The following is a 71,454-nucleotide window of genomic DNA, read 5'->3' on the forward strand; positions in this document are numbered from 1 at the left end:
TTCACATCATTCCTGTCCATCATAGCCAGTCTCTTCTGCTAGGACCTTATAACGGGGATGTAAGGAATGGGGATATTAGGCTTGACTCTGGCTATTCCCCCAGATACAGACATTATGGCCTCCACAATCTACAAAAACAAAGAATCACCTCTGAGATCATCACCTCTACCACTATCAGAAAAATCCTGGCACAAGACCCCATAGCATATCTGGACAGAATAGATTCCTAGAAACTAGGTATTACATACGTCAATGTTGTTTCTCACTGCAATATGCTGTATGTCTGAGCACCAAAGAAGACTCGAAGAGGGATAGATATGTAATATGTCTCCTCTCTCAAGTCCTCTTTAAAGATATCATTTCTTTCTGTTTGTTTTCCTAGATCACAGTGGTTCCTAAGAGGATCCAACCAGAACAGCAGTATGAGAGCCTCCCAGATTTGTATGAGCCCTGACAGTGAAGTGCCGAGAGAAGATGTGAGAGAATAGAGAAAAGCAAAAGTGATTGAAAGAGTAGAAAGATGAAAAGAGAGAGGAATAGATAGAGGGACAGAGAAAAAAGAGAAAGATGAAGCGAGAGATGGAGATACAGGGCGATTCCACGCCAGCGTAGAAAGAAAATATTTTTGGTATCTCAGATTGTTCTGGCCATTCTCACATAGAAATAATATTTTGGAATCTAGACATACTCCATATTTGAGAGCACACTATAAGGAATATAATGACTCCAAGATGTCCGTATCATGTATGTTTCACAGATCATATAGGGTCTTACCCTAAGGTATAGGTCTAAAAAGGGCCTAAAATGGCCACTTTCATCACGACTTTCTCAAAAATGGTATGTGATACAAATGTAAAAAGCATGTGAAACATTCTTCCTCTCAATGAAGTTTACGTGAGAATTGCCAGAACAATCTCAGACAGCAAAAATATTTTCCACCTACGCTGGCGTGGAATCGATCTATACAGAAAGAGAGAGGAAGAGAGAGAGCGAGAGAGAGAGAGAGACTGCTATCTAAACTGGGCTCTTCCTATTAGTCTGACCGTAGCCTTGGTCCTGTGATATGGACATAACACAGATGGACAGATGTGTATTAAAGGCCTTATGATTCATGAACAGAACCCAGAGAGCAATAATAGAGAGAGAGGGAAGGAAGAAGAGACCTGGTTAGAGCACTTGTATGCATAAATTGTCATCTTTGTTGTTGCGCTCCTTAAAAGGTATTGAAGTGTAAAGTATTCCACCCCCAACCCTCTCCCCCACATCCACATTGTTTGTATAGCTTGTTTCTATGGCAACCTTGTCTCTCAACATTTTCAAAGGGGAAAAGTTTTACCAGATAGGATTAATAGATTCACTGTACATTTATCAGATGACACTTCAGTCTTTAGTGTGTCGCAGATACACACTGCTTATGTTTGTCAATTGTTATTTGGAGCTTTCTCTCCTCTGTTTGTTCACCTACCAGTAGGTATGTCACTGAAATGAATAGTCTGCACACAATGTGACACAGAGCCAGACAAATGAGACAGAGAAGATGGATATGGAATGGATGAATGTGAGTGTTGTCACAGAGGGATGGATGTCACCTAGAGCTCTGTGAAGGTCGGGGTTGTTAGTCCTCTGTCACCGTCTGTCGTTAAGAGGAGTCCTACTCCTGTGTCCAGTGTGGTGACTGACTTGCAAAGGATCATAAATCCATGATCTGATGTTCAGTTAAACCACTGTCTGTGACCTAAGAGGAGTTAGAAGCTGACCCCAGCACGTTGGGGTTCTCTAGTCATTCAATCACACCCGTCTGCCATACTCCCAGAGTGCACTGCTCCGACATCTTAGAGCGGGCCCCCTTCTCCCCCCTCAGTCACTCGCCCATTCTCCCTGCATCCGTCAGCTCATTTGGAAGGTAAAGAACAAGACAGTCTGAGCCGAGGGAGCTAGATCAGATCCCTATCTTAGGGCGGCCAATATGTTGCCATGACACTGGTGGAGCAGTAGATCTGGTTTAATCCTGTTTTCTGATCCTCATCAGTCCCCGGACCCCAAAGCAATATGCATCAAATTGGCCAGTAACTGGTTTTGTATCAGCGGGCCGGGCCAGCTGAATTGGCCCAGCAGACCACTCAGTCATGCATTATTCACTATGGGGAGGCATTCATCCCTTTTGAGTGAAGGTTAAATAATTAACGGCAGGAAATTTGTTTGGCTTATTTTTGTTCCATTCAGGGTGCCAGCGGCTTGTGTCTTGGCAAAATGAATGAAGTGGGAACAGCGACGGGCGCCAACAAACATTTTAATGAGGAATATCCCTTACAACTCAAACACGGGGAATCGAATCAGGGGTGATGATGGGTTGTTTGGAAGCACTTCAATTATGTCACCATCTTTCTACCGCTCTCTCCTCAATTTCTCCTCCTGTTTTACACACTTTTCAGCCTCTCTCTTACCCTGTCACAGTGAAAATCTCTCTTAAATTCAACTGAAGAGCATCAAACACACCACCACCTAATATGTTTGTTAAGCGGTCTAATGGGAAAAACGTGGGAAAAGAGAATAATACAAATGTCACTCTGGGGAATAAGAGTCAGGCTACACTCATCCTATCTTCCAAGATATCACCAGGAGAGATTACATCCTTCCTGTCCTCCAAGATATCACCTGGAGAGATTACATCCTTCCTATCCTCCAAGATATCACCTGGAGAGATTACATCCTTCCTGTCCTCCAAGATATCACCTGGAGAGATTACATCCTTCCTGTCCTCCAAGATATCACCTGGAGAGATTACATCCTTCCTATCCTCCAAGATATCACCTGGAGAGATTACATCCTTCCTGTCCTCCAAGATATCACCTGGAGAGATTACATCCTTCCTGTCCTCCAAGATATCACCTGGAGAGATTACATCCTTCCTATCCTCCAAGATATCACCTGGAGAGATTACATCCTTCCTATCCTCCAAGATATCTCCTGGAGAGATTACATCCTTCCTATCCTCCAAGATATCACCTAGGGAGATTTGGAAAAATGCATCTACTGTGACATTAACTCACTAACACTGGCATGCAGCATGAACCATACTGTATAGGACGCAGGGCTATAGCAATAAGCAGACACATTTTAACCAATTAGGAGCTGTAGGAGAGAAGAGGGAGCCAGAGGGAGGCATAGCTACAGACTGTAACACCCGATAGTGTGATTTAACCCCACAAATATTTACCATTATACTGGTAGTTACAGGTGTGGCTATACAAAACGTTGGCTGATATTTTTCAACTAACCTGGTATTGGTGATACTATCTTCGTCTTCAGTTTGTGGAAAGAGGAGTCTCAAAATGTCTGTGCAGTTGCAGGGGCTCCGTTTTGAATTTAGAAAATGCTTCGTTAAAATATATACACTACTGTTCAAAAGTTTGGGATCAATTAGAAATGTCCTTGTTTAAAATTACATAAAATTGATCAGAAATACAGTGTAGACATTGTTAATGTTGTAAATGACTATTGTAGCTGGAAACGGCTGATTTTTAATGGAATATCTACATAGGCGTACAAATCAAATCAAATTTTATTTGTCACATACACATGGTTAGCAGATGTTAATGCGAGTGTATGCTTGTGCTTCTAGTTCCGACAGTGCAGTAATATCTAACGAGTAATCTAACAATTCCCCAACAACTACCTAATACACACAAATCTAAAGGGGTGAATGAGAATCTGTACATGTAAGTATATGGATGAGCGATGGCCGAGCGGCAAGGTGCAATAGATGGTATAAAATACAGTATATACATGTGATATGAGTAATGTAAGATATGTAAACATTATAAAAGTGGCATTATTTAGAGTGGCATTGTATAAAGTGACTAGTGATCCATTTCTTAAAGTGGCCAGTGATTGGGTCTCAATGTAGGCAGCAGTCTTTCTGAGTTAATGATTGAGATAGAAGCTGTTTTTCAGTCTCTCCATCCCAGCTTTGATGCACCTGTACTGACCTCGTCTTCTGGATGGTAACGTTGTGAACAGGCAGTGGCTCGGGTGGTTGATGTCCTTGATGATCTTTTTGGCCTTCCTGTGACATCAGGTGCTGTATGTGTCATGGATGGCAGGTAGTTTGCCCCCGGTGATGCGTTGTGCAGACCGCACCACCCTCTGGAGAGCCTTGTGGTTGAGGGCGGGGCAGTTGCCATACCAGGCGGTGATACAGCCCGAAAAGATGCTCTCGATTGTGCATCTGTAGAAGTTTGTGAGTGCTTTTGGGTGACAAGCCAAATTTCTTCAGCCTCCTGATGTTGAAGAGGCGCTGTTGTGCCTTCTTCACCACACTGTCTGTGTGGATGGACCATTTCAGTTTGTCTGTGATCTGTACGCCGAAGAACTTAAAACGTTCCATCTTCTCCACTGCTGTCTCTTTGATGTGGTTAGGAGGGTGCTCCCTCTGCTGTTTGCTGAAGTCCACGATCATCTCCTTTGTTTTGTTGACGTTGAGTGAGAGGTTGTTTTCCTGACACCACACTCTGAGTGCCCTTACCTCCTCCCTGTAGGCTGTCTCATCGTTGTTGGTAATCAAGCCCACTACTTTTGTGTCATCTGCAAACTTGATGATTGAGTTGGAGGCGTGCATGGCCACACAGTCGTGGGTGAACAGGGAGTACAGGAGGGGGCTGAGCACGCACCCTTGTGGGGCCCCAGTGTTGAGGGTCAGCGAAGTGGAGATGTTGTTTCCTACCTTCACCACCTAGGGGCGGCCCTTCAGGAAGTCCAGGACCCAATTGCACAGGGCGGATTTGAGGCAGGGCCTCCAGCTTGATGATGAGCTTGGAGGGTACTATGGTGTTGAATGCTGAGCTGTAGTCGATGAACAGCATTCTTACATAGGTATTCATTTTGTCCAGATGGGATAGGGCAGTGTGCAGTGTGATGGCGATTGCATAGTCTGTGGACCTGTTGGGGCGGTATGCAAACTGAAGTGGGTCTAGGGTGGCCGGTAAGGTGGAGGTGATATGATCCTTGACTAGTCTCTCAAAGCACTTCATGATGACAGAAGTGAGTGCTACAGGGCGGAAGTCATTTAGTTCAGTTATCTTTGCCTTCTTGGGTACAGTAACAATGGTAGCCATCTTGAAGCATGTGGGGACAACATACTGGGATAGGGAGTGATTGAATATGTCCGTAAACACACCAGCAAGCTGGTCTGCATATGCCCTGAGGACGAGGCTAGGGATGCCGTTTGGGCCAGCAGCCTTGCGAGGGTTAACACGTTTAAATGTTTTACTCAAGTCAGCCGGAGAAGGAGGGGAGGGCACAGTCGTTGTTAGCGGGCCGCGACGCTGGCACTGTATTATCCTCAAAGCGGGCAAAGAATGTGTTTAGTTTGTGCTTTTCTTTCAAAAACAAGGACATTTCTAAGTGACCCCAATCTTTTGAACGGTAGTGTATATTTTTTATTACGGTCCTTGTAGTAATCCAACAATGTGTACACCGCCATCTTGTCTTTTTTAAATCTTCTCCCATTGATTGGTGGATGCCCTGATAGTTTAGCTAGCTGGTGAGGATTATGACAGCCGGCTTTTTGAGTCGACGCGACATGGCGGCAAATTCAAGATACAAGAACAGTTTACTACTACAGCGGATGAAGGAGCGGAAAGAGAGCGTGGAGATGGACAGCGAGGAAGAAGGAAAGGAGATGACTGTAGAGGGAAGCGCTGTGGTGAAGAAGAATGGCGTCATGTACAACAATACTCCAGTAGCTCAGAAATTTAACCTGATGAGAGTGAGGATGAATTACCTTTGGTGGCAGGTGCCGTGAAGACCTCAGAGTTTGAGCCTTGGGATGACTAAGATGATTCTGGACCAGTGGGGGTGAGATTTAGGGAGAGAATGGATCCTTTGCTTCTGTCTGATCCATATGTGGTGTCAGGTTGGGTGGAGAAGAGGTTGGGGATTGTTGAGTTTGTGAAAGTAACTCAAAGTGGACTCGTGATGACTTTTTGCGTTTCAGTACAGAGGGAGTGCGTACTTCATACCACGTGCCTAGGGACAAGAACTATGAATTGCTGTGCTCTCTAGAGCAGGGCGCCATTGAAAGTGAGTGATAACTGGGGTGGCGTTAAGTGATGAGGAGGATCAACTGAAATGGAAGATTCCTGGTGTCTGTGATGACCGCCGTTTGGTGCGACAGAGACCCGGTGGCGAGCGTGGTGAAACAGAGAAGACACTGTCTGTCATTCTGAGTTTTGATCCGGTCTTTACCCGACAAAGTCAACCGACAATGCACACTGTTGCAACATGACCATAAGCTTGGCACCTAACACACTAATGGGTTTGGGACAAAAGCTCTCACGGGATAACTGACACATCCCAACTTGACTTGCTGCAGGAGGGCATGAGACAAAGGAATGTGTAGTATCGGGGGAAACAGTTGTGTGTGTTAACTGTATAGGTCCTAAGAGGCTCCCTTTGAGTAGGCTGACGCCAATAGAGAGCAAAAGGAATAAAGGAATAAGGAATAAAGGAATACAACTTGTTTAGAAAAGGGCCTTTGTAGAACTTGATTTGCACAGCTGTTTGCATAGTCCTGGATACACACGGCTGCTTTAATTTAGGCCAATTATTGTCTTTTACTTTGCTTTAGCTTTGCTGAAGATGAGAGGTACTGTAGTGTGTAAGTGCAATATGGTAATGAAGTCTACATTTGCAATCTCACAAGAGACTCACAAGAAGTTGGTTTCTTAGTGTTGTGGTACATCAACTGTAGCACAGAAATGGAAAGTAAATCACAGAAATGAGATGTTGTGGTGGCAGCTGCAGAGAAGTACTTGGGTGTACGATATTTTACTGCAGAAGAGTTACAAGGTGTGTTGAGCGATAGTGTCCCATCCCCGGGCTGCTGGCCTGGCGTAGGATCAGATAAGTAGTGGAACAATGGTTAGGTTTTAATGGGTTTAGGGTTAGTTGGTAGGGCAATTTTTATTCCCTTCCTTTTTGTGTCACAAAGTGTAATGAATTCACACTCCAGAACAGTGAACGGAAACACAGGGCTAGATGAGAGAAATAGATCAATAGGGAGGCCGTGACCGGCCTCACACTCCAGTACAGTAGGTGGCGTTGTAACCACCTTTCAGTGTGTTGCGATCAGCCATAAATTTAAAGAAGAAGAAGCAGCAGTTTGGTCCACTCCAAAGTGCCGCATGTCATGAGGACAGACACCTGTCTCAATGAGAGAAGACTTGAACTGCAACTGGACACAGATTTTTTGAGACTCCTGTTTCCATGAATCAAGGACAAAGATAGTATCGCCAGTACCAGGTTAGTTGATAAATCTCTGCTGACGTTATGTATAGCCATACCTGTAACTACCAGTATGATTGTACATTTTTGGGGTGTTAAATCACATTATCTGGTGTTAGTCTGTAGCAAGGGGAGGCAGGGAGTCCCTCTACCCTCTCTCTGAGGAACCTGCCTGTGGTGACCTACTGGGCTAAATCATCGAAGGATCTTTCCTCCCCATATCACTTTCCAATTATAGTAGAAGACAGTCTGCCAAGCGTAATCTTACGGTGCGGTCACAGCCTCAATGTCTCATACTGTAGATTGTCATTTACTCACTCAAGGGAGTTATCCAGGGCTGGTAGATATACGGAGACTATAGTGACAAAAGATCTTGCGAGTCTGAGGTTCTACTGGGCATTGCTTTGGGTCCTCATTGGTGTTGAACTCAATGTAGCAGCACACACGAAAGCTTGGACTACCATAGACTAGAATGACATTTAGCTAAACCATCCAAACTTGGATAAGGAAGTCAATCTAGTTGTGACTTTACCAAAAATGCATCTCTGTAGCTACTTAGCAACTGTAGCTTGTGATATGTTTTGGTACTCAGTTTTGCATGGATGCATACCTTTCTTAGGTTTGAAGAGAGTTTCACCTTAATCAGGGCTCCCGAGTGGCGCAGCAATCTAAGGCACTGCATCTCAGTGCTAGAGGCATTATTACAGACCCTGGTTCGATTCCAGGCTGTATCACAACCGGACGTGATTGGGAGTCCCATAAGGCGGCGCACAATTGGCCCAGCGTCGTTAGGGTTTGGCCCGGGTAGGCCGTCATTGTAAATAAGAATTTGTTCTTAACTGACTTGCCTAGTTAAATAAAGGTCAAATTATATAATACAAAAATTGTTTGGTGTGCTCACCTGTCAAGGTTTGTGAGAACCCAGGTAGAAAACAGGCACCCTTAAACCTGCTTTCTAGTGGATCATAGAGATCAATAGAGAGTGTGTCTACCACAAAGCACAGCATCCTCCTTCCATCTCCTTGTCATAGACTTGGGGAATTCAGAACATATCTATACCATGAACCATGGAGGAACGCTAAACAACTTCTGTATTGCAGTATTCAAAAGGCCCATGTAACATGCAGTCAGTTTGTAGCTAGAGACTATACTGTACAAACTTTGTCTGTCTGCTTTAATACCCATGTCTGGTATTGATTTACAGTAAGGGTTAAGTCAGGGCGAATCAATAAATATTATAGCCTTCCGGACTTATGACATGGCATGCTGTGATTGGAGGCAAGGGTTTTCAATTATGAAACGACCCTTTAAAGGCCCCCGTGTGGTTTATGAGTCCATAATAGAGACTTTGTGTGTCCAAAATGGCACTATATAGGGCTCTGGTCAAAATTTCTCCACTATGTAGGGAAAAGTGTGCCACACAATGTATTTTATGGAATTATAGCTAGAGAACTGTGCTTTGCACTGCATTTCCTATCAATTGATCAGCATTATGGGGTGTTTGTAGCCCCCTCTACACTGACGTAACAAATAGCTTAATTACCTGATTACCATTCAAGTCAAGTTTATGATGCGTAACCAAATTGCTAGGTGTGTGGGAGTACTTGATTAAGTTGGGAATAATGATAAAGCACTGCCATCTAGTGGCCTTCAGCAGTCTTTATTTACAGTTGAGTTGTACACTGAACAGAAATATCAACACAACATGGAAAGTGCTCGTCTCATGTTTCATGAGCTGAAATAAAAGATCCCAGAAATTGTCCATAAGCACAAAAATACTATTTTGCGCAAATTTGTTTACATCCCTGTTAGTGAGCATTTCTCATTTTGCCAAGATAATCCTCCATGCCACAGGAGTGGCATGTTAAGAAGCTAATTAATCAGCATGATCATTACACGTGTAATAAAAGGCTACTCTAAAATGTGCAGTTTTGTCACACAACATAATGTCACAGATGTCTCAAGTTTTGAGGGAGCGTGCAATTGGCATGCTGACTACAGGAATGTCCACCAGAGTTGTTGTCAGAGAATTGAATGCTAATTTATATATCATAAGCAGCCTCCAATGTCGTTAACGAGAATTTGGCAGTGCGTCCAACCGGACTCGCAACCGCAGACCACGTGTAACCACACCAGCCCAGGACCTCCACATCCAGCTTCTTCACCTGCAGGATTGTCTGAGACCAGACAGCTAATGAAACTGAGAACTATTTCTGTCTGTAATAAAGCCCTTTTGTGGAGAAAAATGCATTTTGATTGGCTGGGCCTTGCTCCACAGTGGGCCCACCAATGGCTGCACCCCTGACCAGTCATGTGAAATCCATAGATTAGTGCACAATGAATGTATTTCAATTGACTGATTTCCTTATATGCACTGTTAACTCAGTAAAATCTTTGAAATTGTTGCATGTTGCGTTTATATTTTTGCTCAGCACAGATTATGTTATCACCTGCTGTTATCAATATTTGAATGGTGTGTATTCAGGCCTATATTTAAGCACTGTGGTCAGAAAGCATACAGGTGTTTAATAAAACAATACAATGTGATATGCATTAGATGCATTTTAATGGGGGGAAATTAAGTAGGTGGGTACTCATATACCACGATCAATGGGATTATCCATACAGTAAATTCATGATTCATGTCATGATGACCGATTTTAAAAACCCATGATTTGAAGTTTGAGCAAAAAACACCTTTAATCATATCACAAAGATGCCTGACAGAGAAATAGCCATAGTATCTCTAGATGTAAACAACTACTGTGCATTTTCATTTGTCCCCTTCTAATAGTGTTTGACTATATAACTATAAAGATCCTACTAATCAATATTATTCTAAACATAAGGCACAGCACAAGGCATTATCATGCATGTTTTTGGCCTTGTTAAACTTTATCAGTATACAAAGTTGACATGACTAATTTCACAAGACTTACAGATCAGTTTTGGTATAATATAGTGCTGCATGTCAGTGGGGTATAGATTATGGTAAATGCGGATGAATACATCATCACTAAGGTTCATTCATGTGGTACCAACTAAGTACTGAGAAACATGAGCATAGATGTATCGTAAGAGGATGGCCGTTAATGTTAAGCCTCCATCTCAGCCACGTCCTCAGTGAAGAAGGCCTTGACCTCGTTGCCCCCGGAGACATACTTGATGCACTCCACCTCCCCTCCATAGTTACTGGGCTTCTGGAAGTGAATCTCCAGGTGATCCTGCAGGTCCTCCTCATCCTGGAAGTCTGCAATCCCGTACAGGAGGATGGTGCGCTTCGGAGTGCCGCAGAACGTCTGCAACAAAGGTTAAAGTAAAACACTCACAGTTGATATGCATGTGTCAGTCAACTCTACACATAACATCTGAAACAAGACAGCAGAAAAACGTTGGTAAAGAACCATCCTGTTCATTTGTGAACACATATGTTAGCAGTCTGTCACAAGAATACCACATAGGCACATGTCAAAGTTCTGCTCCAGTAGAGACCAGAGCTAGGTGATATGGACAAAAATCCATATTGCGATAAATTGCCTGAGTTGATCTGATAACTATAAATAGAACGATATGTTTATAACAATGAACTACAGTTTGTGTTTATTATCCTTTAAAAACTCAGCAAAAAAAGTAATGTCCCTTTTTCAGGACCCTGTCTTTCAAAGATAATTCGTAAAAATCCAAATAACTTCACAGATCTTCATTGTAAAGGGTTTAAACGCTGTTTCCCATGCTTGTTCAATGAACCATAAACAATTCATGAACATGCACCTGTGGAACGGTCGTTAAGACACTAACAGCTTACAGACGGTAGGCAATTAAGGTCACAGTTATGAAAATGTAGGACACTAAAGAGGCCTTTCTACTGACTCTGAAAAACACCAAAAGAAGATGCCCAGGGTCCCTGCTCATCTGTGTGAACTTGCCTTAGGCATGCTGCAAGGAGGCATGAGGACTGCAGAAGTGGCCAGGGCAATAAATTGCAATGTCCGTACTGTGAGACACCTAAGACAGCGCTACAGGGAGACAGGACGGACAGCTGATTGTCCTCGCAGTGGCAGACCACGTGTAACAACACCTGCACAGGATCGGTACATCCGGAAATCACACCTGCGGGACAGGTACAGGATGGCAACAACAACTGCCTGAGTTACACCAGGAACGCACAATCCCTCCATCAGTGCTCAGACTCTCTGCAATAGGCTGAGAGAGGCTGGACTGAGGGCTTGTAGGCCTGTTGTAAGGCAGGTCTTCACCAGACATCACCGGCAACAACGGCAACCCACCGTCGCTGGACCAGACAGGACTGGCAAAAAGTTATCTTCTCTGACGAGTCACTGTTTTGTCACACCAGGGATGATGGTCGGATTCGTGTTTATCGTCGAAGGAATAAGCGTTACACCGAGGCCTGTACTCTGGAGCGGGATAGATTTGGAGGTGGAGTGTCAATCATGGACTGGGGCGGTGTGTCACAGATTCATCGGACTGAGCTTGTCATTGCAGGCAATCTCAACGATGTGTGTTACAGGGAAGACATCCTCCTCCCTCATGTGGTACCCTTCCTGCAAGGTTATCCTGACATGACCCTCCAGCATGACAATGCCACCAGCCATACTGCTCGTTCTGTGCATGATTTCCTGCAAGACATGAATGTCAGTGTTCTGCCATGGCCAGCGAAGAGCCCGGATCTCAATCCCATTGAGCACGTCTGGGACCTGTTGGATCAGACGGTGAGGGCTAGGGCCATTCCCCCTAGAAATGTCCAGGAACTTACAGGTGCCTTGGTGGAAGAGTGGGGTAACATCTCACAGCAAGAACTGGCAAATCTGGTGCAGTCCATGAGGAGGAGATGCACTGCAGTACTTAATGCAGCTGGTGGCTACACCCTTTGTTCAGGTACACATTATTCCATTTCTGTTAGTCACATGTCTGTGGAACTTGTTCAGTTTATGTCTCAGTTGTTGAACCTTGTTATGTTCGGACAAATATTTACACATGTTAAGTTTGCTGACAATAAACGCAGTTGACAGTGAGGACGTTTCTTTTTTTGCTGAGTTTACTACTACTACTAGTTTGTCCCATTTAACAATCCCCCATATTAGAAAACTTATTTCATTTCAAATTTCACATTTCTCTAGTATAGGCTAGAGAAATGTGTTGATCATTTTGGTTTATCGTCCCAGCTCTAGTAGAAACTATATAACCTAATACAGCAAGCTGTGGCTCCTGACTTGGAAAACCCAACATATTTGAATCTGTCATGGCAAAGTCCAGACAGCTTTGATCTGATTGGAAAGTCACAACAGGACAATGCTTAGGAAGGGCATACTGTATGTAAACAAATGACAGAGAAAAGATGAACGACTGTTTTAATCTTTGAATCTCACCTGAAACTTCTTCAGCGTGTAGTTGTAAACAAGGTCAACATTCACATTCACCTCACGGTCCATATCCACGCTGTACTTCCTTTTCAGGGCCAGCCTCTCTGCAACTAGAAACGTAGACACAAGTATTTAAAATATGAACTCTTCTCTGATTAAACATATTGAATACGGCACTTTCCAATGAAACAAATAATGTTCTGACACTGGCAAACAAACACACACAATAGATGCACTGTACCTCCAGTGTTGAGGAAGGTGATTTGTCCTTTCCCAGTGTGCTTGTCATAGTCCACCCTCTGCACCTCTCCTCCCCCTCGACTGGGCTTGGAGAAGCTGATCTCCAGGCGGTCTCTCATTCGTTCCTCTGACAGGGGGAACGGGACATTGGAGTAGCTGAGTGTCTTTGTGGAGACATCAAGGTGTATCTGCACAGCAACAGCCACATAACTTGGTTACAGGTGTGTCACCTGGGCAATAGCAATGCAGTGAATCATCAACAATACAAGCCATTATAGACACCATTGTATCAATTGAATGGTATAGTTTTCTTGAAAGAATCCCTAATTCCTTACTGAAAGTTGATTGGAACACACCTTTACACTTTGCAGTAAATAAGATGACTCTATTCTAGAAAACAGACTCCATAGTAAACTAAATCATTATCGGCTGGAGGCGGTTATCTTTAACGTTTTCAAGGTACTTAATTTAACTTGACACATTCATTGTGTAAAATGGTGTACCTCAAACTTGACAAAGGGGTCCAGTGTAAGGCTTTTGGGCTTCACATGCACCTTGTCTTTATCACAGGACACAGTACACTTGGCCATCTTCAGGATCTGGGCAGCCACTGAGAGAGAGGGAAGGAGAATCCCAATATAACACATTCAAGATAATGACTCACATTCAACATAATGACTCGCATTCAACATAATGATGAGTTATGTAGATGAATGTGCACTGTCTTTATGAAGCCACAAAGATGGACATCCTGTACCTTTCTCCTCCTCAAAAGTGATGAGAGCCTGCCCCCCCTTCAGGAGCACTGATGGTCTCTGGGCAATGGTGAACACCCCCTTGATGTGTTGACCGCTGTCATCGCTGTCCTCCTCCTTACGGGTGAACTTCACCTTCTTTTCAGGGATCTGGACATGGATCTGGAACCAGCAGTAGAGTGTGAGTGTTGTCCATGCCAGAATTGCTTTCTTTTTAGTCCTCTCAAAATATTAGAATTTCATATTTAACATCTGTTGTTACATTACCTACCTTAAACTTCTGCTGAAGTGTAGCAGACTCTGTCTTCTTAGCCTGTAGCTTAGCCTGGCTTTTCTTCAGTTTCTCCATCAGATCTTTGTTACCATTCTCAAGCATCGAGATATCATTCTGTGTAACAATACCATGCATGTGGTTACATTTGAAAAACATATTTGAATCATCCACCACAGCATCAATATCTATCTGGGTGACTATACAGATAAAACTACAGTAGTAAATGTAATATAAATATGCATTGAGTGAATGTTATTTTAAAAGGCGTTCAGCCACGGGCAGGTAAGTGACTACCTGTATCCCTTTCACAGTTTGAGAGAACTCCTCCTGACGTCGCTCCCCCTGTTGTTGAAGGGCTATCAAATCTTTTGAAGCCTCTTTCTTTGAATCTTCTGCGCTCAGTTTTGCCAACTGCAGCCTAGATTTTTCGTCCTCTGCCTTCTCAAGTTGTTTCTGCATAATAATAGGAAATAAATATTTATGTAAAAAACATTAATTTGACAGATTAATAGCTAAACTCTGCAAACAGGCCTACCGTCAATTGTTTCAGCTCTTCCTTAGCTACAGACAGTTTCTGTTCTTCATCGTCGACGTTATCCATCTATTTATAAAAAGAGATGTAATGTATTTCGAAAAAAAGAATAGTCAATGGAAATTATTGTCCAATTGGCCTACATGAATTTACGCTACCTTTCCATTCACAAGCGGCTTGGCGGCGTCAGAGTCACCCATTATCTGCGTAAAAGTCTAAGAATTATTATTGCGATCATGTTACGTTTTATATGACAGATTCATTCATGGTCAGTTGCAAGTAATGTTAACTTACCGAATCGGCTTGAGAAAATACGGACTGATACGGTTTCCTACAGTCAAATATCACGACGAATTGATTACCTTTTGTAACCTACTCAAGTTCCTCGAAGTCACATGGGGTCGAAATCAAAAGTGAAAGTTACTACAGAGAGCAACGCAATGTAATAGCAAGTGATTTTCCATAATAACCGGAAACAAAATATGTGTTTTACAACAGGAAATCGAAGTTGCTGAAAGAATTGACATATACAAATATGCTGCTTCAATCGAAGTAGGACAGTACGACAACTGTCTGAACATAATGACTGAAAAAACGCTGGTATTGGAGGGTCTGCCAGACGACATAGACAAAATCAGACCCAAGTTGGATTTGCACTTTAAAAACAAAAGAAAGTCTGGAGGAGAGACATTACAAATTCAAGACTATCCCGGGGACAAGAGGAAGGCTTTGCTCGTTTACCATGAAGATGCAGGTAATTATTCCAATTTGTCATAATACAAAATATTTAGGCCTATGAATAAACACACATCCATAAAGGTCTATTTAAGCAATAAGGCCCGAGGAGGTGTGGTAAATGTCCAATATACCACGGGTAAGAGCTGCTCTTAAACACGACGCAACGCGCAGTGCTGTGGTATATTGGCCATATATCACAAACCCCCGAGGTGCCTTATTGCTATTATAAATTCGTTACCAACGTAATAAGAGCAGTAAAAATAAATGTTTTGTCATATCCGTGGTATATGGTCTGATATACCACGGCTTTCAGCCAATCAGTATTCAGTGCTCAAACCACCCAGTTTATAATTAAGTACAAAAGTAAAGTTATGAATTATTTCAATGTCCTTATATTAAGAAAACCAGAAGCACCATTTTCTTATTTTTAAAAAAATTTACGGATAGATAGGGGCACGCTCCAACACTCAGACAATTTACAAACGAAGCACGTGTTAAGTGAGTCGGACAGATCAGAGGCAGTAGGGATGACCAGGGTTGTTCTCTTGTGTGAATTGGATCATTTTCCTGTCATGCTAAGCATTCATAATGTAACGAGTACTTTTGGGTGTCAGGCAAAATGTATGGAGTAAAAAGTACATTATTTTAATTAGGAATGTAGTGAAGTAAAAGTTGTCAAAAATAGAAATAGTAAAGTAAAATACAGATACCTCCAAAAAACAACTTAAGAAGTTAAAGTATTTTTACTTAAGTACTTTACACCACTGTATGAGACCATATACCGGGGGTATGACAAAACATATTTTTTATGTTCTAATTATGTTTGTAACCAGTTTATAATAGCAATAAGGCACGTCCGGGGTTTGTGGTATATGGTCAATATACCACGGCTAAGGGCTGTAATCCAAGCAATCCGAGTTTCGTCGTGCTTAAGAACAGCTCTTAGCATGGTATTTAAGTGATAATGCCTGAGAAGCCGGTGTTTGGAGGATATATTGGCACGGGTGTTGTTAGGCCCGAGACGAAATCGAGGGCTGGCAAACCGTGCCAATATATTCTCCAAACACCATTTGAGGACAGTATCACTTTTACACAACGGGTTACCAACATATTGAAATAATGATTGACTTATTTAAATTAAAAACCTTATTTGGATGAATTTATTCATACTATTTCTTCCTTCCACAAGATATTGTCCCGACACAAATCTAGGGTTGCTACCCAAGCCGGCTGGTTGTTTGTTCTATCGGTTTGGTTGCCATAGGCGTGACCCAGTCATTCAGTGATTTTGTTCTGTATCTATGGATGCGACCCAGTCGTTCGTTCTAAATGTCCCATTTCCATAATGGCTGCCAACGTTCTTATCCCTTTCTAGCCAGAATAACAACAAAGTAGCTGCATTTGCATTAGTTTAAGCTGTTTTCTAATGACATTTATTTGGATACATCCATAACAATGAGCTAATGAGGCGCGATTTCGCCTTGCATAGAAAACGTGCTCACTCTTCAGGACACTGTTGTTCAGAGGAGCTAGCCAACAACACAGCTAAAACAATCACTTCTAACTGTAGCTTGAAAGACTGCAAACTAGCTGCACTTTGTTTCATTTGACCTTTTTTCAATTGACATTTCTTTGTATATATCCATAAAAATTATGCCAGCTGATTCATAATTTCGACTGGCTGAGAAACACTGCCTGCCTGTCTGTCTCGTCCCGACTTGCGACACGTTACTATATTACTATATGACAGCTGGAGATCTAATTTAAATATTGAAACAATGTTTCAAATGTCGTAGACCGACATCAAGGTTTATACAAATCTCCGCTGTTGAAAACTAAATGTTAGTCTAAAAGAAATGTGAGATAATGTCTAGATGCTTTTTATAGTGGAGTTTATAAATTGCCTGGCTGGGTTGAGACATTGGATTGCCCAGTCAGATGGAACAGAGTAAATAGGCATTTTAACGTCACATTTAGCTGGTGTTATCTTGTGGAATAGACACCGGCTGGAATACGGTTTTAACCAATCAGCATTCAGGATTAGACCCATTTGTTGTATAAATAGGCCATATAACACTGAGCCTTGTGAGTAGGCTGTGCTGAATGGTGATAATGGTGTTAGAAACTCTCCCACTGGGCACACACTGGTTGAATCAATGTTGTTTCCACGTCATTTCAATGAAGTTACGTTGAACCAACGTGAAATAGACGTTGAATTGACGTGTGTACCCGGTGGGTATAGAGCTCCAAATACCAAATGAATTTAGTTCAGTAATGTAACCTGTGTCTTAGGAGCCACATAAGTCTTTGTAAGATAAGTATGTAATGATGGTCTGTCAATTCCTCCTCAGCTCTGCAGAAAGTGTTGGCTAGAAAATGCCATAAAATTGATTTCAAAATCCCTTTTGGGGTGGTTGAGCTTCAAGTGAAACTGAAGGAAGATGGCGGTGAAACAGAAGTGAAGAAAGTTAAACCACCAGTCTTCCCTCGCCCTACAAAAGACAAACTGACTTCTCTAGGAAAGTCTTCACCTAACGTTGAAGAGAAGGTAATTCTTTATGTGTTGCTTATATTGTATCAAGTTAGAGTTGGCAATATACAGCATTACAGCATTACATCATTTGGACCTACTAATGTGTTTTCTCTCTGTCTTTGTCTGTGATGTATCAGCCAGTGTCAGAGAGTCTAGCGGGTAAGACTCATATTCATAAATATACTTAAAGTTGCACTATGCAGAATTCGCTCCGCAATTTCCTGGTTGCTAAAACTCTAATCGTTTTCCTAATTTCAGTTTATTTGACAAAATAAACTAGCATGGTGTAGAGAATAATTGTACCATCTAAACCGCTGTGGGGGGGGAAAAATCAAAAAGTTAAATATTGACATATCTTTAATAAGATATTAAATCAATAGGGAAATCACAGTAATGTTCATTCTGTGTGTCTGTTTATTTTTCAGATTCAGTGACGGATGATGACATAAAATTACTACTTGTCAGAACCACCAAGGAATGTGAAAAGGAGCTCCTTAACTTGTATTTTGAGCAGTTTGCTTCAGAAGAAGGAGAGGTCAGCATTACAAGACATGGAAAGAATAGCTGGGTCCTTAAACTGTCCTGTCAGTCAGGTAAGGAGTGTTTTCCATAGACTCATCTAATTAACATGTTCTTTCTTCAAGTGAATATTATATTGTGGATTTACTGTATGTGGGAGTTGTTAACCACTTGTATTGCTTTCAGTGGACAGTTCAACTTTGTACCTGTCAGGATAAGCACTAATTAGATCAACTATGCTCATAAGGAAATGATTCCTTCTCAGTCACTAGAACACAATAGCTGCTATTTGAAACAAGTATATGTTGATTTTTTTTCAGTGAGTCTTTGTATCTCAGATAATTTACATTGTTACATGTGATGACATTGACATTGTGACACTGTGACATGTGATGACATTGTGACGTGATGACATTGTGACATGTCATCTACTTATATCATCAAGTGAACATTACATGAGTGAATTTCTTGAGTCTGCTTGATCATTCATACCCACCAATAAATACTGTACCTACTACCTCCTCTCAGATGCAGAGAAAGTCCTTGCCAAGAAGGAGCATCAGTATGGCATTTCTGTGCAGGTGTACAATGAGACTGCTGTGGAAGGGAAACTGGACAAAAGACGCTTCATCCTGACTGGGTTCAACGAGACCTGCAAGTGCGACATTGTCTCTCTATACATCGGCAGCTGCAGCCAAGGCACTGAACATGTCTGGGAGACCCTTGACGATGGAGAAAAAGTAGTGGTCACCTTCAAACAGGACATTGGTGGGTCCACAGATACATCACAAATATGTATACGCCATATCACTATTACACCATTCAATTAAGTTGCATGACCAAACAGCGAAATACAACACTAATCTAACTATCAATCTAACTATCCATGTTCCACAGACATAAAGTCCTTCCTTAGGAAATGCTTGTCAAAGAAGTTCCAGGGCATGGAGATTGGGGCTTGCCGTTTAGAGCTGACAGACTCTGTACTTGTCCAGGGGGACATGAGCCAAATCAAAGGAGGGGTGGAGGAGGCCCTGAATCTCTACTTCTCCAGCAGGAGGAGCAAAGGAGGGGCTATCAGGTCCCAGATTTGGGTTACAAAGGGCAAGAGCATGGTCATCACCTTTGAAGACTGTCATGGTAGGGCCCTTTTCAATTACATTATGCTCTAGAAATGATGTTGTGTGTAGGCCTACAGTTGTATCAATAGTTGTACATGCACATTGTATATTATGCATTTCAAAGCGTAATGCGTTACATCCGTGTGCTATCCTGGTATTTCCAAACAGTTACAATTGATGAGCTTGGAAATACAATATAGTGTTCAAGTCCTCCTCCAGTCTCATTTTCACCTAATTTAACACCTGATTTCCTTAAAGGGCTAGGCTTCTTTTTTCTCAATTTCCGCCTGACTGACATGCCTTAAGTAATCTGCCTGTTGCACAGGCCCTGAAGCCAAGATATGCATATAATTGGTACCATTGGAAAGGAAATACTTAGAAGTTTGTAGAAATGTTAACAATGTAGGAGACTATAACACAATAGATATGGTAGGAGAAAATCCAAAGAAAAACAAAGCAGAATTCTTTGGGGGGAGGGCCCATGCTCTTACAATGGAAAGTATAGGAGCATACTGAATTCTAGCTCCCAGGATGCAATTCCTATGGCATCCACAGGGTGTCAGCAGTCTATGTTCAAGGTTTCAGGCTTGTAACTTCCAAAACAAATAAGAAATATGAGTTTTAGTAGAGGGACACAGTCTTGGAAATACGTGTTTGGGACCGCGATGAAGACAAGACGCACCTGCTAAAATCGATTTCCTATTGAACATACTTCTTTCTGTAAAAAATATTATAGTTTGATTACATTCTAGGGTATCTGAGGAGTCAATAGTTGTTGAAACAAAGTGGTATATTTTCGGATTCCTTTTTCTGCATGTTGAACAAGTGGATTACTCAAATCGATGGCGCCAACTAAACAGACTTTTTGGGATATAAAGAAGGATTTTATCTAACAAAACGACACCAGATGTTATAGCTGGGACCCTTTGGATGACAAATCAGAGGAAGGTTTTCAAAAAGTAATTGAATATTTAATCGCTATTTGTGAATTTATGAAACCTGTGCCGGTGGAATTTTTTTTGATGTGGGGCGCCGTCCTCAAACAATCGCATGGCGTGCATTTGCTGTAATGACTACTGTAAATCGCACAGTGCAGTTAGATTAACAAGAATTTAAGCTTTCAACCGATGTAAAACACTTGTATGCACCTAAATGTTTAATATCCATAATTTTTATGATTATTTATTTGAATTGCGCGCCCTCCAGTTTCACCGGAAGTTGTCCCGCTAGTGGAACGCCTAGTCCAAAGAGGTTTTAACAAAATGCACATCTCAATAGGTGGTCCCAGTATGACATGAAATGGCACAAGTGAGGGAGGAGGACTTTCTTCTTCTGTTCTCTATTGCTCCTATTGTTCCTCAAGTGAGGAGGGAGGCTGATGACATCACATCTGACCATCAGACCTACTCCTTGAAGATTGAAGTTGTCTAAAAAAAACACAATTTTGCTCAAAACATAGAATACCAGTCAAAAGTTTGAACACACCTACTCATTCCAGGGTTTTTCATTATTTTTACTATTTTCTACAATGTAGAATAATAGTGAAGACATGAGAGCTGTGAAATAACACATACAGTTGATGTCGGACGTTTACATACACCTTAGTCAAATACATTTTAAACTCAGTTATTCACAATTCCTGATATTTAACCCAAGTAAAAATTCCCTGTTTTAGGTCAGTTAGGATCACCACTTCACTTTAAGAATGAGAAATGTCAGAATAATAGTAGAGCGAATGATTTCTTTCATCACATTCCCAGTGGATCAGAAGTTTACATACACTCAATTAGTATTTGGTAGCATTGCCTTTAAATTGTTTATCTTGGGTCAAACGTTTCGGGTAGCCTTCCACAAGCTTCCCACAATAAGTTGGGTGAATTTTGGCCCATTCCTCCTGACAGAGCTGGTGTAACTGAGTCAGGTTTGTAGGCCTCCTTGCTCGCACACGCTTTTACAGTTATGCCCACATTTTCTATAGGATTGAGGTCAGGGCTTTGTGATGGCCACTCCAACACCTTGACTTTGTTGTCCTTAAGCCATTTTGCCACAACTTTGGAAGTATGCTTAGGGTCATTGTCCATTTGGAAGACCTATTTGCGACCAAGCTTTAACTTCCTGACCGATGTCTTGAGATTCTGCTTCAATATATCCACATAATTTTCCTACCTCCATGAAGCCATCTATTTTGTGAAGTGCACCAGTCCCTCCCGCAGCAAAGCAACCCCACAAAATGATGCTGCCACCTACGTGCTTCATGGTTGGGATGGTGTTCTTCAGCTTGCAAGCATCCCCCTTTTTCCTCCAAATTTTTGTTTCCTCCAGCATCTTCACAAGGTCTTTTGCTGTTGTTCTGGGATTGATTTGCACTTTTCGCACCAAAGTACGTTCATCTCTAGGAGACAGAATGCGTCTCCTTCTTGAGCGGTATGACGGCTGCATGGTCCCATGGTGTTGATACTTGCATACTATTTTTTGTACAGATGAACGTGGTACCTTCAGGCGTTTGGAAATTGCTCCCAAGGATGAACTTGTGGAGGTCTACAATTATTTTTCTGAGGTGTTGGCTGATTTCATTAGATTTTCCCATGATGTCAAGCAAAGAGGCACTGAGTTTGAAGGCAGGCCTTGAAATACAGCCACAGGTACACCTCAAATTGACTCAAATGATGTCAATTAGCCTTTCAGAAGTTTCCAAAGCCATGACACAATCTTCTGGAATTTTTCAAGCTGTTTAAAGGCACAGTCAACTTAGTGTATGTAAACTTCTGAACCACTAGAATTGTGATACAGTGAAATAATCTGTCTGTAAACAATTGTTGGAACAATTACTTGTGTCATGCACAAAGTAGTTATGTCCTAACCGACTTGCCAAAATTATAGTTTGTTAACAAGAAATTTGTGGAGTGGTTGAAACACTTAGGTTGGAGTCATTAAAACTCGTTTATGTAAACTTTTGACTTCAACTGTATGGAATCATGTAGTAACCAAAAACGTGTTCAACAAATCAAAATATATTTTATAGTTTAGATTCTTCAAAGTAGCCACCCATTGCACTATCTTGGCATTCTCTCAACCAGCTTCATGAGGTAGTCACCTGGAATGCATTTAAATTAAGAGGTGTGCCTTGTTAATTTGTGACATTTCTTTCACTCTTAATGTGTTTAAGTTGTGTTGTGACAAGGTATGGGTGGTATACAGAAGATAGCCCTATTTGGTAAAAGACTAAGTCCATATTATGGCATGTACAGCTCAAATAAGCAAAGAGAAACGACAGTCCATCATTACTTTCAGACACGAAGGTCAGTCAATCTGCAAAATTTCAAGAACTTTGCATGTTTCTTAAAGTGCAGTCGCAAAAACCATCAAGCGCTATGATGAAACTGGCTCTCATGAGGACCACCACAGGAAAGGAAGAACCAAAGTTACCTCTGCTGCAGATGAGAAGTTCATTAGAGTTACCGGCTTCAGAAATTGCAGCCCAAATAAATGCTTCAGAGTTCAAGTAACAGACACATCTAAACATCAACTGTTCAGAGGAGACTGCGTGAATCAGGCCATCATGGTCGAATTGCTGCAAGGACACCAGTAAGAAGAAGAGACTTGCTTGGGCCAAGAAACACGAACAATGGACATTAGACCGGTGGAAGTCTGTCCTTTGGTCTGAGGAGTCCAAATTTGGTTCCAACCGCTGTGACTTTGTGAAATGCAGAATAGGTGAACGGATGATCTCCGCATGTGTTGTTTCCACCGTGAAGCATGGTTTGATGGTGTGGGGGGGGCTTTGCTGATGACACTCATGATGTATTTTGAATTCAAGGCACACTTAACCAGCATGGCTACCACAGCATTCTGCAGCGATACGCCATCCCATCTGGTTTGCGCTTAGTGGGACTGTCATTTGTTTTTCAACGAGACAATGACCTAACACCTCCAGGCTGTGTAAGGGCCATTTGACCAAGAAGGAGAGTGATGTGCTACATCAGATGACCTGGCTTCCACAATCACCCGACCTCAACCCAATTGAGGTAGTTTGAGATGAGTTGGACCGCAGAGTGAAGGAAAATCAGCCAACAAGTTCTCAGTATATGTGCGAAGTCCTTCAAGACTGTTGGAAAAGCATTCCAGGGTAGGCTGGTTGAGAGAATGCCAAGAGTGTGCAAAGCTGTCATCAAGGCAAAGGGTGGCTACTTTAAAGAGTATAAAATATTTCTTTATCACTTTTTTGGTTACTACATGATTCCATATGTGTTATTTCATAGTCTTGATATCTTGACTATAATTCTACAATGTAGAAAATAGTAAAAATAAAGAAAAACCCTTGAATAAGTAGGTTAGTCCAAACTTTTGACTGACACTGTATATTGTTTTAGCTTTAGTGTGTGTACTGTATTTCTACTTGGGATATCACTTTTCAACAGGAGAAATGGATGATGTCTTTAAGGCAATTCAGTAGTCATTCATTCTGTCCCCTGTTTTCCTTGTTCCAGTTGCCCATCAGGTGTCAGAACACAAGCATCATTTTGGTGGGATCGACCTCATAGCTCAGCTGTTCTACTCCAGCCTGCAGAAGGCTTTGACGGGACAAACAGCCCTCCTCCCAGACATCCCCACTAAAGTGACCCTTCCACTCAGTGTGGAACTCCTTGACTTCATTAACCATGACGAGACCCGCAAGCAGGAAATTACAACTGTACTCCTTAGGGTCCATGCTAGAGTTTCCTTCAACATGAGTACAGAACCCCCTCAGATGGAACTGGACATGACCATGGAGAATGAGTCTTTGGGCATGCTCAGATTGTTCCCTACATGGGAGAGGAAAGCCCGGAGAGAGGCTCTGGCCTTGCTAGAGAAATATAAAGAGGTTCAGCTGCCCATAGAGGTGGAGGTCTGGGAAAGGATCGAGAGCGGTTGCCTTGGCCTCAAATCCCCTGGCGCTAGCATCTCTTACAGGATCACCAGTGCTGAGATAGTGGTGGTGTGTGTGCAGAATGAGGTGAAGACCCTAGTGGAGAAGATTGAGCAAATGGTGAAAAATGCTAGTGATGAGCTCGAGAGGGAGAGGAACACGGTATTAAGAAAAATCCCACTGGACTCTAAGGAAAAGCTGGATTTCATTTGTGATCTTGTCTCTGGTAAAATAGTGGACGTAGGGTTTTCTAAAGATGAAGAAAGCTTTATCATCTGCCTAAAGGGTTTGGAAAACCAGGTGAGCACAGCAGAAGGTGCTGTGAAAGAGGCCCTGGGGAACGTTGAAGCCAAACTCCTTGACATATCAATGCCTCTGATGGAGTTCCTAAAGTCTGTGGACCTGAAGAAGATTGAGAAGAACCACTTTGCCCAGAACAACATATCATCTGTGTTCCTCCTTGGTAATGATTCCATCCAGATCCTGGCAGATAGAACTGACATCCAGAGAGCTGAAGACAAACTACACGAGGTCATCAAAGAGGAAGTCATCAAACTCACACCAGACCAAACCCACGTGACAAAAGGCGAACAATGGCTGCAGTTCTTTGCCGGACTCGAAGGTGAGCTCAAATCCACCAAGAACAACCACAATGTCAGCATCTCAGTTTCGCAGGAGAAGATCGGTGTCTGTGGTTTCTCCAATGTTGTAGCAGATGTGTCAGGGAAGTTAAGGGGATACCTGGATAACAAGAAGCCAGAAACAGCGGACGTCCCTCTCAAATCAGTGCAGGAAGTACAGTATGTGGCCTCTTGTATGAAACTCTCAGAGGTCCCTGAAATGAAGGCCCTTGGTGTGACTATACTGCCATGCAAAACACAAGGATCCCCTTGCCTGAAGATCACTGCAGCGAGCGATAAAATCAAAGAGGCCTTAGATGCAGTGAAACAGCAGGTCAGTACAATAACGACGGAGAAGTACACATACTCCGAAGCCGGCAAGTCCAAAGTCCTGGAGAAGAACCGAGTTGCTCTGCAGGCTAAGGCCAAGGATTTAGGGTGTAAGCTCTACCTATCACCATTGATTACCCACTGCCAGGAATACAGCTACGACATAGAAGGGTGCATCACTTTAACTGTGGGTCAGGGTAACATCTCCCAACATGCTGCAGATGCTCTGATCTTCCCTCTGAGCAGCAGCCTGGCCTTCGATACTCCGATCGCCAAACAATTCCTTCAGATGGGTGGGCCTGAGATCAGGAAGGTGTGTGACAAGTTCCTGAAGGAAAGGCAAACTCTACAGGCGGGAGATGTGGCCTTGTCCAACCCAGGAACCCTTGGAGCTAAACACCTCATCTATGCAGGCATTCCTGTATTGGGGAAGGCTTCCACACCTCTCAACACTGTCTATCTGCAGTCTGCTGTCAAGGACAGTTTATTGGGAGCAGAAAAAAAGAAGTGTGTCTCCATAGGCATGCCAGTGATGGGGTATGGCACCTTTGGTTTTTCTGTCAAAGAAAGCTGTGTAGCAGTTATCAAGGGAATCGTAGATTTCATCTACGCTGATCAGAAACCCCCCCAACTGAGGAGCATATTTGTGATCGACTCTGATGCCAAGCTAGTGGGGGAGTTCCAATCAGCCATTGAAGGAAAGGTAAGTCTGCTTCTCCACATAGCATTCCATGTTGATCTAGTTGGACAGGTTTTTTTGTTTCTTATGCAACCCGGCTCTACCTTAGATTTAACATACCAAGTCAAACCACGGTACATTCATGGGTGTGATTGAAGAGGAAATGTACAGTGGCATTTGTAAATGGGGTCAAGTATTCCTGTTGAAAGTGAAACCTCTTTTGTCCTGCTTAATTTAACAGGGTTATCGTCGTCAACAAAAAACCAGCAAACCAGCAACAGGCACAACTCCAACTTCTCCCTCTGCAGCCAACGCCTCACAAAGCACACCACCACCACCACCCCTAGCGGCTAAACCAGGTTCAGACATCAAAGGTTATTTCCTTCATTTTTGTGTTACCATAAAGATAAATACTATAATACTAAATACTACAACCTATAGCATGCCGTGTCCTCACTCAGACTTCTCTCCTCTATTAACAGTGATTATAGGTGGCGTGTCAGTGATCCTGAAGAAGGGCGACATCACCAAAGAGACAGTGGATGTCATAGTGAATTCCAACAACCAAAATCTGAATCTGAACTCTGGTAAGTGTCAGTTTCAATGTTTACAATTAGGCAAATTATCTCACTTTAGACGTTTAGGTTTTAGTTCAGGTTAGTCGCAAGTCTTTAGAGGGTTGCTGAACTTACTGATTTAGCCTCGGTTTCAATCGTCCTCATTAGGAAACACACCTGAGAAAGAGATTTGGGTCTTGGAGCCGTGCTTTGATGTGGGTGTCTCTTGTATGTGTTCGCACATGGGAAGAGTTCCTACATTCACTCTGACAAAAACAGTACACAGTTACAGTCACTCACCCTTCTAGATAACTTTAAAACAGTCTAACCAGGTCTTGTGTCTGGAAGTAGCCTAGGTTAGCTAGCAAACTTCTTTCGCCAATTAGCTTCAGCCGGCTGGTGCACGACTTTGGAAAAGTTGGTTTGACTTTGGATAGCCTATCTGTGGGGCTAGTCAATATATTACACAATATAAATGGGAGAATATTTTCATGTTACACACACCTTTTTAGTTTTCTCATTAAATTATTTCAATATTTGTATATTAATTTCTACAAATACTAGTTGGTTTGAGGTTTTTATGTCATTGCAATTTGGACCTATTGAAATTTACAAATATTGTCCAATGTACAGTTGAAGTTGGAAGTTTATATACACTTAGGTTGGAGTCATTAAAACTCGTTTTGCAACCACCACAAATTTCTTGTTAACAAACTATAGTTTTGGCAAGTCGGTTACGACATCTACTGTGTGCATGACACAAGTAATTTTTCCAACAATTGTTTACAGACAGATTATTTCACTTATAATTAACTCTATCACAATTCCAGTGGGTCAGAAGTTAACATACACTAAGCTGACTGTGCCTTTAAACAGCTTGGAAAATTCCAGAAAATTATGTCATGGCTTTAGAATCTTCTGATAGGCTAATTGACATAATTTGAGTCAATTTGAGGTGTACCTGTGGATGTATTTCAAGGCCTACCTTCAAAATCAATGCCTCTTTGCTTGACATCATGGGAAAATCAAAAGAAATCAGCCAACACCTCAGAAAAATAATTGTAGACCTCCACAAGTTCATCCTTGGGAGCAATTTGCAAACACCTGAAGGTACCATGTTCATCTGTACAAACAATAGTACGCAAGTATCAACACCATGGGACCACGCAGCCGTCATACCGCTCAAGAAGGAGACGCGTTCTGTCTCCTGGAGATGAACGTACTTTTGTGCGAAAAGTGCAAATCAATCCCAGAACAACAGCAAAGGACCTTGTGAAGATGATGGAGGAAACAGGTACAAAAGTATCTATATCCACAGTAAAACGAGTCCTATATCGACATAACCTGAAAAGCTGCTCAGCAAGGAAGAAGCCACTGCTCCAAAACCGCCATAAAGGCCAGACTACGGTTTGCAACTGCACATGGGGACAAAGATCATACTTTTTGGAGAAATGTCCTCTGGTCTGATGAAACAAAATATAACTGTTTGGCCATAATGACCATTGTTATGTTTGGAGGAAAAAGGGGGAGGCTTGCAAGCCGAAGAACACCATCCCAACCATGAAGCACGGGGATGGCAGCATCATGTTGTGGGGGTGCTTTGCTGCAGGAGGGACTGGTGCACTTTACAAAATAGATGGCATCATGAGGTAGGAAAATTATGTGGATATATTGAAGCAACATTTCTCAAGACATCAGTCAGGAAGTTAAAGCTTGGTCGCAAATGGGTCTTCCAAATGGACAATGACCCCAAGCATACTTCCAAAGTTGTAGCAAAATGGCTTAAGGACAACAAGTCAAGGTATTGGAGTGGCCATCACAAAGCCCTGACCTCAATCCCATAGAAAATGTGTGTGCAGAACTGAAAAAGCGTGTGCGAGCAAGGAGGCCTGCAAACCTGACTCAGTTACACCAGCTCTGTCAGGAGGAATGGGCCAAAATTCACCCAACTTATTGTGGGAAGCTTGTGGAAGGCTACCTGAAACATTTGACCCAAGTTAAACAATTTAAAGGCAATGCTACCAAATACTAATTGAGTGTATGTAAACTTCTGACCCACTAGGAATGTGATGAAAGAAATAAAAGCTAAAATAAATAATTCTCTCTACTATTATTCTGACATTTCACATTCTTAAAATAAAGTGGTGATCCTAACTGACCTAAGACAGGGAATTTTTACTCAGATTAAATTGCCAGGAATTGTGAAAAACTGAGTTTAAATGTATTTGACTACGGTATTGGTAAACTTCCGACTTCAACTGTACATTGTGTAATTTACTGATGGTCCCTAACTAGCCCCGTAGGGATATCCAAAGTTAAACCAATTTGTCCATGGTCAGTGTGCTGGGCATTATGATCAGTCGTGTTCAGCTGCCACTCCGAATTGTTGATTACTTGTGGGCATGTGGGCAGGATTGAAATAAAACCAATCCAAGGAAAACTGTTACGTACCCTTCATTCCGTGACATACCCTTTTTGTTCTTAATAACCTCTAGGGCCGGGATGATACCAGTATCGCAATACTCGTTAGGATCGTGGCAAAGAAACAAAACACTAAGCAAATTTAACTTTGTTAGGAAAACAGCCCTGATGTTTCAAACAAACATTATGTTGTCATCCAGAGTCACATGTGTTCTTCAGCTTGGAAAATAAATACAACATTTTAAATACAGCAGGTTTTTAAAGGAACACATTTTGGTCTGCTTCATGTTTTCATTTTTGGCATGGAAAAAATGTCAGAATAAATGTTTCTACAAAGGCTGTTTTCAAAAACATTTTTGATTGTCGCTCTTTAACATATCTCATACTCAATGACTTGACAGGGGTTTCTGGAGCCATCCTGAAAGCGGCTGGGAAATCTGTAGCAGATGAATGCAAAATAATTGGTTGAGTATTATTATATTAAGTCTTTATTTGTCCAGAAATTGAAGTGCATTGAGGTTTGTAGAATTTACTTTGTGTCCCAATTTCCCCAGGTATGCTGAAGGCCGATGGTGTTGTGCTCACATGTGGTGGGAACCTAAACTGTAAAAACATAGCTCAGATGGTTGGGCCCAAGAATTCTGCAGATATCATCACCTCCATAGAGAAGGTCCTACAGCTGTGTGAGAGCCAGAATGCAGCCACAGTGTCCATGCCTACTATTGGCACAGGTGATTCAACTGAAATGTAGTGTAAAACTAAAAGTTCCGTTCCGGTGTCACTTGTATTGATTAATCAATACATTTATTGGTTTCAAATGATCTATTCATCACTTTGGATGGTGATGTCTTTTGCTTTAGGGCAAGGTGGCATTGAACCCAAAGATTGCATCAAGGCCATTCTAAAAGGACTGGAGAGCCACACGTCACAGATGACCTCATCCAGCATCAAAATCATTTTCATAGTGGCCTTTGAGCAGAAGATCTTTGACTCCTTGAGAAATTACTTTAACAAAAGTAACCTGCGCCCACACAAAATCAAGCAGGTAGATTTAGTTTCACTAAGGCTCAGTTGGACATGTTCTGTGGTTTTGATTGGTTGATGCGTGTAATAACTTAAGGTTATGGGTTTTATCTAGGCTGCATCCACACCTTCTCAGTCCAGTCTTCCCCCAAATCAAGGTTGGATTTTGATACATCTTTGTTTACATTTTAAATTAATTTCTGTTGTTCTATTTCAACATTTGCGTTGGTTGTCATCATCACAATAATGTTTGCCGCTGAAATGTTGACCTTTTCCGACCCCTAGTTAAGATCCATGGTGTCAGAATTGAATTGAGGAAAGGCAACATTACTCAAGAAACTGTCAGAGGCATTGTGAATAGCACCAACGCTGATATCAGCTTAACAGGAGGTCTGTATATGGGGAAAAAACATAAAATGGTACATTGTTAGCGCACTACAGAAAATACATTATTAGCTATTCTGTGAATATAACTTTCTCCATTCAGTCTTTTTAAAAATAGATTTTAAGGATATGACCTCATTTTAAACATGTTATTTTCAGGAGTTAGTGCGGCGATTGTCAAAGCAGCTGGGAGCGCAGTTGAACAGGAGTGCAAAACCATTTGTGAGTGTCTCCCATCTCCCATAATAATTCACCTGTGGTGGCTCACAGCCATTCAGTCTGACTCTCACTCGCACTCTCTCTCTCTCTTGCTCGCTCTCTCGCCTGCTCGCTCTCTTGTGTGTGACATCTGCTTTATCCAGGCCCTCTGAGGGCTGATGCAGCAGGGGTGACCAGTGGCGGGGCCCTTCAGTGTGACTTCATCATTCACATACTGGGGCCCCACTCTGTGGCTGACGCTACACAACGAGTCACCAAGGTCCTGGAGTGCTGTGAGGACAAACAGATCACCACCTTGTCCTTCCCTGCTGTTGGCACTGGTGGGCAATGGTTTATTAGTCATTCAGTGTTGTTACAGGTTCTTAAAAAAAAATGTTGTTATTAAAAACTCTGAATTACCCCATCAAATAATTTTTTTAGGCTACCACCATGCTGCCATTTTTAATTGTCACATTCAAAATCTAGTCATCCATTGGTTCTTGTTCTATTTTTTCAGCTCCACCTAATGCAGGTAATTTTGTATGATTCCCATTGTAGGTGGTGGTGGCCTTAGCGGCACAGATTCTATTGGCGCCATCCTCCAGGGCATCCAGGATCATCTATCACTGTGCTCCTCTACCATCATTAAACTGATCTACATCGTCATCTATGAGGACAAGATCCTGCAGGAGTTTCAGCTGGGGCTCAACCAGTGGAAGACAAGCCAGATGGTACAGTATGTTGAGGAAATACAAATCTGATGTACTAACCTTTCCTTACCAACTAAATGCAAACATTGTGATTCCAAAACCAGGTTGAAGACAACAGTGACGATGATCTTGAGGATGATCTTTATGGTGATGAAGATGACAGTGATATGTGGAACACCAACTCTGAGGAAGAAGATGACACCAGTGTTCAGACAGGTTCGTACAAATCCAGTCTGTTGCAAAATGTGTTCTACTGCTAAATGCCTGCTACTTACCCTTTTCTCTGTGAATCCCTTCATCCAGGAAACACAATTGAAGCAATAATTGGGCCAGTGAAGGTCAAGGTAGTATGTGGTGACATCACTAAGGAGAAAACGGACGCCATCGTCAGCAGTACAAACACGAGCCTCGATCTGAACTGTGGTAAGATCCTCCTCCCCCAATTCCAACTTTCGAATCAGCCAAACATACCTGATATTATTGCATCATACAGGTCTTCAGCTGAAGGTTAAACTCATGTCCTATCTCACTCTGCAGGTGTATCAGGAGCCATTCTAAAAGCAGCTGGACAGACAGTCGTGGACGAGTGCAAAGCCTTAGGTATGAGTCTTGATGTACATTAAGGATGTAACGGATTTATCGATATGCATCGGTCCCCGGTTCAATTGTTTAAGATATGAGTGCATCGGTCTGTGGAAACCCAAACCAATCCAAATTCAGGCTGTAACGCAACAAAATGTGGAAAAAGTCAAGAGGTGTGAGTACTTTGAAGGCACTGTACATTTTCAACCTCATACAGAGATAAACCAGGTGACGTCACTTCCTGCTGAGTGAGGGAGTGCTCTGTTTGTTGTTTTGAAAGTCTCTGAAAAAGTGTTATATTGAAAACGTTTAGTTACTAGCTAGCCACCTTTTGAGTTTGGATCCCGCAACGCGGTTGGCATCAGTTGCTGGGATTGCTAATATCTGTCCAGGGATCCTGCCGACCAAGGCTGGGTCTGGGGATCTGTTTGGCCTAGCAGCTAGGTGGAGCATGTCCACAGGCTTGGAAAACCCAGCACCGGCCCAGATGACAGGTCCAGGCCGATAGTGGTCAAGTTCCTGAGGTTCAAGGACAAGGTAGCTGTTCTGGAAACAAACACTAGGAACAGGATCATCCACATGTATTGATCACATTTTCACTAATACTGTAGAACTTTGTTCTAAAGCTGTATCTGTACCCATTGGATGCAGTGTTCACAATATAGTGGCTATATCCAGAAAAGCCCAAGCTCCAAAAGCTGGGCCTAAAATAATGTATAAGAGATCATACAAAATATTTTGCTTTGACTCCTATGTGGATGGTGTTAAACACATTTGTTGATCTGATGTGATTAATTAGATGCGGCACTTGATGAATTTATGAAATTGCTTCTTCCAATTATTCATAAACATGCACCTGTTAAGAAACTGATTGCTAGAACTGTTACGGCTCCATGGATTGTTGAGGAATTGAAAAACTGCATGGTTGAAAGAGATGGGGCAAAAGGAGTGGCTAATAAGTCTGGCTGCACATCTGACTTTATGTGACTAAACTCAACAAAAGAAGAAGAAACTGTATTATGAAGCCAAGATCAATGATATAAAGTATGATTGAAAAAAACTTTGGACTACATTAAATGACTATGGGCAGAAAGACATTCAACGCCATCTTTCATCGACTCAGATGGCTTATTCATCACAAAACCATTTAATGTTGCCAATTATTTTAATGATTACTTCATTGGCAAAGTGGGCAAACTTAGGCAGGAAATGCCAACAACGAACAGTGAGCCTTTGTATTCATGCATAAAAAAACTAATAATGAAAGAAAAGCATTGTACATTTAAATTTTCTAAAGTTAGTGTGGGAGAGGTGGAAAAATTGTTATCAATCAATAATGACAAACCTCATTGACAACTTCAAATCAAATGTTATTGATCACATACACATTTTTAGCAGATGTTATTGCTGGTGTAGTGAAATGCTTGTGTTTCTAGCTCCAACAGTGCAGTAGTATCTAACAATTCACAACAATACACACATCTTAAAGTAAAATAATGGATTTAAATTATATATAAATATTAGGACGAGCAATGTTGGAATGGCATTGACTACAATAAAGTAGAATAGAATACAGTATATACATATGATATGAGTAAAGCATATGATATGAGTAAAGCAGTATGTAAAAATTATTTAAGTGACGAGTGTTCCATTATTAAAGTGGCCAGTGATTCCATGTCTATGTATATAGGGCAGCAGCCTCTAAGGTGCGGGGTTGAGTAACCCGGTGGTAGCCGGCTAGTGATGGCCATTTAACAGTCTGATGGCCTTGAGATAGAAGCTGTTTATCAGTTTCTCGGTCCCAGCTTTGATGCACCTGTACTGACCTCACCTTCTGGATGATAGCGGGGTGAACAGACAGTGGCTCGTGTGGTTGATGTCCTTGATCTTTTTGGTCTTCATGTGACATCGGGTGCTGTAGGTGTCCTGGAGGGCAGGCAGTGTGCCCCCGGTGATGCGTTGTGCAGACCACACCAACCCCTGGAGAGCCCTGTGGTTGCGGGTGGTGTAGTTGCCATACCAGGCAGTGATATAGCCCGACAGGATGCTCTCAATTGTGCATCTGTAAAAGTTTGTGAGGGTCTTAGGGGCCAAGACAAATTTCTTCAGCCACCTGAGGTTGAAGAGTAGCTGTTGCTCCTTCTTCACCACCCTGTCTGTTTGAGTGGACCATTTCAGATTGTCAGTGATGTGTATGCCAAGGCACTTGAAGCTTTCCACCTTCTCCACTGTGGTCCCGTCGATGTGGATAGGTCCGGGCTCCTTTTGCTTTTTCCTTAACTCCACGATCAGCTCCTTCGTTTTGTTGACGTTGAGGGAGAGGTTATTTTCCTGGCATCACTCCACCAGGGCCCTCACCTCCTTCCTGTAGGCTTTTTTGTCATTGTTGGTAATCAGGCCTACTACTGTTGTGTCATGATTGAGTTGGAGGTGTGCATGGCCATGCAGTCATGGGTGAACAGGGAGTACAGGAGGGGGCTGAGCATGCACCCTTGTGGGGCCCCAGTGTTGAGGATCAGCGAAGTGGAGGTGTTGTTTCCTACCTTCACCACCTGGGGGCAGCCCGTTAGGACGTCCAGGAACTAGTTGCACAGGGCGGGGTCGAGACCCAGGGTCTCAAGCTTAATGATAAGCTTGGAGGGTACTATGGTGTTAAATGCTGAGCTATAGTCAATGAACAGCATTCTTACGTACAGTTGAAGTCAGAAGTTTACATACACCTTAGCCAAATACATTTAAACTCAGTTTTTCACAATTCCTGACATTTAATCCTAGTAAAAATTCCCTGTTTTAGGTCAGTTAGGATCACCACTTTATTTTAAGAATGTGAAATGTAAGAATAATAGTAGAGCGAATGCTTTTATTTCTTTCATCACATTCCCAGTGGGTCAGAAGTTTACATACACTCAATTAGTATTTGGTAGCATTGGCTTTAAATTGTTTAACTTGGGTCAAACGTTTTGGATAGCCTTCCACAAGCTTCCCACAATAAGTTGGGTGAATTTTGGCCCATTCCTCCTGACAGAGCCGGTTGTAACTGAGTCAGGTTTATAGACCTCCTTGCTCGCACACACTTTTTCAGTTCTGCCCATACATTTTCTATAGGTTTGAGGTCAGGGCTTTGTGATGGCCACTGCCAACACCTTGACTTTGGTTTCCTTAAGCCATTTTGCCACAACTTTGGAAGTATGCTTGGGGTCATTGTTCATTTGGAAGACCCATTTGCGACCAAGCTTTAACTTCTTGACTGATGTCTTGAGATGTTGCTTCAATATATCCACATATAAAGCCTTCCTCTTTTTCCTCCAAACATAACGATGGTCATTACGGCCAAACAGTTATATTTTTGTTTCATCAGACCAGAGGACATTTCTGCAAAAAGTACGATCTTTGTCCCCATGTGCAGTTGCAAACCGTAGTCTGTTTTTATGGCGGTTTTGAAGCGGTGGCTTCTTCCTTGCTGAGCGGCCTTTCAGGTTATGTCGATATAGGACTTGTTTTACTGTGGATATAGATACTTTTGTACCTGTTTCCTCCATCATCTTCACAAGGTCCTTTGCTATTGTTCTGGGATTGATTTGCACTTTACGCACCAAAGTACGTTCATCTCCAGGAGACAGAACACTTCTTCTTGCTGGTCCCATGGTGTTTATACTTGCGTACTATTGTTTGTACAGATGAACCTGGTACCTTCAGGCGTTTGGAAATTGCTCCCAAGGATGAACCAGACTTGTGGAGGTCTACAGTTTTTTTCTGAGGTCTTGGCTGATTTCTTTAGATTTTCCCATGATGTCAAGCAAAGAGGCACTGAGTTTGAAGATAGGCCTTGAAATACATCCACAGGTACACCTGCAATTGACTCAAATTATGTCAATTAGCCTATCAGAAGCTTCTAAAGCCATGACATCATAATCTGGAATTTTCCAAGCTGTTTAAAGGCAATGTCAACTAATGTATGTAATCTTCTGACCCACTGGAATTGTGATACATTGAATTATAATAATCTGTCTGTAAACAGTTGTTGGAAAAATTACTTGTGTCAAGCACAAAGTAGATGTCCTAACCGACTTGCCAAAACTATAGTTTGTTAACAAGAAATGTGTGGAGTGGTTGAAAAACAAGTTTTAATGACTCCAACCTATGTGTATGTAAACTTCCGACTTCAACTGTAGGTATTCCTTTTGTCCAGATGGGATAAGGCAGCGTGCAGTGCGATGGCGGTAAGCAAATGAAGTGGGTCTAGGGTGTCAGGTAAGGTAGAGGTGATATGATCCTTAACTAGCCTCTCAAAGCACTTCATGATGACAAAAGTGAGTGCTACAGGATGATGGTCATTTAGTTCAGTTACCTTTGCTTTTCTCGGTACAGGAACAATGGTGGAGATCTTGAAGCAAGTGGGGACAGCAGACTGGGATAGGGAGTGATTGAATATGTCCGTAAACACTCCAGCCAGCTGGTCTGCGCATGTTCTGAGGACGCCGCCTAGGAATGCTGTCTGGGCCGGCAGCCATGCAAGGGTTAACATGCTTAAATGTCTTACTCACGTCAGCAACAGAGAACGAGAGCCCACAATCAAAAGTGGGTGAAGGTGTTAAGCTTGTCCAGGAGCAAGACGTCGGTGTCCGTGACGTGGCTGGTTTTCCCTTTGTAATTCATGATTGTCTGGAGTCCCTGCCACATACATCTTGTGTCTGGGCTGTTGAATTGCGACTCCACTTTCTCTCTGTACTGACGTTTTGCCTGTTTGATTGCCTTACGGAGGGAATAACTACACTGTTTGTATTCAACCATATTCCCAGTCACCTTGCCATGGTTAAAGGCAGTGGTTCATGCTTTCAGTTTTGCGCGTCTGCTGCCATCTATCCACGGTTTCTGGTTTGGGTAGGTTTTAATAGTCACAGTGGGAACAACATCCCCTATACACTTCCTGATTAACTTAATCACCGTGTCTGTCTATACGTCAATGTTATTCTCAGAGGCTACCCGGAACAAAATAATCTTGAAGCATGGATTCCAATTGGTCAGACCAGCTTTGAATAGACCTTAGCATGGGTGCTTCCTGTTTTGAGTTTCTGCCTATAGGAAGGAAGGAGCTAAATGGAGTCATGATCTGAAGGAGAGCTACTGAGGATGGTCACTGACTCCTGTCTGTCATATCGTTAACCTGAGTCTAGAGGAAGTTGTTTGTCCTCATGCCTGGAGGGAAGCCAAAGTCATTCCGTTACCCAAGAGTGGTAAAGTGGCCTTTACTGGTTGTAACAGCAGACCTATCAGCTTGTTGCCAGCTGTTAGGTTCTTATTTTTCAGAGTAAATAACTCGCAGACACTAGAGAAGCTTAACCTAGTTTAATTCTTCTCAAAGGGTCGACACAGCTGTATTCAGACAAAAAAAACATTTCACACAAGCTGATATTTAACCCTTTCTCCTAGGCTGAGTCCCCTCCTCCACAACCGAACAGTCAATGCATCTCTGCTGCTAGACAGAACCTTAGTGATATCTGTTCTTCCTCACTTCATCTAACCTGACCTCTACACCAAAGTGTTCACTCCTCCCCAACTCAAGGCTGTCATGGTTATTGATACCAGACTGTGTCTCTTCTCCCAGAGGGTCCCTGATGGCTAACAATAACATATCCTGACATAATGTAAATGTTATACATGACCCTCTCTCCCACAGTGACATTTGTTAGTTTCTAAGATCTCCACCCGTCTCCCCTTATCAATGCCTGCCACATGTAACCGCTTCCCTGCACTCAACACATTCCAAGCTAAGCTGCATCCACTATATACCTTCCTCCTGTAACCCTTAATTTCTGTTGTAGACCCTCAACCTTAGCACTCCATCAGTGACATGTGTAGTGGAAATGTCAGTACTGAGAGAGACTTGGACAATTATTCAAGCAATCATCTTTATTCAACATCGATTAATTATTGCAATAATGAAACCGTCGAGCGCACACTCTAGGTTGTGTTGCCGAGAGCTTATTAACTGATAATGAAAAAACGTCTTATATAGGCCCTAAATGCTCAGTCAGTCATTTCTACCCTTCCCATGAGCCACCTTGGTCCATCTCCTGGTTATCTGCACGGGATGTTGTTTTACTTCCAACCCGGCTTAGTTTCCCAGATGCAAGAAAAATGAGACAATGAGACATTGTTCTAAACTCTTCCAGGCTATCTCTACCTCGAGTCACACACACCACATCTTGTCTATAGAATGCCAGCTTTTAGAATTTTATCACCAAGTCATTGTCAGCTCAAGCTATCCTTAGCAAAACCCATTTCCTTAACCAGATGCCCAGACTAACTGCAGGAAGCTAGAGTGGACACCATAAAAACTCAGCATTAGCAGGCCAGTCTTACGCTTGGTTAAATATATAACCGTTTACTATTAATATCAAACAAGTCAGGTAAGTATGTAATTTTTCCCTGACACATGAATAAGTAACATTTCATATTCTCAGAACCCAACACAGCTCTTAGCAAACTGTTGGAAAAATTGTGTTTGACCAAATACAATGCTATTTCTCTGAAAACAAATTGACTTTCGGCATGCTTATAGAGAAGGGAACTCAACATATACTGCACTGACAAATGACTGATGATTGGTTGAAAGATTGATAATAAGATGGTTGTGGGAACTGTATTGTTGGATTTCAGTGCAGCCTTTGATATTATTGACCATGACCTGTGTTATGGCTTTTCAACCTCTGCCATACAGTGGATTCAGAGCTATCTATCTAATAGAACTCAGGGGGTTCTCTTTAATGGAAGCCTCTATAATGTCAAACATGTAAAGTGTGGTGTACCGCAGGGCAGCTTTCTAGGCCCTCTACTCTTTTCTATTTTTACCAATGACCTGCCACTGGCATTAAACAAAGCCTGTGTGTCCATGTATCCTGATGATTCAACCATATACGTGTCAGCCACCACAGCTAATGAAGTCACTGAAACTCTTAACAAGGAGTTGCAGTCAGTTTTGAAATGGGTGGGCAATAATAAACTGGTCCTGAACATCTCTTAAACTAAGAGCATTGTTTTTGATACAAATCATTCCCTAAACACGAGACCGCAGCTTAATCTGGTAATGAATGGTATGGCTGTTGAACAAGTTGACTAAATTACTTGTTACCTTAGATTGTAAACTGTCATGGTCAAAACATAGATTCAATGGTTATAAAGATGGGGAGAAGTCTGTCCATAATAAAGAGATGCTCTGCTTTTTTGACAACACACTCCAAAAAGTTGTCTTATCTTAATTATTGTCCAGTCATGTGGTCAAGTGCTGCAAAGAAATACCTAGCTAGTGAAGTTGTAGCTGAACCAGAACAGAGCAGCACGTCTTGCTCTTCATTGCAATCAGAGGGCTAATATAAATACTATGCATGCCAGTCTCTCTTGGCTAAGAGTTGAGGAGAGATTGACTGCAGGACATCTTCCTTTTATAAGAAACAATGTGTTGAAAATTACCTCACTAGATGTGCCATCAGCGGTCTTTTCACAGTCCCCAAATCCAGAACAAAATCAAGAAAGCATACAGCATTATACTTTGCCTTAAGGAAAGTATTCAGACACCTTGACTTTCCACATTTTGTTAGGTTACAGCGTAATTATAAAATGTATTAAATCGTTTTTCCCCCTCAATCTACACACAACAGCCCATAATGACAAAGCAAAAACAGGTTTTTAGAAATGTTTGCTAGTTTATTAAAAATTAAAAACGGAAATATCAAATTTACGTAAGTATTCAGACCCTTTACTCATTACTTTGTTGAATCACCTTTGTCAGCGATTACAGCCTCGAGTCTTCTTGGGTATGACACTACAAGCTTGGCACACCTGCAATTAGGGAGTTTCTCCCATTCTTCTCTGCAGATCCTCTCAAGTTCTGTCAGGTTGGATGGGGAGCGTTGCTGCACAACTATTTTCAGGTCTCTTCAGAGATGTTCGATCGGGTTCAAGCCCGGGCTCTGGCTGGGCCCTCAAGGACATTCAGAGACTTGTCCCGAAGTCACTCCCACGTTGTCCTGTTGGAAGGTTGAACCTTCGCCCAGAGGTTTCATCAGACTAGAGAATATTGTGTCTCATGGTCTGAGTTTTTTTTAAGTGCATTTTGGCAAACTCCAAGTGGGCTGTCATGTGCCTTTTACTGAAGAGTGGCTTCCATCTGGCCACTCTACCATAAAGGCCTGATTGGTGGAGTACTGCAGAGATGGTTGTCCTTCTGGAAGGTTCTCCCATCTCCATAGAGGCTGCAGAAATGTTTTGGTACCCTTCCCCAGATCTGTGCCTCAACACAATCCTATCTTGGAGCTCTACAGACATTTCCTTCGACCTCATAGCTTGGTTTTTGCTCTGACATGAACTGTCAACTGTGGGACCTTATATAGACAGGTGTGCGCCTTTCCAAATCACCTCCAATCAATTACATTTACCACAGGTGGAATCCAATCAAGTTGTAGAAACATCTTAAGGATGATCGATGGAAACAGGATGCACCTGAGCTCAATTTCGAGTCTCATAGCAAAGGGTCTGAATACTTATGTAAATAAGGTATATCTGTTTTTTGTTTTCAATAAATTTGCAAACATTTCCAAAAATACTTTTCACTGTGTCATTATGGGTTTATTGTATGTAGATTTGCTGAGGATTTTTATTTTATTTAATCAGTTTTAGAATAAGACTAACATAAATAAATGTTAAATAAATAAAAAGTCAAGGGGTCTGAATACTTTCCGAAGGCACTGTATAGAGCCATTATTGCATGGAACTTCCATCTCATATTGCTCAAATGAACAGCAAACCTGCTTTTAAAAAACAACAACAGAGAAAGCAACACCTCACGGCACAACGCCTCTCCCCTCTTTAACCTAGATATTTGTGTGTATGTATTGATATGTAGGCTACGAGTGCCGTTTTCAAATGTATGTAGTTCTGTCCTTGAGCTGTCCTTGTCTATTAATGTTCTGTATTATTTCATGTTTTGTGTGGACCCCTGGAAGAGTAGCTACTGCTTTCGCAACAGCTCATGGGGATCCTAATAAAATAACAAATACTCTAATCTGGTAGTGGGGTGGTACTTGTTCACTTAGTCTGACCAATGGCTCAGCTTAGTTGCCTATACACACCATTGACAGACACTAACAGAGGGCCACTCAGAGATGTCATCTCAGACAGATCCAGCTCAGAGAGGCCCAGCTCCTGAGCTCCCATCAGCAGCAGATTTTAATTTCAAATGGAAAATGAATGTGTTCATGCAACAACAACAATAACGTGAGTCAAATTGAAACCAAAGCGCATCAATTCGTTCCCCTAATCAAACAAATCTATTCCTGTATTGTATCGGAGCTCTAGATACGTATCGAATCGTAAACTGCCCTAATATACATTCATTCTAACACAGTAAAAAACGACTTGCTAATCCTTTTTTTCCGTTCTGATCCCAGGGACCCAACCCAGTGATGGTGTTGTCATGACCAAGCCTGGGAATCTTAAGACCAAGCACATCATCCACATGGTGGGACAGACCAAGGAGAAGGAGATCACCAGCTCCATGCTTAAAGTGTTAAAGATGTGTGAAGACGAGAAAATAGAATCGGTCTCTTTCCCAGCGCTCGGAACAGGTAGGCATAATAACAATCTAGTATTATTGTTGAAAACCTTACAGTGACGTGTATTATTTGCTGTCCATGTACTGTATGAAGATATAACAAATAAATACACTGGACACTAAAGACACAAGTGTCTGTTCTAACAGATGTGGTATTGTTTGTGGCCTTGTACAGGTGCTGGTAACTTGGGAGCAGTGCAGGTCGGGAATGCAATGATAGCCGCAATAGCTGATTTACTGATAAGCATCAGAACTCCGTCAGTTACAACGATTCACATTGTTATATTCCAAGCCAAGATGATAAAGGACTTTGAGGAGGTTATGAAAAGGTTCAAGAATGTGATCCCCAAGCCTGCAGGTAGGTGTCAGGGTTTTAAGACCAGAGTTGAAGCTGCAACCTTTAACTTAAAGTCCCACAGTAAAGTAAACACACTTAAGGGCACAAAAATATGTGCCTTTTGTTTAGTCAATCCGGTGGATAAATGAGGTTCTAAGGAGGTGGGAGTGGCACTTTAATCATCAATATACCTTTAAGAATTTGGCTGTATACAGAATTAGATCATGTTCTTTTTCTGTTTCATTAATACAAAACCAAAGCATACAATGTTGTTATTTTTGAAAGTCTTGTAAGGTTCCTCACAGCACTCTTTGTTTTTTAATTCACTCCCATAGCCCAAAAGTTATCAAAAACTGCCAAAACAACCAGACCAACCCAGCCCACCCCTACCAAACCAGCCCTGTTTTTGGCCAGTGCCACAGCAGCCGTGGTCTTCCCCGGTATGGAGGCTGTGGTGTATGGGCCCTCCCCTGCCAGCCTGACCAAGGTGAAGAAACTCCTGGACGAGCTGATCTCTGAGGAGTGCATTAGCCAGGACCTTCTCTCCAGCCACCTGCCCCTGCTCCTGGAGGCCCAGAAGGAGGCCATCGTGGCTCTGAGCCAGAAGAACCAGGTCCATGTCCTGGTGGCGTCCCCAGACAAGATGACCATCTCTGGGAAGAAAGACGACGTTCTCTCCGCCGTCCTCCAGATTAAGGACTATCTGCAGGGGGCAAGGGACAGGGAGAGCCGGGAGGGAGAGGAGAAGAGGCTGAGGGAGACGGTGCGCTGGGAAGCGGGGGAGGGAGAGACCTGGGGAGAGCTGGACTGTAGTCTAAGCTATGATCTGGAGCTGGCCTTCCACAGGAAAGAGAAGCGTTTTAAATATAACCACCAGGGGGAGACATTCACTGTGGACCTGAAGGACATGCAGCAGACCGACAGCAAAGGGACCATCACCAGGGTCAAAAGGAGCCTTGTGGCGGACTCTGAAACAGGTAATGCCTCGGTTTTAATGTTTAGGAAAAGGTTTTATATGAAAGTATAGTTTTTAGTTCATACAAATGTATAGTTTTATACAGTGTCCAATACAGAATATTAAGAGAATTTTCCTGTCAAACTTCGGTGATAACGCTCATGGTCGTGTTTTTACATTGATGATCTGTTCAATTATTTTCTGTTTTTCAGCCGTCATTCAGTTCCCACAGAGCTGGACTAGAATGGAGGGCAAGGATCTGGAGATCGTCACACTGGCTCCCAATTCAGGAGAGTACCAGAGAATTGAGAATGAGTTCATTGCAACCAGCAAGAACCCAAGTACTAATACGCAGCCAACCATTCAAATTGTCCAGGTAAATCAAATCACATTTTATTTGTCACATACACATGGTTAGCAGATGTTAATGCGAGTGTAGATAAATGCTTGTGCTTCTAGTTCCGACCGTGCAGTAATATCTAACAAGTAATCTAACAATTTCACATCAACTACCTTATATACACAAGTGTAAAGGAATGAATAAGAATATGTCCCAGCTTTGATGCACCTGTACTGACCTCACCCTCTGGATGATAGCGGGGTGAACAGGCAGTGGCTCGGGTGGTTGTTGTCCTTGATGATCTTTTTGGCCTTCCTGTGACATCGGGTGGTGTAGGTGTCCTGGAGGGCAGGTAGTTTGCCCCCGGTGATGCGTTGTGCAGACCTCACTACCCTCTGGAGAGCCTTACGGTTGTGGGCGGAGCAGTTGCCATACCAGGCGGTGATACAGCCCGACAGGATGCTCTCGATTGTGCATCTGTAAAAGTTTGTGAGTGATTTTGGTGACAAGCTGAATTTTTTCAGCCTCCGGAGGTTGAAGAGGCGCTGTTGCGCCTTCTTCACCACGCTGTCTGTGTGGGTGGACCATTTCAGTTTGTCCGTGATGTGTACGCCGAGGAACTTAAAACTTTCCACCTTCTCCACTACTGTCCTGTCGATGTGGATAGGGGGATGCTCCCTCTGCTGTTTCCTGAAGTCCACGATCATCTCCTTTGTTTTGTTGACGTTGAGTGTGAGGTTATTTTCCTGATACCACACTCACCAAGGGTGCGTTCTCAGCCCTCTCCTGTACTTCCTGTTCACCCATGACTGCGTGGCCCTCACCTCCTCCCTGTAGGCCGCCTCGCCGTTGTTGGTAATCAAGCCTACCACTGTAGTGTCGTCTGCAAACTTGATGATTGAGTTGGAGGCGTGCATGGCCACGCAGTCGTGGGTGAACACGGAGTACAGGAGAGGGCTCAGAACGCACCCTTGTGGGGCCCCAGTGTTGAGGATCAGCTGGGTGGAGATGTTGTTTCCTACCCTCACCACCTGGGGGGCGGCCCGTCAGGAAGTCCATGACCCAGTTGCACAGGGCGGGGTCGAGACCCAGGGTCTCGAGCTGAATGACAAGTTTGGAGGGTACTATGGTGTTAAATGCTGAGCTGTAGTCGATGAACAGCATTCTTACATAGGTATTCCTCTTGTCCAGATGGGTTAGGGCAGTGTGCAGTGTGATTGCGTCGTCTGTGGACCTATTGGGACGGTAAGCAAATTGGAGTGGGTCTAGGGTGTCAGGTAGGGTGGAGGTGATATGATCCTTGACTAGTCTCTCAAAGCACTTCATGATGACGGAGGTGAGTGCTACGGGGCAATAGTCATTTAGCTCAGTTACCTTCGCTTTCTTGGGAACAGGAACAATGGTGGCCCTCTTGAAGCATGTGGGAACAGCAGACTGGGATAAGGATAGATTGAATATGTCCGTAACACACCAGCCAGCTGGTCTGCGCATGCTCTGAGGACGCGGCTAGGGATGCCGTCTGGGGCGGCAGCCTTGCGAGGGTTAACACATTTAAATGCTTTAGTCACATTGGCTGCGGTGAAGGAGAGTCTGCAGGTTTTGGTAGCGGGCCGTGTCGTTGGTACTGTATTGTCCTCAAAGCGAGCAAAGAAGTTGTTTAGTTTGTCTGGGAGAAGGACATCCTGGTCCGCGACGGGGCTGGTTTTCTTTTTGTAGTCCGTGATAGACTGTAGACCCTGCCACATACCTCTCGTGTCTGAGCCGTTGAATTGCGACTCTACTTTGTCTCTATACTGACGCTTAGCTTGTTTGATTGCTTTGCGGAGGGAATAGCTACACTGATTGTATTCGGTCATGTTTGCAGTCGTCTTGCCCTGATTAAAAGCAGTGGTTCGCGCTTTCAGTGAGGTGTTACTGTTGTGATGTATAGATTACATATATAACCAGAAGAAAAATTTTGTTTTTCTCAATTACCACTGACAGATCCAGAGGATTCAGAGCAAAGACCAGTGGCAGAGGTACGCAGTGAAAAAACAGGCGATGGATAAGAAGTATCCCAAAAACAAGAACGAGCTGAACCTTTACCACGGAACAACCAAAGACATCTGTCAGAAAATCAACACCTGTGGTTTCAACAGGAGCTTCTGTGGGAGAAACGGTACGGAACAATCTATAGCCTCGTTACTGCTCTCTTCAGGTAGATACTGACAGTGCTCTTAGGAGGAGCTTAATCAAAGATTTAGCAAACAATTTAAAGTTCTTATCACAGCAAAAACAGTCTTGTGGTTTGACTAGATTCCTGAAGATGAAGCCCTCCATTTTCATTCAGTGTTTAATTAACCTTGAATCTGTTTTCCTCTTAGCTACTGCATACGGCGACGGGACTTACTTTGCCAAAGAGATGTGGTACTCGTGCCACGATGCATACTCCAAACCAGATGCCAGTGGGCTGAAGTACATGTACCGTGCCAGGGCGCTGGTGGGTTCACCGTGCCTGGGGGTGCAAGGCATGAAGGAGCCGAACCCCCTGAACCCCGCTGACCTCCGCCTGGGGCTACATGACTGTGCCGTCAATGATCTGCAGAATCCGTTTATCTATGTGGTGTTCTGTGATGCAGGTGCCTATCCAGACTACCTCATCAGCTTCAAGACCATCTGAGAGATGGAAATCTTATTTTAAGGACTGAAACAACAATTAAAAACTTGTCAAATACTTAGGAGGCAAGTAGACCTAATGCCTTAAAGTAGAGTATTGATATTTTCCTAGGTATGAGGCTCTTTAACCAGGTCGAAGGTGGGAAATTCTGCGTTTTAGTTTGGCACAGAGAAGCTGTGACATGTTTAGTTTATTAGAATCCCCATTAGCTACTGCACATGCAGCAGCTACTCTTCCTGGGATCCACATAAAACGTACAAATACATGACAAAGTACAGATAAGAACATAAGATATTAAAATAAGTTATAGTTGAAGTCAGAAGTTTACATACACCTTAGCCAAATACATTTAAACAGTTTTTCACAATTCCTGACATTTAATCGTAGTAAAAATTCCCTGTCTTAGGTCAGTTAGGATCACCACTTTATTTTAAGAATGTGAAATGTCAGAATAATAGTAGAGAATTATTTATTTTAGCTTTTATCACATTCCTAGTGGGTCAGAAGTTTACATGCTACTAAATACTAATTGAGTGTATGGCCTTTAAATTGTTTAACTTGGGTCAAACGTTTCAGGTAGCCTTCCACAAGCTTCCCACATTAAGTTGGGTGAATTTTGGCCCCTTCTTCCTGACAGAGCTGGTGTAACTGAGTCATGTTTGTAGGCCTCCTTGCTCGCACACGCTTTTTCAGTTCTGCCTACAAATTTTCTATGGGATTGAGGTCAGGGCTTTGTGATGGCCACTCCAATACCTTGACTTTGTTGTTCTAAAGCCATTTTGCACAACTTCGGAAGTATGTTTGGGGTCATTGTCCATTTGGAAGACCCATTTGCGACCAAGCTTTAACTTCCTGACCGATGTCTTGAGATGTTGCTTCAATATATCTACATAATTTTCCTACCTCATGATGCCATCTATTTTGTGAAGTGCACCAGTCCCTCCTGCAGCAAAGCACCCCCACATCATGATGCTGCCACCCTCGTGCTTCAAGTTTGGGATGGTGTTCTTCGGCTTGCAAGCATCCCCTTTTTTCCTCCAAACATAACAATGGTCATTATGGCCAAACAGTTCTACTTTTGTTTCATCAGACCAGAGGACATTTCTCCAAAAAGTACGATCTTTGTCCCCATGTGCAGTTGCAAACCGTAGTCTGGCTTTTTTTATGGCGGTTTTGGAGCAGTGGCTTCTTCCTTGCTGAGGGGCCTTATGTCAATATAGTCAGGTTATGTTGATATAGAACTCATTTTTACTGTGGATAGATACTTTTGTACCTGTTTCCTCCAGCATCTTCACAAGGTCCTTTGCTTTTGTTCTGGGATTGATTTGCACATTTCGCACCAAAGTACGTTAATCTCTAGGAGACAGAACGGGTCTCCTTCCTGAGCGGTATGACGGCTGCGTGGTCCCAATACTTGCGTACTATTGTTTGTACAGATGAATGTGGTACCTTCAGGTGTTTGGAAATTGCTCCCAAGGATGAACCAGACTGGTGGCGGTCTAAAAAAAAATCTGAGGTCTTGACTGATTTCTTTTGATTTTCCCATGATTTCAAGCAAAGAGGCACTGAGTTTGAAGGTAGGTTTTGAAATACATCCACAGGTACACCTTCAATTGACTCAAATGATGTCAATTAGCCTATCAGAAGCTTCTAAAGCCATGACATAATCTGGAATTTTCCAAGCTGTTTATAGGCAGTCAATTTAGTGTATGTAAACTTCTGACCCACTGGAATTGTGATAGTGAAATAATCTGTGGACAATTGTGTCATGAAAAAAGTAGATGTCCTAACCGACTTGCCAAAACTATAGTTTGTTAATAAGAAATGTGTGGAGTGGTTGAAAAACAAGTTTTAATGACTCCAAACTAAGGGTATGTAAACTTCCGACTTCAACTGTATATATAGAGAAGACAGACAACAAAAATACTATTCTTGTATACAGCCTCAATGGCTATGTGTAGTTTGTTTTTTAAGTTATCATGACAATGCTAGCTGAGTCGTTCCACCAATTCAGTGCCTTTTGAGAAGTGTAACGTCACCTAATTTTAACATGATCATAAGAGCACATGCATGTTCAATTTTTTTTTGCTCCCCATTTCAAGGGGTTAAATAAAAGACTATAGTAATCTTAAATCAGCCATGAAAATGGAAGCTTGTGTTCAACGGAGGGGCAATTGAATGCAAGCTTACATTTCTAGCCAGTCTCTGGGTAACAGGGTAGACGTGTTATGCTCGACCTGCTCAGTTTTCTACCAGAAAGGACCTAAAACAGAACCAGCTCACCTGATTTGACTGTTTCTTTTGAAAATAAATAGTTTGACCATATTAAAACGAGAGTTCCGATAACAGGGTGACCTTAAAATTAGGGACAGACGTAAATTAATCACTATCCTGTGATATATACACACAACTTTAGGTCATAATTACCATTTTATAAAGCAAGAATCTCAAATCAATTGTATTTTGCACATCTGAACCAATAAAGACCTGATTGTTTCACAGCTCATTAATGACATTGCAAACCAAAAAAAGTATTACGGTAAGGCTTGATTTATGATTGTTTATTGAAAAACATGTATTTTTATTCCCATAGTTAAATGAGAGCAGTACAGTGGTTTCCCATGTTCAACTGGTAGTAGAAACACATTCTACTAACGAGGGAGGTAGTCTATACCAAGGGGCCACAGCCTTGGTTAAACACTGCTACACACACAGCCCCCTCTGCCAGACCAGAGGCCTCATATCATACATCATTAAACAGCGTTTTATCTGGTTATTGAATGTTAAATAAAACACAAAAGTTCTCATTTAGACAAGGCCATCAATCAACACCTGTCTCAGCCCTTCATCATACAGTAGACATGTCAGGATACTGAAGGTCCCCCCCAGGCTGGTTGTATTCTGTAAGAGGCTGAATGAATCAAGTAACAGTTTCAACACAAAGGGGGTCTTCTCTGTTCAAGCCCAACGGTCAGGAGGTAAACTTGATTACATCTACCCATGCAGGGAAGGAGCAGAGTACAGGCTTAGACAAGATAAACATAAAACAAACAGCCCTAATATTAGCAGGAGGGGGGGAAAGGGAGAGATGGGAGGAGGGAGGGCGAGAGTGTTATTGCACTACATCTGCTGGGTAGAGTTTCCGTTCCAAGTGTTATTTTCATCCTCACTGTCCTGGTGATTCCGTAGCCTGTGGATTTTGCCGTCTCGTTTGAAGTCTACTGGTTGCTTCTCCAGTGTGCGTTTGCGAAGGGTTTCTCTGAAGATGTGAAACAAACCAATTAGGCTTTAGAACACCCAATCTTACACAACCACACTATTCAATCAAACCCCGAGATTCATTCTCAGAATTCTTTGCCCTCTGGCTACAACAACAAAGCATGTTTGTGTTATGACCTCTGATAATGATTACCCTGGACGAGTCTAACCATTCCATTACAATGTAATTGTACATTGTAGCAATCGGGCAAAGTCTTGTCACCTGAACTCCTAACCATAATGTACCATCACAACAATCTCAGCTACTCCTAAACATAAGAGTGTACATCGAAGAGCCTGCTGGATGGGGCCTCACCTCTTCGGTTCAGCAGATGAGGAGGAACCAGAGCCTGAGTTAGTGTTGGGCTGCTGGGCTGGGCCTCTGGGGCCTGCTGCTCCGGGGGTGGGGGGGCTGGTGAAGAGGAAGCCGCTCAGGAACCTCCACACAGCCAGCAGGGGGTAGAGGATGGTACCCAACACAGCCCAGATACCCCCTCCAGAGGACGACTGCACCACCGTGTTATTGGGCCGTCCTGTTTGCTGGAAGCGGTTAGGAAGGATATAAAACACATTATACTCAGTGTAGTCATTTTAACAGGGAAAACAAGCAAAAAGTCCCTAAAACAAACATGGGAAACTAGACCAATGTACACAAAGAAACCTAAACCTTACATAAAGTCAACCATACATGCATGGTCGAGGACTACATCTAACTGTGCAGTGATACTATGACACTGTCTTGTTGTGAATTCACAAATGACAAAGTGGAAAATGGGAGATGTATTTGGTTACCAGGCACTCACAGGCAGCAGGACTATGGAGGCACCGGGAGTCAGCTCCAACTCCAGTAGAGTCTTTCCCAGGTCGTCAGCCGTAAACTCCCTGCGAGGGAACATAGTCGCCAGGGAGAAGTTGCCATACCGATTTCCCACTTCCTGAAAGGAGAAATACAAACTCTTTTGTGACAGCCGGCATGATGATATTTAATATCATATTCCACCAGAGAGAATGAACATGTTCTTAATATTCACTTGTCTAACTTGAGTTGGGACAAGTCTTACATTGACAGCAAACTGCCGAGCCTCATTCAGTCTGGCCTCTGAGGAGAACTGCCTGGTGAAGAAAGAACCATCTGGGAGACGGAACTGTATTCTTGCTATGGCGCTGGAGGAAAATAACACAGTTTTTAAAATGTTATTCTATAATTAAATTAGTGGTGACATACAACATAGAACTTCTTGGGTGTAAAAAAAAAATTACTGTTTAAAGTGAATCTACATTTTCTCCTGTGACTAAAGTAGCTTTATACCTCCTCTCCCTGTGTGCGATCTCCTTCTTGGCCTCTGCCTCTGCTTGTCTGGCCTGCAGTGCTGCCAGCCGGGCTGCCTCCACCTCCTCCTGGTTACTGGCATAGCGGGCAGCTCTGTCAGCACGGTCCTGTGGGGACAAACTTGCATCAGCCAGCCACTATACTCATTCCACACCACCACAACAAACAATGTCTATTTCATCACCAAACCCTGCAGTGTTCACTCAGGCCACTAGAGGGAGTTATTAATGAGTGAAAGTTTAATCAGAGAGGCCCAACAAGGGATTATTATTTTAGTTCAAAGTCTGGTGGGTTTTGAAGCTGAGGGGTGAGAGTTTGATGCATTTGTTTACCAGGGCGATCTGTGCTTTGACACGCTCCCTGGCAGCCTTCTCCTCTGCCTTCTCTCTGCTCCTCTCATCCATAATGCGCTTGGTCTTCTCATCCTCGTTCTTCCTCTTGAAGTCCAGCATCTCCTTCCCCATCTTCCTTCTCTCCATCTCCTTCTTTATTTCGCCCTGACCATCATCACACAGAAATAGATACAGGCGCACACAAGTATCAATAGGCCATCCATTCTATGTATACACATTTAGATTAGCCAAAATGTGCATTTTATAGTATTAAAAGAGCAGTATGGGCCACCAGCAGAGGTGTCAGTAGAGGAGGTGCCAGTAGGGGACATCAGCAAGGTGTCAGTAGGGTACACCAGCGGAGGTGTCAGTTGGGACACTAGAGGAGGTGTCAGTTGGGGAGGTGTCAGTAGGGGACACCAGCGGAGGTGTCAGTAGGGGGGGGTGTCAGTAGGGGACACCAGCGAGGTGTCAGTATTCTTTACCTCCTCATCTTTCTTTTTCTGATCCCGTCTCTCCTCCAGTTTCTTTGTTAACCTACAGAAAGGAAGGTTTCAAAAGATAAAGCATATTTCAACCCTCCATCCCTGCTCCTCTGTTGTGTGTCCTTCCTACCTCTCCACCTTAGCATCAAGGCCCCTGTCAGGCTGAGAGCTGGTTGATGCGTCGTCTGACAATGCGCTCCTGTCTTTCCCGGGGGTGACGACCACTGAGGCTGATGCTCCACCTTCCTCTGCTGCCCTGGACAGGGATTCTGAGCAGAACCACAAGTGGATTACAGAAATCATTATCAGTGCGTGTTTCTCAATATGCATACAACCGTGCTCGATGCGCGGCGTGCATTCCTCGACACCGTTCTTTTGAGTATGGTTCTTGTGAGGACGAGTGTGGAGAATATTTTTTACATGGTTGTTTCAGATTTAAGTGCATAGTTTCAGTTGAAGCTTGCATTGATGCATACTTCAAAATATGTACAAACGGAGTACGCATTCAAGAAGTGCCCTCCGTGCTCCGTTTTGCATACTTTGATTTGAATCCATACTCCAACACTCCCGTGCTTGGAGCACGTCAGCATACATTTTGAGAAACACCAAGTGTATCAATTAACAGCAATCATGTCAGTGTCTCTATTTAAGTCTACACATTGTTGTTCATATCAACAGGACACTATATACAAAGGTATGGGGACACCCCTTCAAATGAGTGGATTCGGCTATTTCAGCCACACCTGATGCTGACAGGTGTATAAAATCGAGCACACAGCCATGCCATCTCCATAGACAAACGTTGGCAGTAGAATGGTCTTACTGAAGAGCTCAGTGACTTTCAACATGGCACTGTCATAGGAGGCCTCCTTCCAACAAGTCAGTTCATCAAATCTCTGCCCTGCTAGAGCTGCCCCGGTCAACTCTAAGTGGTGTTATTATGAAGTAGAAACGGCTCAGCCGCGAAGTGGTAGGCCACACAAGCTCACAGAACTGGACCGCCGAGTGCTGAAACGCATAGCATATAAAAATCATCTGTCCTCGGTTGCAACACTCACTACCAAGTTCCAAACTGCCCCTGGAAGCAACGTCAGCACAAGTCTTCGTCAGGAGCTTCATGAAATGGGTTTCCATGGCCGAGCACAAGCCTAAGATCATCATGTGCAATGCCGAGCCTCGGCTAGAGTGGTGTAAATCACGCCGCCATTGGACTCTGGAGCAGTGAAAACGCACTCTCTGGATTGATGAATCACGTTTCAGCATCTGGCAGTCCGACAGAAGAATCTGGGTTTGGCAGATGTCAGGAGAACGCTACCTGCCCCAATGCATAGTGCCAACTGTAAAGTTTGGTGGAGGAGGAATAATGGTCTGGGGCTGTTTTTCATGGTTCGGGCTAGGCCCCTTAGTTCCAGTGAAGGGGAATCTTAATGCTACAGCATACAATTAAATTCCAGACGATTCTGTGCTTCCAACTTTTTGGCAAGAGTTTGGGGAAGGCCCTTTCCTGTTTCAGCATGACAATGTCCCCTGCACAAAGCGAGGTCCATACAGCAATGGTTTGTCAAGATCCGTGTGGAAGAACTTGACTGGCCTGCACAGAGGCCTGACCTCAACCCCATCAAACACCTTCGGTATGAATTGTTACGCCGACTGCGAGCCAGGCTTAATCGCCCAACACCAGTGCCCGACCTCACGAATACTCGTGGCTGAATGGAAGCAAGTCCCTGCAGCAATGTTCCATCATATAGTGGAAGAGTGAAGGCTGTTATAGGAGCAAAGGGGGGGCCCAACTCCATATTAATGCCCATGATTTTGGAATGAGATGTTCGACGAGCAGCTGTCCACATAATTTTAGTCATGTAGCGTATCTAGTAACACACACAGAATCACATTTCTGTATAGCGCAACTGCTCGTATTTTGTTGCATTGTTATGCAGCAAAACGACAGTGGTGAACCATAATTAATCAGCATCGTCCACGGTGGTCTGAGACACAAACACACCTTTAGATGTGGATGGCGCTGCAGGTGGTGCGTGGCTGGGCTGGAGCTCCAGTGGGGGTGAGGGGGGCTGTGCTGGGGCTGGCTCTGAGGCTACCCTGGCTGGTGGGCAAGCCTCCACGGGAGTCCCTGCTTCCGCTCCCTCGCCTGCCATCTGCTGGGCGTGCATCTGTAAGGCACAAGAGATGCATGTTCAGTGTGACACCCTCAGTGCTCTTGGAAACAATTTACTGTTATTATTTGTCTTTTCTATTTAACTTGTTATGGCTGCAGGGGGCGTATTGAAAAACTGGAAAATGTGCAAATTTTCAAACGGCCTCTTAATCAATTTTTGCTCTTACAATATGCATATTGTTATTACTATTGGATAGAAAACAGTCTCTAGTTTCTAAAACTGTTTTAATTATTTCTCTAAGTGGAACAGAACTATTTTTACAGTCCATTTCCTATCCGGAAGTGAGATTTCCAAAATCGATGTCGCTCTTCGAGCCCTTGTCTATAAAAGGGCATGTCACTTAGGACTGTAGAAACACGTCATACGCCTTCCTCTGGGTGTCATGCGGAAGTGAGAGTTGAAATCAGTTGATTATCTCGTCCTGTATTTGAACACAGCCTCTTTGAGTGAGTATTGCGCAGTTTATTTTTCTTTCTGGGCGCGAAGTAGCACCTGGACTCGGCTCCTGGAAAACACTCTGTAAAGGTGAATATGATCTCTGGCTTAGATTTTATTTGATACATGTCACAATATCATCCTAAAGTATGTTATTTCAATATAGTTTAATTATATTATTGAAATGTTTTCTGGACTTTAGACGTGATGCGACGCAATAATTTTTTCAAGATGGAGAGGTTAGCGTCGCACTGCCAGTGTGCTTGCTAATTCAAGAGGGAAATTGTTCGTTCTGGATCGAAATAAAGACGTTTCTGAACAAAGGACCCCTTGGAGAACATTCTGATGGAAGATCCACAAAGATAAGGACCCAATTTGGGATGCTTTTTCATATATCTGTCGAACTGTGCTAACGCTACCGTTTGACTAGAATCAATGTTGCTGTGTGCTAGCTATTGTAGTAAGCTAATATAACGATATATTGTGTTTTCGCTGTAAAACACTTCAACAATCGGAAATATTGTCTGTATTCACAAGATATTTGTCTTTCATTAGCTATCCACCATATATTTGTCTGAAATGTTTTATGATGAGTAATTAGGTAGTTGACGTTGGTGTCTATTTTCTCTGGCTACTCCCGTGCGATTTCTGACTGTAGCTATGATGGTAGCAGTAATGTAAAACTGATTTATAGCTAAAATATGCAATTTTTTTGAACAAAACATAGATTTATTGTGTAACATGTTATAGGACTGTCATGAGGTAGTTTTTTCTAGGTTATTTAGGTTGGTTCTAGGTTAGTTAGGTTGGCTTGTGCATGCTACTTGCATCCTACTTGTGCTGTGAAAAATGTCTGTCCTCTTTTTTATTTGGTGGTGAGCTAACATAAATATATGTGGTGTTTTCTCTGTAAAACATTTAAAAAATCGGACATGTTGGCTGGATTGAGAAGATGTTTATCTTTCAAATGCTGTATTGGACTTGTTAATGTGTGAAAGTTAAATATTTAAAAAAAAATAGATTTTGAATTTCGCATTTGAGCTGGATGTTGTCATAGGTGTACCGGTGTCGGGCTGCAGCCATAACAGGTTTTAAGTCTTACCTGTTTGACTTTGTCGATTCTTTTCATGAGTTCCTCTGCAGAGACACTCCCAGCAACAACTTCCAGGGGGATTCCATTCTCTCCGATAAAGAAACTGGACGGGATGCACACCACCGGGTCTTCAAGGGGAAGTTAAGGGCAAACAAACATAATAATAATAACAATAATAAAAGGGATTGGACTTGATTGCATAGTCTAGAATATGTCTGAAAGAATATGGTTGGTGAATAATCACAGGTATTAGAAGAGATGCAACATCTTCTACACAAAATAATGACTCAGGGATGAGAAACACAACAGTCCAAATATAGGGGTAATAAAAACCCTTTGGAGAAGGATACAGATTTGAGAGAACTGAGAGCATGTCTCGCTAGAAGAAAAAAAAATTAAACATAAGACATAACATTTATGTTAGTATTACAAACGTCATTTGAAAATAATGTAAGGAATCAGTGTGTATCATATCCACACAAGTGTAGGATTGCATTATAGGCTACCTCTTGGCATCCACCTTGATTGCGACACAGCAGTTATGGGAGACCTCGGCCACTCTGTCGTCCTCCCAACTGGACATCATTTGTGCTGACACCTCATCGTCGCCTGGTAGAAGACAATAGTGTCAGAAGTGGTTTTAATTCGCATCACACGCACTGCCCACAAGACAAGTATGTTGGTGATGACAGTCGCTGGTTCTACTGAAATTAGGCAAGGAACGAACGGTGAATAATGACGAGCCAAACGCTATCTATGTTTCTGTTGTATGTAAACAAACGGGTCAGCAAGCTAGCCAGACAGTTTGGTTGTCATTAGCGGCTAGAACTAACCAGTTAACTAAACTAACAATTAACTAACTAGCTAAATCGTATTATTTAACGTTAGCTGATATTTGACAGCTGTCATTCCTTTCCGTTTCGACCCGTTGGCTAACGTTACGTCATGTTGTTGATATTCATAGCTAGTTTACTGACAATGACAGAGCTCGTTTGGTCTCAGTTTTCTAGCTACATTAGCGAATCATTCAACTCAACTGGTTTGCTAGCAAATCTGCGCTAGCAAGCTACCGCAATCTACAAAACAATACCTGTTATTACGACGGCGAAGATGGAGCTCTGTTCTTTGGCGGAGATGATGGCTGCTGGAATAGAGCCTTCAAACCAAAGCATTTTAATAAAATGCGTTGGCTTTTTCTGTTTTGTAATGCTGTCCAGTCGTTTCTATTCTGAAAGTAATAGAAACTGTGCTAGAACGTTCAATCTCATCGCTGAACTAAATTAGCATGGGTGTAGTAGTCCATACGCACGAACGCTTGCTTATGGGATTTGTAGTCCACAATTATGTCAACCGATTAACAGCAGATAGCGCTGTGGTATTGATTAAATATTTGTTGCAGATAACTAGAAAGAGTTGTGAATGTGATTAACGAGACCCTCTGAAAAACCAACGGGTGTGGTAGCTAAGAAAGCATAATAAATATATGTGATGAGTTATGAGAACTAGAACATTGCATTTGATTAACGTGCTAATAGATCGGCCTCCACTACATTACTTTGTAATGCCAAATTAAAATATAATCTGTAGCCTCAAGGGTTGAATAACATTGTACTATTTGTATTCTAGCCCTTTATGGAAGTATTTTTATTTCACAAGGCAAATAGCCACGTCTATTTTAGCATGTCAAACATCCCAGTGCTTTTTATATAGATTATTTCCCCTCACTCTAATAGTACTCCTAACTAGAGCCCCGATAGCGATACAATGCAGTCTGAAAGTATTTAGACTCCTCAACTTTTTCTATTTATTCACGTTACAGCCCTATTTTAAAATCCTCAATCTACACAAAATACCCCATCATGACAACACGAAAACAGTTTTTGTAGAGCGGCCAGACGGAAGTCACTCCTCAGTAAAAGGCACGACAGCCGGCTTGGAGTGACTCAGACCATGAGAAACAAGATTCTCTGGTCTGATGAAACCAAGATTGAACTCTTTGGCCTGAATGCCAAGCGTCACGTCTGGAGGAAACCTGGCACCATCCCTAGGGTGAAGCATGGTGCTGGCAGCATTATGCTCTGGGAATGTTTTTCAGCGGCAGGAACTGGGAGACTAGTCATGATCGACAGAAAGATGAAAGAGAGCAAAGTACAGGGAGATCCTTGATGAAAACCTGTTCCAGAGTGCTCAGGACCTCAGACTGGGGCGAAGGTTCACCTTCCAACAGGACAACGACCCTAAGTACACAGCCAAGACAATACAGGAGTGGATGCAGGACAAGTCTCTGAATGTCCTTGAGTGGCCCAGGCAGAGCCTGGACTTGAACCCAATCGAACATCTCTGTAGAGACCTGAACATAGCTCTGCAGTGAAGAATGGGAGAAAATCCCCAAATACAGGTGTGCCAAGTTTGTAGCGTCATAGCATAAAAGATTTGAGGCTGTAATCTCTGCCTAAAGTGCTTCAACAAAGTAATGAGTAAAGAGTCTGAATATGTAAATGTGATATTACAGTTGAAGTCGGAAGTTTACATACACTTAGATTGGAGTCATTAAACTCGTTTTTCAACCACTCCACAAATTTCTTGTTAACAAACTATAGTTTTGGCAAGTCAGTTAGGACATTACTTTGTGCATGACACAAGTATTTATTCTAACAATTGTTTAGACAGATTATTTCACTTAATCACAATTCCAATGGGTCAGAAGTTTACATACACTTTTTTTTATTTCACCTTTATTTAACCAGGATGGCCAGTTGAGAACAAGTTCTCATTTACAACTGCGACCTGGCCAAGATAAAGCAAAGCAGTGCAACAAAAAACAGCACAGAGTTACCCATAGGATAAACAAAAGTACAGTCAATAACACAATAGAGAAATCTATATACAGTGTGTGCAAATGGAGTAAGGAGGGGAGGCAATAAATAGGCCATAGTAGCGAAGCAATTACAAATTAGAAAATTAACACTGAAGTGATAGATGTGCCGATGATGATGTGCAAGTCGAAATACTGGTGTGCAAAAAAGTAAATAAAAACAATATGGGGATATGGTAGGTAGTTGGGTGGGCTATTTACAGATGGGCTGTGTACAGCTGCAGCGATCAGTAAGCTGCTCAGATAGCTGATGCTTAAAGTTAGTGAGGGAGATATAAGTCTCCAACTTCAGCGATTTTTGCAATTTGTTCCAGTCATTGGCAGCAGAGAACTGGAAGGAAAGGCGGCCAAAGTGGGTGTTGGCTTTGGGGATGACTAGTGAGATATACCTGCTGGAGCGCGTGCTACGAGTGGGTGTTGTTATGGTGACCAGTGAGCTGAGATAAGGCGGAGCTTTACCTAGCAAAGACTTATAGATGACCTGGACGAGTATGTAGCGAGGGCCAGCCGACGAGAGCGTACAGGTCGCAGTGGTGGGTGCTATATGGGGCTTTGGTGACAAAACGGATGGCACTGTGATAGACTGCATCCAGTTTGCTGAGTAGAGTGTTGGAGGCTATTTTGTAAATGACATCGCCGAAGTCGAGGATCGGTAGGATAGTCAGTTTTACGAGGGTATGTTTGGCAGCGTGAGTGAAGGAGGCTTTGTTGCAAAAAGGAAGCTAGATTTAATTTTGGATTGGAGATGCTTAATATGAGTCTGGAAGGAGAGTTTACAGTCTAACCAGACACCTAGCTATTTGAAGTTGTCCACATATTCTATGTCAGAACCGTCCAGAGTAGTGATGCTAGTCGGGCTGGCGGGTGCGGCAGCGATCGGTTGAAGAGCATGCATTTAGTTTTACTAGCGTTTAAGAGCAGTCGGAGGCCACGGAAGGAGTGTTGTATGGCATTGAAGCTCGTTTGGAGGTTTGTTAACAGTGTCCAAAGAAGGGCCAGATGTATACAGAATGGTGTCGTCTGCGTGGAGGTGAATCAAGGAATCACCTGCAGCAAGAGCGACATCATTGATATATACAGAGGAAAGAGTCAGCCCGAGAATTGAACCCGGTGGTACCCCCATAGAGCCTGCCAGAGGTCCGGACAACAGGCCCTCCAATTTGATACACTGAACTCTGAGAAGTAGTTGATGAACCAGGTGAGGCAGTCATTTGAGAAATCAAGGCTGTTGAGTCTGCCGATAAGAATACGGTGATTGACAGAGTCGAAAGCCTTGGCCAGGTCGATGAAGACGGCTGCACAGTACTGTCTTTTATTGATGGCGGTTATGATATTGTTTAGTACCTTGAGCGTGGCTGAGGTACACCCGTGACCAGCTCGGAAACCGGATTGCACAGCGGAGAAGGTACGTGGGATTCGAAATGGTCAGTGATCTGTTTGTTAACAGATTAACTATTCGATGCTAGTGCAGTACGCCACAGGATGTTTTTGTGCTGGTCAAGGGCAGTCAGATCTGGAGTGAACCAAGAGCTATATCTGTTCTTAGTTCTAAATATTTTGAAAGGGGCATGCTTATTTAAGATGGTGAGGAAATTACTTTTAAAGAACAACCAAGCATCTTCAACTGACCGGATGAGGTCAATATCCTTCCAGGATACCCGGGCCAGGTTGATTAGAAAGGCCTGCTCGCAGAAGTGTTTTAGGGTGCGTTTGACAGTGATGAGGGGTGGTCGTTTGACCGCGGACCCATAACGGATGCAGGCAATGAGGCAGTGATCGCTGAGATCCTGATTGAAAACAGCAGAGGTGTATTTGGAGGGTAAGTTGGTCAGGATAATATCTATGAGGGTGCCCATGTTTACGGATTTAGGGTGGTACCTGGTGGGTTCCTTGATGATTCGTGTGAGATTGAGGGCATCTAGCTTAGATTGTAGGACGGCCGGGGTGTTAAGCATGTCCCAGTTTAGGTCACCACACTAAGTTGACTGTGCCTTTAAACAACTTGGAAAATTCCAGAAAATGATGTCATGGCTTTAGAAGCTTCTGATAGTCTAATTGACATCATTTGAGTCAATTGGAGGTGTACCAGTGGATGTATTTCAAGGCCTGCCTTCAAACTCAGTGCCTCTTTGCTTGACATCATGGGAAAATCAAAAGAAATCAGCCAAGATCTCAGAAAAACATTGTAGACCACCAGTCTGGTTCATCCTTGGGAGCAATTTCCAAACGCCTGAAGGTACCATGTTCATCTGCACCAACAATAGTACGCAAGTATCAACACCATGGGACCACGCAGCCGTCATACTGCTCAGGAAGGAGACGCATTCTGTCTCCTGGAAATTAATGTACTTGTGTGAAAAGTGCAAATCAATCCCAGAACAAAAGCAAAGGATCTTGTGAAGATGCTGGAGGAAACAGGTACAAAAGTGTCTATATCCACAGTAAAACGAGTCCTATATCGACATAACCTGAAAGGCTGCTCAGCAAGGAAGAAGCCACTGCTCCAAAACCGCCATAAAAAAGCCAGACTACGGTTTGCAACTGCACATGGGGACAAAGATCGTACTTTTTGGAGAAATGTCCTCTGGTCTGATGAAACAAAAATATAACTGTTTGGGCATAATGACCATCGTTATATTTGGAGGAAAAAGTGGGAGGCTTGCAAGCCGAAGAACACCATCCCAACCGTGAAGCACGTGGGTGGCAGCATCATGTTGTGGGGGTGCTTTGCTGCAGGAGAAACTGGTGCACTTCACAAAATAGATGGCATCATGAGGGAGGAAAAGTATGTGGATATATTGAAGCAACATCTCAAGACATCAGTCAAGAAGTTAAACCTTGGTTGCAAATGGGTCTTCCAAATGGACAATGACCCAAAGCATACTTCCAAAGTTGTGGCAAGATGGCTTAAGGACAGCAAAGTCAAGGTATTGGAGTGGCCATCACAAAGCCCTGACCTCAATCCTATAGAAAATGTGTGGGCAGAACTGAAAAAGCGTGTGCGAGCAAGGAGGCCTACAAACCTGACTCAGTTACACCAGCTCTGTAAGGAGGAATGGGCCAAAATTCACCCAACTTATTGTGGGAAGCTTGTGGAAGGCCAAGTTAAACCATTTAAAGGCAATGCTACCAAATACTAATTGAGTGTATGTAAACTTCTGACCCACTGGGAATGTGATGAAAGAAATAAAAGCTGAAATAAATAATTCTCTACTATTCTGACATTTCACATTCTTAAAATAAAGTGGTGATCCTACCTGACCTAAAACAGTGAATTTTTACTAGGATTAAATGTCAGGAATTGTGAAAAACTGAGTTTAAATGTATTTGGCTAAGGTGTATGTAAACTTCAACTGTATATATTTGCAAAAATAAAAAATAAACAGTTCTTGCTTTGTCATTATGGGGTATTGTGTGAAGATTGTTGTGATGTGTGTTTTGTCCTATATTTTGTAATCCCAGCCCCCGTCCCCGCAGGAGGCCTTTTGCCATTTGGTAGGCCATCATTGTAAATAAGAATTTGTTCTTAACTGACTTGCCTAGTTAAATAAGGTTAAAAAAAATGTAATGATAATAAGAGGATAAAAAAAAAAAAATTGTATAAGGATATAATTATTCTCAAATGAATAATTAGAATACAGGAGATCTATCACCTTATGGTGAGGATAACCAAATCTTTAGGCAAGGGCAATTTAAGTGTAGGAAAAGATTATACAGCGTCTGTGCCACCAGTAAATACAGGTAGTAGTGTTAATCCCCCTGCACAGTTGCCACAGATGTTCTCCTAGTTTCTGTAAAAAAAATGCTTTCAGCATCCTCAACCGGTGTCTCTCATTCAGCCGATAGAAACTTTTAACCGGTTCTCCCCACTAAGAAACAAGAAACGAGTCACAGTCAGAGCCCAAGCCTTCTCTGGTCTCTCCTCCACCCATTACGGGGTCTGAGCCGTCAAAGCCTCCCACCATTAGCTCTGACAAATTGGAAACCCTAGTAATTGGCGACTCCATTACCCGCGTTATTAGATTTAAAATGAATTATCCAGCGGTCATACATTGTTTACAAGGAGACAGGGCTACTGACATAAAGGCTAATCTGAAGATGGTGCTGGCTGAGACTAAAATTGGCGAGTGTAGATGGTATAGGGATATTGTTATCCACGTCAGCACCAACGATGTTAGGATGAAACAGTCAGAGGTCACCAAGCGCAACATACCTTCAGTGTGTAATTTAGCTAGAAAGATGTGTTGGCATCGAATAATTGTCTCTGGCCCACTTCCAGATAGGGGAGTGATAGCTCTACAGCAGTCTCACAACTCAATCGCTGGTTGGAAACTGTTTTCTGGCCCTCCCAAAAGATAGAATTTGAAGATAACTGACCCTCTTTCTGGGAATCCACACACAAAGGACCAAGCCTGGCGGACTCCATCCAAGCTGGAGGGGTGCTGTCATTTTATCTATCAACATAGAACCCTGTCTATCTCCTCTCGCTCCACAATGAGATGCAGGCCAGGCAGCAGGCTGTGAAGCCAGCCTGCCAGCTTAATGGAGGCTGCCACTAGCACAGTCAGTGTGGTCAGCTCAGCTATCCCCATTGAGACCGTGTCTGTGCCTCAATCTAGGTCAGGCAAAACTAAACATGGCGGTGTTTGCTTTAGCAATCTCACTGGAATAAAGACCTCCTCCATTCCTGTCATTATTGAAAGAGATTGGGAAAATATCTCAAAATAGGACTACTTAATGTTAGATCCCCCACTTCCAGGCAGTTATGGTCAATGAACTAATCACTGATCATAAACTGGATGTGATTGGCCTGACAAACATGTGTTAAATGAGGCCTCTCCTCGTGGTTACTCTAGTGACCTTGCCCCCCCCCCTGCGCATCCTGCAAAGGCGGAGGTGTTGCTAACATTTACGACAGAACATTTTAATTTACCACCTCAAAATTACTGTGTTTTCATCTTTTGAGCTTCTAGTCATGAAATCTATGCAGCCTACTCAATCACTTTTTATAGTTACTGTTTGCAGGCTTCCTGGGCTGTATACAGCGTTCCTCACCGAGTTCCCAGAATTCCTATCGGACCTTGTAGTCATGACAGATAATATACATTTTTTGGTGACTTCAATACTCACATGGAAAAGTCCACAAACCCACTCCAAAAGGCTTTCGGAGCCATCCGCGACTCAGTGGGTTTTGTCCAACATGTCTCCGGACCTACGCATTGCCACAGTCATATTGTGGATATAAATATTTTTCCTCATAATCCTGGACTATCGGACCACCATTTTATTACGTTTCCAATCGCAACAAATAATCTGCTCAGACTCCAACCAAAGGTATCAAAAGCCGCTCTATAAATTCTAGGACAACACAAAGATTCCTAGATGCCTTCCAGACTTCCTCCACCTACCCAAGGACGTTAGAGTAGAGTACAAAAATCAGTTAGTCACCTAAATGTTTGTCTGAGTGATACTTACTTTTTATGTTGAAATTGTAATGTTTAAAGTGTTGAAATTAATAGAGTTAAAACTGCTAGCGATCTTGACGGAGATGACTAGGTTTGCGGCCAAGCTAGGCTAGGCCATATAATAACATAAGACAAAATGGAGCTGGCTAATATTCTGGTTTGGACTTGATTTATAGCTCCTCTGAGGTAATATTGTGGTTTATTTTCTACTCTGTTTACATGGCCTAGGTTCTGACATCTTCCCACTCAATTGTTATATATTGCAGAGTTGTATTTTGTTTAGAAAAACTATACTCTAACTGTCCTAACGCTAGCCTGTCAAACCTATAGTGTTGCTATTAGCTTAGCGGCTACCGTTAGCTGGCTCAGTATTGAGATGGCTGTACTGGTTTATGGTTCATTTAGCTATTTAAAGGTTAAAACAGGTTCTCTTATATATGTGTATACATTTGTATAGAAACATAGTACATGGGGTTATTAAGATACATACTGAGAAGGTACATTGACTTGATTTAAACAATGTATTTACTAGTATGACTATTTTAAATAGAGAGGATATATTATGTTACTTACAGTACTTCCTAGTCTTTTACAGCATCTGACTGAATTATTCATGTTTTGTAGATCGAAATTCACCCAGGCTCGAACGTTACAGTCCCAAAGAACGTCTGGAGGGTGGCCATGCAACCAGGCAAGCAGTTCCACTGATGGCAAGAGCGCTGTTGGGTGCTTCAAATGTTGACATGTTGCGGAAAAGCAACCTGAGAGGTATGTACAGAGGTTGTATTGACCGTAAAATTAGATTCGAAAAGATACAATCACATTAGGTATTTTTGGGGGTGTCTCCATCTCAGAATGCACATACTGTATAAGGATAACTAGGGTTGCAAAGGGTCAGAAACTTTCCGATAAATTTACAGCATTTTCCCAGACATTTTCCATGGGAAGTTAAGCCCTGGAATTTGGGGAATTTTGCTTAAATTCATCAAAAAAGTTAGCTTATAACAGTGAACCTTTTTTTGTGGGATACACAAGGCAATTCTAGGTCTTGTGGCATATTTTGGTTAAACTATCCCCAGTTCAATGGAATTGCAACCCTCTCCATTCACAGTGCATTCTTCCATCACATGTACAGCTGATCTCTCAAGATCTTGCACACTAATGAGATGCTATTGATCCCACACTACTACACTGTCTGATCCTAGGACTACATGCTTTCTGGTAAGTTTTGATTACAATACTGGGTGGGGTGAATATATTTTATATGACATACATTCTTTTTTGTTAACTAGTAAATAGTAGCCTACAGCAAAGTGTGTTTAAATAATTTCTACCTGAACAATTTCTGATAGTTAGTTTTTGCTACCATGTGGGTTTTAGCTTGCTTGAGCCTGCTAACTGAGGAGTGTTAATTCACCTGTTTCCATACATGTTTCATTTTAAAACATTTATCTTACAAAGGAGTTGTTTAATCTAACTGCTTAACTATTTCTGTACATGGAATTGTATGTTGTTTTTTTTACATTTTTTTTTCTAATCTTTACAGGAAAATGCCACGGGCACCATCTGATGTGTGGAGACATTTCACTGCAGCTAATGTAGAAGGACAAGGTGTATACATTTGCATATACGGTGCCAAATCATATGTGAAGAATGCAACAAAGATGCAGAATCATCTGGCCAAGTGCATAAAGTTCCCTCAGCGCTCGCAACCTCTGACAAAAGTCCCTCTACTTCTATTCGAGGTGAAAATGATGAATCAGAGACCTTATCAATAGCAACAGCTCATGGTCCTCCTGGAATCAGAAGTTTTTTTGACTCAATGGAGGAACGTAGTCAGAGAAATGCTGATGAATGTCTTGCTCGAGCTGTGTATGCAACTGGTTCACCTCTGATGCTCACAGGGAATGTTTATTGGAAGAGATTTTTGAATGTTCTCAGCCCAGCATACACCCCTCCAACCAGACATGCTTTATCTACTCATTTGCTGAATGCAGAGTTCAACAGAGTTCAAGTGAAGGTCAAGCAAATCATAGAGAAAGCAGACTGTATTGCAATCATCTCTGATGGGTGGTCGAATGTTCGTGGGCAAGGAATAATTAACTACATCTCCACCCCTCAACCAGTATTCTACAAGAGCACAGACACAAGGGACAACAGACACACCGGTCTCTACATTGCAGATTAGCTGAAGGCAGCCATCAATGACCTTGGACCACTGAAAGTATTTGCACTGGTGACAGACAATGCTGCGAACATGAAGGCTGCTTGGTTTAAAGTGGAGGAGTCCTACCCTCACATTACACCCATTGGCTGTGCTGCTCATGCATTTAATCTGCTCCTCAAGGACATCATAGCACTGAAAACAATGGATATACTCTACAAGAGAGCCAAGGAAATGGTTAGGTGGGTGAAGCGTTATCAAGTTATAGCAGCAATCTACCTCACCAAGCAAGGTGAGAAGAATAAGAGCACCACATTAAAGCTGCCCAGCAACACCCGTTGGGGTGGTGTTGTCATCATGTTTGACAGTCTCCTGGAGGGGAAGGAGTCTCTCCAAGAAATGTCCATATCACAGTCTGCCGATATGGCCAGCTCCATCAAGAGGATCCTCCTGGATTATGTATTTTGGGAGTGGTAAGCAGCCTGAAACCTATAGCGGTAGCCATTGCACGAATTGAGGGAGACAATGCCATCCTGTCTGATGTTCAAACTGCTTGCAGATGTAAGATAAGAAATCCGTACTGCCCTGCCCACTTCACTGTTGCTCCAAGCAGAAGAAACAGTTCTGAAATACATCTAAAAGCGTGAAGACTTCTGCCTGAAGCTCATACATGTTGGATCCCAAGTATGCTGGCAAGAGCATCCTGTCTGGTGCAGAGATCAACAAGGCCTATGGTGTCATCACTACCGTGTCTTGCCACCTTGGCCTGGATGAGAGCAAGGTTCTTGGCAGTCTGGCGAAGTACACTTCCAAGCAAGGGCTTTGGGATGGAGATGCAATACGGCAGTCGTGCCAACATATCTCATCAGCCACCTGGTGGAAGGGACTTTGTGGATCTGAGGCTCTTTCCCCTGTTACCTCCATCATTCTCCAAATCCCACCAACATCAGCTGCCTCAGAGCGCAACTGGTCCTTGTTTGGGAACACACACACAACAGTCTGACCAATACAAGGGTTGAAAAATTGGTGGCCATCCGGGCAAATTTGAGGCTTTTTGAGCCTGACAACGAGCCATCCTCAACAAGGTTGGAAAGTGACAGTGAAGATGAGGCCTCAGAGTCTGATGTTCAAGAGCTGGACATTGAGGAGATCCAGGGAGAAGACATGGAAGACAACCAAAGCTTTAGTTTCTAGACTATCATTTTACAGATGTATGTTGAAAACTTTTTGGGGAGATGCGATGGATCATTGGGGATCATTCAATATTCCCTTTCTTTTGTTGTTCCGTGAAATCATCCAATGTTAAGAGTCAACTCATTTAATAATTAAAGTTCAATTCGTAACTAAATCGTTTTTTTAAACATTTCTATTGGAAGGATTTAATAATTTGCAATTATGTCTACTTATGATAAGGTCAAAAGTTTGTCTCCATATATGGTAAATATATCCAATGCAAAAAACCTTACACTTAAATGGTATTAATATTAATTTGCATATATTTCCATTAATTCCCATATATTCCTGTTAATTCCCACGGAAAGTTTCCACCTCTGAATATTCCCCAAAATGTGCAACTAAGGATAACAGGCGTTGTATCAGAGGCTACTTGCTGTCCATTCTACTTCTATGGGACAATGGCTGTGGTAAAGTGGCGATTTTAGCATGTACATTTTTATTTAACTAGGCAAGTCAGGTAAGAACAAATGTTTATTTACAATGACGGCCTACCCCAGCCAAACCCGGACGACGCTGGGCCAATTGTGCACCGCCCTATGGGACTCCCAAACACGGCCGGTTGTGATACAGCCTGGAATCGAACCAGGGTCTGTAGTGACGCCTCTTGCACGGAGATACTGCGCCACTCAGGAGCCCATAAATCTTGGTGAAAAAATGTAAAGTGGGATGCATGCCAGCAAAGCCACTACACAACACTAAACAATACATTAATTGCACTATAACGGTGACAAACGGTGCCCACAAACTGTTAGGGCCTACATAAAGCTGTCCCAACACCTTACCACTGCTACACCTGGCTATCAGCGGAGCCTTGTCTGGCAGCAAAACAGTTCATTCAGCCTTGTTTACTGCCTTTAAAAAAAACAAAGCTGATATGGCTGACTTGCTTAAACAAATGTGGTTTCTAATGAAAATTGAGATGTACAAAATATGGCATGGGATACGACAAGCGGATGAGAGGCAATCCGTAATTTCAATTAAGACAATGAGCGAGCTAGGATGGACATAGTCAATATAACTATTTGATTAGCACTTTGAAATGTACAGCGACATAATTCAGAACATGGGCCGTTCTTAGTGTTCTCCCTGTACACCAAGTCAGAACCATAGGATAAATAAAAGGGGGCATATAGGCAGACAACAAAAGCTCTTACAATATTCAATGATTACATTTCTCTAAAACCGGTTATAGGCTACATGTGCACCACCAAGTCAGAACAGTAGGCGAAATTAAGAGGGGTAAATAGACCAAAATATTAGGTTGCTTTAGGTTAACTTACCCTAACGATGTAACTATAAAACGCTTATTGGATTTTCTCCGTCCGGGTACTACTACATTTGAAATAAAACTGCCCTTAAGGCCTGAAAATTCATTTTATTTTTTTCTTCCCATTATGAGAGGAGTTGCTGGATTTATTGAATAAACCTTTTTCCATAAAGTTAGAGTGAATTAAGATGGAATCTCGATGTAATTTATAACGGCGTACAAAGCCTAGGGTACCCATCAAACTAATTATCATTGTGTGACTCATGTGATGTAGTAAAGTAATTGAAATACGTTGCATGAGGAAACGATCTACTTTTATTAAGTAGTTTTCTTAACTTTACTTAAAAGTACTTTTACTACTTTTATTAAAAAGCACAGTCTTTGACTATTCTATTCATTTGGCGCATATGAGAATCTCACCAGAGAAACGCTTGGACCTTTAATTAGGGCTATTTTCTGGGAATTGTGTCATTATTATGTGCCTGATTTTACGACTACAGACAATTGTAAATTGGGTTATTTACAGGGTTTCTTCGTCATTTCAATAGCATTGGGTCTATGGTATTGACTAAAATCTGGGTTTCTGATTGTAATTCAACTATTGGTATGTTTTGCCTGGACAGATACGGCCGCCAGTGTTTGCTTCAGATATAAACTGAACGTTTTAACAGCTTGCTTAATTCAAATTGAAAAACTAATTTATTCAACATAAATAGCGAGGTTTTGGATTGAAGTTCACACCTTCAGTGATGTGTAGGAGTGTATGGAGTGATGTGTGAAGGAGTGTATTGTTGTGTTGTTTGTTCTGTTCCCAATGGGTTATAGGTTTAACTTCCTGATCCTGTGGCTCTGCAATGAAGTTGACAGTGTGATGGGAAGTATCAGCCAATTTGAAAGAATAGTTTCAATAGAATGTGTTGTTATTCTCTTTGATATATGTTTAGACATTTGTATTAGGAATAATTGGTAAAAGTAATACTTTATCATATAGTTAATGAACTGAAATAAAAACTGTTGTTCTGATCTGTCCTCTCGAGGTTATCATGAAAAGTGACATCAGACGGTATCTTAATGCATGGAAGAGATAATTGGACCGAACAGTGTGTGTACCTCAAACCCCCCTCTAACTGGCTGAAGAAGTGCGACAAAGGCGATCAATATGGCCCTGTCCGCACCACTTCTACCGAGAGAAATTAGTTCGAGCCAGCAACCGGTGTACAGCATCCGATCTAAGCTATCAACTGCTGTTCGCGCATGTCTTTTCTCAGGAGTGTGATAGGAGTCCATGTGGAGTGAGCATGGAGAGAAATCTGTTCTAAACTTCTCTTATGTTGCTGGTATACTGGTTGACGAATGGACAAGACATAACGGGTGGTAAAGGTGATCGCGGCTCAGGTGAGACATTGAAATTGGGACATTATCATGGGCCATCCACTTTGAACTGCAAAGCTATCTGAAGAAGACGATAGGGATGCTAGAATAATCAGTGCCTGTGGGGGGGGGGGTTGCTCAACTTTGCCCAAAATTGATTTAGACTTTTGGGGTATCAGGTTGATTGTAGGGGTCTACACACTACATAAAATTTAAGTTATTTAGATTAGGAATGCATTGAGATACTGATCTGTATTATAATCGTGATTTTAAAAAAGTTTATAGTAGAATTACGGGATAATTATACTGGATGTTAATATAAAATGTACGTTCTGCCAATGTTGATGTGTGTTAAATTGAGGGTTTTTTGACTGAGTAATAGGACCAATTTGAATCACTGAGCAATGTCACTCTAAATTTTGGTTGGATAATTAATTGGGGTTTTAATTATGATTTGGAAACTGAAGGATTGATTTGAGTTTAGTATGTTAATAACTATATGAGTGAAGCAATGAATGTATTAGGGATTGATTGTTTTGATTGTTATGAACTAAAGATGTTGACACTATTCTCAGCGTGCCCTAGTGAATGGAGGGGGTGAACTCTGATCTGGAGAGTGAAACTGATCCTAATCTATTTGATCTATTGGCATTGCCTTATAAATAGTGGAATCATGATGCTTATCTTGGGTCATGTTCATTAGGCACCAATGGAATACATTTTACTTTAACCAGGAGTCACTACCTCGATTTGTCCAACAAGATATGCTAATTTTAGTTTCTGGGATGGAAATAGATGTTTCCACCATGCTGATCCATTGGAGTGTGATAGATAACTAAAGCATATTTTATTAAACTCCATTGATGCATGCACTGCATTATGCATTACATATGTGCTTTTCACTGTCTATGAAGATATAGCTTTGAATCTCATAAACTTTAGGCATCTTTTGTTTTTCTTCATGGGTTCGTGCAGGTGACTGTATCATAACCTCCCCAGACAAATTGCTAGAGTGCTTAGAATATGTGTTGGTGGTTGAAATGGGAGACAGTGCTGAGTTCCTTGTAAGGAGGCTGAGCCAGTGCTATAGCAGCCGGTCACGCACAGGAACCCATGCAATGAGTTGTTGCTTTTATGCTTCTTGGTTCATGTAGAATGTATGCATTTTCTACATGTGAATGAATGTTCTTAAATCTTGTAATTTTCTTTTAAGTTGAAAGGATTCTCAAAATGGGGGATTATAGTGGAAAATTGCATCAAATGGTTGTTTTATTCAACAGAATAGAGTATTCTTATAACTATTGTGTGTTCTGGGGATGGGCCTCTGGGAGATAACTGACAGGAGATTTACGATGTCTTTTGGGTGATAAAACCTAAAAGGAACGCATTCCAGAGCATGAGTTAATGTTTCTGTCTATATGGTACTAGGGAGAGCTGACCCCAGGGCCAGACCCTGGTCTGTACACAAAAATGACTGTTGTTACAGCAGATACTGTCTGCTGTGAATTATAGGCATCTTTCATACAAATCTTAACCTTGTGACCCATTCTATATATCGGTTGTTCATCATGTAGGTTGAAAGGGGTCTATCTTGGCTATAAAAGACCTTTGTACTTTTGTCTCTGGGCTCTCAACGAATCATCTGAGGGCGATTCGTCGACCAGCCATCGCAAAGCTCTCACTAATAAAGATATAGTTTAAGTATAACTCTGACGTGTGTGATAACTTTGTCTCTCCTCATTTGATAGTAAAGAAATTAACCCCCACAACCTTTGCCCCAGTCTGAGGTCTTGTGCGCTCTGAAGCAGTTTTTTTTATCAAGGATCTCTCTGTACTTTGCTCCGTTCATCTTTCCCTCGATCCTGACTAGTCGCCCAGTCTCTGCCGCTGAAAAACATCCGCACAGCATGATGCTGCCACACCCATGCTTCAACGTGGGAATGGTGTCAGGTTTCCTCAAGACGTGACGCTTGGCATTCAGGCCAAAGTGTTCAATCTTAGTTTCCTCAGACCAGAGAATCTTGTTTCTCATGGTCTGAGAGTCTTTAGGTGCCTTTTGGCAAACTCCAAGCGGGCTGTCATGTGCCTTTTACTGAGGAGTGGCTTCCGTCTGACCATTCCACCATTAAGGCCTGGTTGGTGGAGTGCTGCAGAGATATTTGTCCTTCTGGATGGTTCTCACATCTCCACAGAGGAAGTCTGGAGCTCTGTCAAAGTGACCATCGGGTTCTTTGTCACCTCCCTGACCAAGACCCTTCTCCCCTGATTGCTCAGTTTGTCC

The 71,454-nt window shown here is 42.5% G+C and overlaps 3 protein-coding genes across 6 annotated transcripts; 1 reads left to right on the forward strand and 2 right to left on the reverse strand.

The window, feature by feature from the left end:
• Positions 1-9,831: 9,831 nt before the first annotated feature.
• Positions 9,832-14,932, reverse strand: LOC139539026 (N-myc-interactor-like). 2 transcript variants are annotated; one of them, XM_071341706.1, is made up of 10 exons: positions 14,761-14,932; positions 14,625-14,681; positions 14,470-14,535; positions 14,229-14,387; positions 13,932-14,048; positions 13,663-13,822; positions 13,409-13,515; positions 12,907-13,093; positions 12,672-12,775; positions 9,832-10,583 (listed from the first exon to the last, which is right to left on the reverse strand). In XM_071341706.1, exons 2-10 carry the CDS (start codon positions 14,664-14,666, stop codon positions 10,380-10,382), a joined length of 1,146 nt encoding a protein of 381 aa, XP_071197807.1. In that variant the 5' UTR covers positions 14,667-14,681; positions 14,761-14,932; the 3' UTR covers positions 9,832-10,379. The 2 variants fall into 2 exon arrangements, with proteins under 2 accessions (XP_071197807.1, XP_071197808.1); XM_071341707.1 differs by having other exon boundaries at positions 14,625-14,669; positions 14,761-14,895.
• A 94-nt stretch (positions 14,933-15,026) lies between these two features.
• On the forward strand, positions 15,027-48,189 carry LOC139539024 (protein mono-ADP-ribosyltransferase PARP14-like). Of its 2 annotated transcripts, none has more exons than XM_071341701.1 (26): positions 15,027-15,220; positions 17,556-17,752; positions 17,875-17,896; positions 18,163-18,330; positions 18,785-19,024; positions 19,154-19,396; positions 23,865-25,936; positions 26,154-26,286; positions 26,395-26,499; positions 29,292-29,354; positions 29,445-29,621; positions 29,751-29,935; positions 30,029-30,071; positions 30,199-30,303; positions 30,457-30,519; positions 30,660-30,836; positions 31,054-31,226; positions 31,310-31,421; positions 31,509-31,628; positions 31,743-31,805; positions 41,237-41,413; positions 41,576-41,758; positions 42,073-42,714; positions 42,905-43,068; positions 45,016-45,190; positions 45,396-48,189. In XM_071341701.1, the coding sequence occupies exons 1-26, from the start codon at positions 15,049-15,051 to the stop codon at positions 45,689-45,691; spliced, it is 6,270 nt and encodes a 2,089-aa protein (XP_071197802.1). In that variant the 5' UTR covers positions 15,027-15,048; the 3' UTR covers positions 45,692-48,189. The 2 variants fall into 2 exon arrangements, with proteins under 2 accessions (XP_071197802.1, XP_071197803.1); XM_071341702.1 differs by having other exon boundaries at positions 26,154-26,271.
• Positions 48,190-48,234: 45 nt separating this feature from the next.
• LOC139539025 (UBX domain-containing protein 4-like) lies at positions 48,235-56,257 on the reverse strand. 2 transcript variants are annotated; one of them, XM_071341704.1, is made up of 13 exons: positions 55,886-56,257; positions 55,302-55,404; positions 55,146-55,174; positions 54,805-54,923; positions 53,096-53,261; positions 51,224-51,362; positions 51,094-51,145; positions 50,609-50,761; positions 50,256-50,383; positions 50,008-50,110; positions 49,750-49,881; positions 49,263-49,486; positions 48,235-48,947 (listed from the first exon to the last, which is right to left on the reverse strand). In XM_071341704.1, the coding sequence occupies exons 1-13, from the start codon at positions 55,965-55,967 to the stop codon at positions 48,809-48,811; spliced, it is 1,569 nt and encodes a 522-aa protein (XP_071197805.1). In that variant the 5' UTR covers positions 55,968-56,257; the 3' UTR covers positions 48,235-48,808. The 2 variants fall into 2 exon arrangements, with proteins under 2 accessions (XP_071197805.1, XP_071197804.1); XM_071341703.1 differs by having other exon boundaries at positions 50,609-50,773.
• Positions 56,258-71,454: the final 15,197 nt, after the last annotated feature.

The sequence above is a fragment of the Salvelinus alpinus genome, chromosome 14, assembly GCF_045679555.1.
Source record: "Salvelinus alpinus chromosome 14, SLU_Salpinus.1, whole genome shotgun sequence".
NCBI classification, from domain to species: Eukaryota; Metazoa; Chordata; class Actinopteri; order Salmoniformes; family Salmonidae; genus Salvelinus; species Salvelinus alpinus.

Coding starts and splice junctions, on each gene's coding strand:
- LOC139539026 (XM_071341706.1), bottom strand. CDS start 14,666: ATGGGTGACTCTGACGCCGCCAAGCCGCTTGTGAATGGAAAG. Junction 13,516..13,662: donor CACTTTTGAGGAGGAGAAAG/GTACAGGATGTC, acceptor CCTCTCTCTCAG/TGGCTGCCCAGATCCTGAAG. Junction 10,584..12,671: donor ACACGCTGAAGAAGTTTCAG/GTGAGATTCAAA, acceptor CCTTTGTTGCAG/ACGTTCTGCGGCACTCCGAA.
- LOC139539025 (XM_071341703.1), bottom strand. CDS start 55,967: ATGCTTTGGTTTGAAGGCTCTATTCCAGCAGCCATCATCTCCGCCAAA. Junction 55,405..55,885: donor CTTCGCCGTCGTAATAACAG/GTATTGTTTTGT, acceptor GTCTTCTACCAG/GCGACGATGAGGTGTCAGCA. Junction 49,487..49,749: donor CCTCCATAGTCCTGCTGCCT/GTGAGTGCCTGG, acceptor AACCGCTTCCAG/CAAACAGGACGGCCCAATAA.
- LOC139539024 (XM_071341701.1), top strand. CDS start 15,049: ATGACTGAAAAAACGCTGGTATTGGAGGGTCTGCCAGACGACATAGAC. Junction 25,937..26,153: donor AATCAGCCATTGAAGGAAAG/GTAAGTCTGCTT, acceptor TTAATTTAACAG/GGTTATCGTCGTCAACAAAA. Junction 26,500..29,291: donor AAATCTGAATCTGAACTCTG/GTAAGTGTCAGT, acceptor ATGACTTGACAG/GGGTTTCTGGAGCCATCCTG.